This window comes from Saccopteryx leptura, chromosome 9 (genome assembly GCF_036850995.1).
Source record: "Saccopteryx leptura isolate mSacLep1 chromosome 9, mSacLep1_pri_phased_curated, whole genome shotgun sequence".
NCBI lineage: Eukaryota > Metazoa > Chordata > Mammalia > Chiroptera > Emballonuridae > Saccopteryx > Saccopteryx leptura.
In genome coordinates this window covers 45,776,424-45,835,301 of record NC_089511.1, presented here as the reverse complement: position 1 = coordinate 45,835,301, position 58,878 = coordinate 45,776,424, and the positions used below count along the sequence as shown (strand labels likewise).

The window sequence follows — 58,878 nt, the reverse complement described above, 5'->3', positions numbered from 1 at the left end:
CTCATCTCTCCGTTCCTGTCTGTCTGTCCCTGTCTATCCCTCTCTCTGACTCTGTCTCTGTAAAAAAAAAAAGAGTAAGAAATGTAAAGTTGTGATTTCCACATTGGGTAGCTGCCCAGGTGCCCACCTTAGAGAGAACCCTAATAACAAGCGCCACTTTAACAATCGGTTCACCAAACTCAACAAAAAATTAAGTATCAGTTCTGCCAAACCAGTGCAAACCAGCTGAATCCCACCACTGCTGCACCCTGACCTTGTCCATCCTTGTCTTCTACCTGACCCATTGTAGAAGGTGCTTCCATAGTCTTCCTGTTCCCACTCCTACTCCCACATTCTGTTTCTCACATGCAGCCAGAATGACCCCATGTCACATCACATTTTTTGTGCGTTCAGGACCCTCCCATAGATCCATCTCACTCAAAGTAAAAGCTGAAGTTCTCACCATGGCCCAGGAGGTCCCATATAATTTCTCTGTTACCTCCCTACCTTCATCTTCTCCCACTCTTCCCTGCTAACCCTGCCCCAACCACACTACGCAATTTATTATCTAATGCTTCTTACCTTTCCTGCCTCAGAGTCTCTGCACCTGCAATCCTCTCTGCCTAGACCCCCCCCCCCCAAGCATTTGCCTCATTCCTCACCTTTTTTTTAGCTCTTTGCTCTAGTCACCTGATGCGTTCCTTAGACACCCAATGAGTAGTTTCACCCCTCTCCCAAGGATGCCTATACCCCTCTGTAAGGCTGGTGGTTGTGGCCATGCAGATTCGCATTGAATTCAGGCAGATGGTAAAGGAACTGTGGAGCCTGGAGCCAGAAAACAGTGAGCCATACAAAGACAGACAAACCAAAAGAAGAAAAGGAGAGAGAGAGAGAGAGGGAGAGAGAAGAAAAACCTGCTTCCCACAGTGGAAGGCAAGGGATCAGGAAACAAACCTATCAGTGGCGGCCCCGCAGGGGTGAGACACTTATAGCCTTACAACAGTGCTGTAACGTGCTCGTGCACAAAGTGCTTGCAGCCAGTAAACCAGCGAGGAAGCCTAACACAGCTATTTTCCCCACACCCAGCTATTTTCCCCACACCCTTTCTGCTATTTCGCCAAAGCACCTATTTATTGCCTTCTAACAGTCAACATATTTTACTAATCTATTTGGTGTCTGTTTACCCATTAGAAAATGAGTTCCAAGAGGGTGGGGATTTGTGTGTCTTATTCACTGCTGTATCCCCAGAACCTAGAACAGTGTCTGGTATAGACAGATGCACACTAAATGCTTTTCTAAGGTTTGTTTGTTGTTTTTTTTTGTATTTTTCTGAAGCTGGAAACGGGGAGAGACAGTCAGACAGACTCCCGCATGCGCCCGACCGGGTTCCACCCGGCACGCCCACCAGGGGCGACGCTCTGCCCACCAGGGGGCGATGCTCTGCCCCTCAGGGGGGGGGTGCTCTGCCCCTCAGGGGTGTCGCTCTGCCGCGACCAGAGCCACTCTAGCGCCTGGGGCAGAGGCCAAGGAGCCATCCCCAGTGCCCGGGCCATCTTTGCTCCAATGGAGCCTTGGCTGCGGGAGGAGAAGAAAGACACAGAGAGGAAGGAGGGGGCGGGGGGTGGAGAAGCAAATGGGCGCTTCTCCTATGTGCCCTGGCCAGGAATCGAACCCGGGTCCCCCGCACGCCAGGCCGACGCTCTACCGCTGAGCCAACCGGCCAGGGCCTTTTCTAAGGTTTGAATGGGAGTCCAGTATCGGTCCTTGGGGGTGGAAATGGGCCAGGGAGTAGAGTATACCTTAGAGAGTTAACTAAAACTAGAGAAGAGGGGCATAGGGCACTGCCCAAGCGAAAGCCTAAAGATGAGCCCTGATTACTGCGGTGCTCGCACAGGTAAAAGTGGAAACTGGGAGCATATGGTAGAGATCGCTGCTCTAGCAAAGGTTTCCCGGAGCGCGGGTACGACGCCTGGAGCTCAGGAATCCCCGACTCCAGAGCGCAGGATCCCGGCAGCGCCGGTACCCCAAGGGGCGGGGACTACGCGGTTGCGTCACACGCTGTACGCCTCCGCGCGCGTGCGCTCCTTTCCACGTGCGAAAGCCCCAGACTTCTGGGATTCTGGACGCAGCCGAAATCAGAACCGTGCAGCTCCGCGCTCGCCATGAAGCCAGGTGCAGGGCGATGTTGGGGTCGGGGAAAGGAACTGGCGTCCGGCAGGAATTGGGGTGTGGGGGACTTGGTTCGAAGGCGGCGATTCTGAGAGCCTGGTCCGGTGTGTGGAGGGGGTCCTGGTTCGGTGTCGTGTAGAGAGGGTTTTGGTTCCGTCCTGTGATCGATCCTGAACCTAGGGTTCAGGTCTGGGAGTTTATGACTGACATCGGAGGTCACAGTTGTTTGTTGAGTGTCTTTGGCCTGGGGTTGGGGGTTTCCTGAACTGGCGTTCGTCTCTTTGAGGTCTTCGTTAGGTTCTTGTATATTCAACCGGAGCAGCAGTCGACGTTACTGACACAGAGTTTGAGTCCAGGCATCTGGGGTCGTGGCTCTCTGGGCGTGGGTTTGGGAGATCTCTCTTGGTTCTGAGGTGTCGAGTCTCCAGGAGCTGAGTCTAGGAGGCCCCGCGTTTGCCTCCCCTCTTGCCGCTGCTACCCCTGTCCCCTTGGCAGGCGACCCAGCTGCTATCGGAGAGGGTGAGGACTCCCGGCTTCATTATATGTGGCCCTCTGGCTCACTTTCCCGCTCTCTACTCTCCCAAGGGTGGGAGTCTCGGAGGATAAAGTGGAGATCGTTGTCCTGGTAATTCTTAAGTCCACGGTGAGATGAAACTTAACAAACCGAGGATAGGATTAGCGTGGGGAGGGAGGTAGTCATAGGGCATTCGGTTTTCCTCCAGATTCTGATGAACCCACCGAACCTCCCTGATGGTGCAATGCTGAAAGCCCTGGCTTTGACAGCAGAAGGACCTCAGTTGAAAGTTTCCATCCTGGCTCTGCTTCTTAACTTACTGTGTGACCTTGGGCAAATGGCTTTACCCAGGGGACCCCAAACTATGGCCCGCGGGCCGCATGCGGCCCCCTGAGGCCATTTATCCGGCCCCAGCCGCACTTTCGGAAGGGGCACCTCTTTCATTGGTGGTCAGTGAAAGGAGCATAGTTCCCATTGAAATACCGGTCAGTTTGTTGATTTAAATTTACTTGTTCTTTATTTTAAATATTGTATTTGTTCCCTTTTTGTTTTTTTACTTTAAAATAAGATATGTGCAGTGTGCATAGGAATTTGTTCATAGATTTTTTTTATAGTCCAGCTCTCCAATGGTCTGAGGGACAATGAACTGGCCCCCTGTGTAAAAAGTTTGGGGACCCCTGGCTTTACCTCTCAGAGCTTCAGTTTTCTCATCAATAAAATGGCACCCAGTTACAATTTAGTAAGATCATGTTAAGAAAAAATAACACTGGGTGATAATCACTTTGCAGTATATAAGTGTATCAAATCAACAAGTTGTACATTTTATTTTTATTATTTTTTTGTGTGTGTATTTTTCTGAAGTTGGAAACGGGGAGGCAGTCAGACAGACTCCCGCATGCGCCCCACCAGGATCCACCTGGCATGCCCAACAGGGGGCGACAGTTTGCCCATCTGGGGTGTTGCTCTGTTGCAACCAGGGCCATTCTAGCGCCTGAGGCAGAGGTCACAGAGCCATCCTCAGCACCCGGGCCAACTGTGCTCCAATGGAGCCTTGGCTGTGGGAGGGGAAGAGAGAAACAGAGAGGAAGGAGAGGGGGAGGGGTGGAGAAGCAGATGGGCGCTTCTCCTGTGTGCCCTAGCCGGGAATCGAACCCGGGACTCCTGCATGCCAGGCCGACGCTCTACCACTGAGCCAACTGGCCAGGGCCCTAACAAGTTGTACATTTTTAACTTACACAATATTATGTATCGATTACATCTCAAAATAGCATAGTGCTTGACCCAAATTGTTCTATATTTCTTCTCAAGGAAAAAAATTAGGATCCCTATCCCTGGTGGCTCAGCTCTTCCTAAATCAGGCTGTGCCCCTCCTTCTGACTTGCTCCACTGGAATTGGGGAAATTTCCCACTGGGGAGAAAAGCATCTGTTTTCTAGCACAGGGTTCCTCCACCCCAGCCTGTGGAGAGATGAGGTTATCTAGTGAGGGGGATTTGTGCCCCTTTCCAAGTTCTCCTTCGCGTTTGGGGATCTGCTGATGGAGTGGGGTGGGAGGTGCTAGGCTGTGTATCTCCCACTGAGACTCTGGCATGCCTACAGGCATCCTATAGTCTGATTCTTCCAAGAATGGAGGGTGCACATTCCTCCCAAGCCTTCCCCTCATTGTATTAGGATATGAAGTTGTAGACGTTCTCAGGAGTCAGCTGAATCTTAAGTGGGGTTTTTAGTCTGAGTGAGAAAGGAAGCCTTGGAGATTCTGAGCAGGGGTGTGATGTCATTCAGACTTGACTGACATTTTTTAAAAGGATCCTCTTCTATATGTAAAAGACTTTAGGGGAGCAAGAGTGGAAGTGAGCACATCAGCAGGAAGTTAATGGTGCTGTAATCTACCAGGAGATTATGTGGCTTGGACCAGAGCAGGAGCAGTCAACTTGGCTGATATTGTTACAATTTGGGAATAGATTTTAAAGACAGAGCTGGCCTGACCTGTGGTGGTGCAGTCCCCGGTTTGAAGTCCTGGGTTTGCCTGGTCAAGGGACATATGGGAGTTGATGCTTCCAGCTCCTCCCCACTTGTCTCTATCTCTCTCTTTCTCTATCTCTATCTCCTCTTTAAAATCAATAATAATTAAAAAAAAAAAGACAGCCAATAGCTTGTATGTGGGTGTGAGAGAGAGGAGTCAGTTAACTAAGGGTTTTGGTGTGTGTGGCCGGAAGGACAGAGTTGCCACTTTCGAGATGGGGAAGGCTGTAGGAAGAAAGCAGTTTTAAACCTAGGAGGTCTGTGGATCACCCCTCCCATAACTTCTAGAAGTGTATGAGAACCTGTGTTTTTCTGAGGAGCCCCAGGACGTACATGGATTAAGATAGGTTTTGAGTATCTGGGACTGAAAATTTACTCTTGTGCCCCCTGTATACTGTGCCATGCCTCTGCTTTCCAAGTCTCTGTTCTTTCAAGCCTGGTTGAGAGTCTCTTAGACCTACTGGTTTCTCCCCTAAGTAGGAGGCAGGACTCATTGCGTTGAGTTGGAATAATACTCAAACTCTGCAGTCGGCATATTAAGTGCTTTGTATTAAGTTATTTAATCTTTTTAAGTCTATGAGGTGGGCACTGTCATATCTTCATATCTCTGACTTAGAGATGTTTTCAAGACTTTCACAGACTTTCCTCTCTAGAGTTGCTAATGGTACGGCCATATTTTTGTATGGGGTACATGAACTGCTTGAGGAGAGGTACCAGGACTGATTACCATCTGATCACCTATTTCTTGCATGAAGAGTGGCTACTTTCTCCATGAGGTAGAAGCCAGAGGTTTGAGAGTCATCAGCAGACAGTGTACTTAATATTTCTTGAGCCCATACTTCGTGTCAAGTGTTGTGCAAAGTGCTAGGGATGCAGTGGTGACCAAAACAAACATCCCTGTCCTTTTGGAGCTTGATTCTAATGGGAGAGGTAGCAGTAATAATGTTAAAAATATCATGGGTAGGCCCTGGCCATTTGGCTCAGTGGTAGAGTGTTGGCCCAACATGTGGATGTCCCGGGTTCAATTCCCAATCAAGGCACACAGAAGAAGCGCCCATCTGCTTCTACACCCCTCCCCTTTTCCTTTCTCCTCGCCCCTCCTTTCTTCCCCTCCCGTAGCCATGGCTCCATTGGTTGAAGTGAATTGGCCTTGGGTGCTGAGGATGGCTCCGTGGCCTCTGTCTCAGGTGCTAAAAAATGGCTTTGTTGCTGAGCAATGGCACAAGATAGGCAGAGTATCGCTCCCTAGCGAGCTTGCTGGGTGGATCCCAGTCTGAGCACACACAGGAGTCTGTCTCTGCCTTCCCTCTTACTAAAAAAAAAAGTAAAAATAAAAATGCCATGGATAGTAATTGATAGGAGGTAAAAGAAAGTGGGTTAAAGGTAGGATAGCCAGAGAAGGCCCTTTTGAGGAAGAAAATTTTAATCAGAGACCTGCATGCAGCAAAGGAGTTGGTGAGCCAAGCAGATGTCCATAGGATCCTGGCAGTGGGAACAGCAGGTGTTAAAGGTTGAGAAGCTGGAGAATGAAATTGTTCTTGGGTGGGAAAAGTGTGTGGCCCGGTATAAAGAGAGTGAGGTCAGAAAAGTCTGCAGAAGGTGGAGCCCTATGATGGTGGGACTCAATTTGGGCTATACGTTAGGATAACCTGAGAAACTTTTAAAAGTTCCTCACTCCCAGGCCCCCAGACAATTAAATCAAAATGTCCAGATTCCAAGAATTAGCCAAAGGTGATACCCAATGCTTTAGGGCTTTGGGAGCCAGAGAAAGAAACTATTTCATTTGAATATGATGAAATATCACTGAAGGGGTTTGGGAAGGGGATTGATGAGATCTGATGTTTGTTTTGTTTTTTAGCGACATAGAGAGAGAGAGAGAGAGAGAGAGAGAGAGAGAGAGAGACAGGGACAGGCAGACAGGGAGGGAGGGAGATGAGAAGCATCAGTTCTTCATTGCGGCACCTTAGTTGTTCATTGATTGCTTTCTTGTATCCAGCCCAGCCAGTGTCCCCTTGCTCAAGCCAGCGACCTTGGGCTTCAAGCCAGCAACCATGGAGTCATGTGCATGTTCCCATGCTAAAGCTGGTGATCCCTCTCTCAAGCCAGTGACCTCAGGGTTTTGAACATGGGTCCTCTGCTCCAGGCCAATGTTCTATCCATTGTGCCATCACCTGGTCAGGCCTGATGACCTGATTTTTTTTTTTTTTTTACAGAGACAGAGAGAGAGTCAGAGAGAGGGATAGACAGGGACAGACAGACAGGAACGGAGAGATGAGAAGCATCATTAGTTTTTCGTTGCACATTGCAATACCTTAATTGTTCATTGATTGCCTTCTCATACGTGCCTTGACCGTGGGCCTTCAGCAGACCGAGTAACCCCTTGCTCAAGCCAACAACCTTGTGTCCAAGCTGGTGAGCTTTTTGCTCAAACCAGATGAGCCCGCACTCAAGCTGGCGACCTTGGGGTCTCAAACCAGGGTCTTCCGCATCCCAGTCCAATGCTCTATCCACTGCGCCACCACCTGGTCAGGCTGATGACCTGTTTTTAAAAGGGCATCTCTAGCTGCTACATGGACAGTAGTCTGTAGAGTGAGGGAAAGAGAAAATGTAAAAAGCTCTTGGTTATGTGTAGGAGTTTCAAAACTTGATTATTACAAGTAACTTTGTTGAAACTTAATTATTACGGGTAACTCTTTTGGAGCGTCCTTCTCATACACCAAGGTTATAGGTTCGATCCCGGGTCAGGGCACATATAAAACTCAACCAATAGTAATAGGAATAGCTATTAAAAAGTTGTATATGTTAATTTTTCAGGCCATTAAGATGCATATAGATTTCATAGGATGTGAATCTAACCTTTATAAAAACTTTAGCAAGTTTGCTATTGAATAGTTTATATCAAGTCAGATCATTTTATTTATTTTAGAGAGAGGCAGGGAGAGAGAGACAGAGAGATAGGAACATCAAGCTGTTTCTGTATGTGCCCTGACCGGGGATTGAACTGGCAACCTCTACACTTCCAGACAACACTCCAACAAACTGAGCTGTTTGGCCAGGGTTTAATTTTTTTTTTTAATTAATTGATTTTTAGAGAGACAGAGGAAGGGCGGGGGAAGGGAAGCATTTATTTGTTGTTCCATTCAGTTGTACATTCATTGGTTGCTTCACACATATTCCCTGACCAAGGATCAAACCTGCAACCTTGCCGTTTTGGGACAACACTCTTAACCAACTGACATAACCAGCTAGGGCCAGGTGAGATCATTTTAAATCAGCACTGATTTTCACACTATTGTTTTATAACTTAGGATTTTTCTGACTGTTACTGAAAAGCTTTTGAAACTGTCAAAAGTCAAATTCTGAATCTGTTAGTATCAGGAGAATTCTCTCTGCTTCAATATTGTTTTGTGCTCAGTGAAGTGAAGAATGTTTGCACTATCCTGAAGTGATGAAAGTGAAGTCTCTGAATCTTTTTTTTTCTTACACTTTCAGTCTTGCTGACAAGCCCTAAGCTGCTTATGAACTGTTGCCCATCCATAAAGCACAATTTTTTTCCCTTTTACTTTTTTAACCTGAGCTGGCAGAGACTTCTACAATCTTGAGAGCAGATCATTTAACAGAAAAGACATCATGCAAGCTGCCCTCTGTTTGGGTGTTGGGGCTTTTGTTCCACACACAAGGTCAGGCGTAGGAAGATAGGAACATGTTGCCACGGTCTGGGGGACCCTATTGCCTTGGTGCACATGTGTACACATACACACAGTGTTCTGCAGACTAATTTCTACTGACAATAGAATGAAGTCTATGAATCCACCATCCAACCAAGAAGAACGGAATACTGACAGTAACATATCTACCTACACGTTCCTCCCCTATTCTAACCCCATAATTTCCCCCTACCATAACCCAGCATGTAAGTTTTATACTTTAATCATTCCCTTGCCTCTTTTGGGGGTGAGGGTGGGACATGGATTACCACATATATCACCACAACATAGCATTGTTTCATTTCAGTTTTTGCCGAACTTTATAAAAGATACTATGTTGAATATGGTTTCTTTGGACTTCTTTGTCACTTAATATTTTGATTCTAAGATTTAGCTGTCTTTGGCAAGTCCTTTTCATTTTGATCGTGAATATTCCCCTTGTTTTGGTCAATTGTGCTGGTGGGCATTTGAGATAGTCCTGATTTTTCTGCTGCTGTGGACACTTGTGGATAAGCCTCCTGATATTTCCCCATTTTCTTTCCTGAGTAGAACTGTGAGTTGTAGGAGTAACATTTCAAGCTTTGTTTCCCTGATTTCTATTTCCACCATAGGTTTCAGCCCCCGTGGGGGTGGCTTCAGTGGCCGAGGGGGCTTTGGTGACCGAGGTGGCCGAGGAGGCTTCGGTGACCGAGGTGGCCGAGGAGGCTTTGGTGACCGAGGTGGTCGAGGCGGAGGCCGAGGAGGATTTGGTGGGGGCCGAGGTCGTGGTGGAGGCTTCAGAGGCCGTGGACGAGGAGGAGGAGGAGGAGGAGGAGGAGGAAGAGGTGAGTGAGGTTCGGGTGGTGTGATGGAGAAGTCTTTCCCTGGGCTTGGGGAGTGGAGAGGGAAGAAATATGGGTTGTCCTTCTCTCACTGTGTCTCTCCATTGTAGGTGGTGGGTTCCAGTCTGGTGGCAACCGGGGTCGTGGTCGAGGAGGAAAAAGAGGAAATCAATCAGGGAAGAATGTGATGGTGGAGCCTCACCGGCATGAGGGTGAGTGAAGAAGGCAGGGAATCTGCTGAGGGTGGGGTGGGGCCCAGAGTCCTCACCACTGCTCTCCTCCCCTCACTCAGGTGTCTTCATTTGTCGAGGAAAGGAAGATGCACTAGTCACTAAGAATCTGGTCCCTGGAGAATCAGTTTATGGAGAGAAGAGAGTCTCAATTTCGGTGAGACCTATGCTCCTCTCAAAGCTACCAGGGCTCTAGCTGATGTTGTAACCAGCAGTCTGGTCTACCTGCCTCTAGCATGTGTCCTATAGACAGCTGTGGGAGGGGGTGGGATCATCTTAATACATAATTCAGATTGTGCACTCTCCTCCCCAAATGCCTTCTGTGACTTCAGGTTAATGTTTCAAGGGCAGGCTGGAAGGCGCTATACTTTTTGTGTGTGTGTGTGTGTGACAGAGACAGGGACAGACAGACAGAAAGGGAGAGATGAGAAGCATCAGTTCTTCGTTGCAGCACCTTAGTTGTTCATTGATTGCTTTCTCATATGTGACTTGAGCGGGGGGCTACAGCAGAGCAAGTGACCCCTTGCTCAAGCCAGTGACCTTGGGCTCAAGCTGGTGAGCCTTGCTCAAACCAGATGAGCTCGTGCTCAAGCTGGTGACCTCAGGGTTTTGAACCTGGGTCCTCTACGTCCCAGTCTGATGTTCTATCCACTGCACCACCGCCTGGTCAGGCGCACTACACATTTTTTTTTTTTTTTTTTGTATTTTTCTGAAGCTGGAAACGGGGAGAGACAGTCAGACAGACTCCCGCATGCGCCCGACTGGGATCCACCCAGCACGCCCACCAGGGGCAATGCTCTGCCCACCAGGGGGCGATGCTCTGCCCCTCTGGGGCGTCGCTCTGCCACGATCAGAGCCACTCTAGCGCCTGGGGCAGAGGCCAAGGAGCCATCCCCAGCGCCCGGGCCATCTTTGCTCCAATGGAGCCTTGGCTGCGGGAGGGGAAGAGAGAGACAGAGAGGAAGGAGGGGGGGGGTGGAGAAGCAGATGGGCGCTTCTCCTATGTGCCCTGGCCGGGAATGGAACCCGGGTCCCCCGCACACCAGGCCTACGCTCCACCGCTGAGCCAACCGGCCAGGGCCTGCACTACACATTTTTATCTTCCCCTTCCCACTTCCTGGCATTACCTCCTTCCACTGTCACCCCGACTCTCTTCCAGGCCACACTGACCATGCTGTTCCCTCTGCCTAGAATATTCTTCCAGCTGTGTGTGTGACTGGTTTGCTCTCATCACCAGCTTCTCTGGGCAGGTGTCACCCTGTCTTTCTCAAAGGCCACCCTGCACCACACTGTCTGGCAAAAACAATCCTTACCACCAGTCCCCTGCCCTATTATCACTTATCATTTTCTTTTTTAATGTTTTTAAATTTATTGATTTGAGAGAGAGAGAGGAAGGGAGGGAAAGAGGGGGGAAAGAGCAAGAGGGCAACGTTGCTTTGTTCCATTTATTTTTCCACTCATTGGTTGATTCTTGTATGTGCCCCATCCAAAGATTGAACCTGCACCGTGGCACATCGGGACACTGCTCCAAGCAAATGAGCTACCCAGCCAGGGCTTCCCATGTCATTTTCTTTCATTCTTTTTTTAGAGAGAAAGAGAGAGAGAGACAGGAAGGGAATGAGATCGCATGTCATTTTCTTAATGGCCAGGCCTACTCCTGCCTCAGAACCTTTCTGTTGTCTTTCTTGCTGCCTGGAATGACTTTCCCCCCAGATAGCTTGAATGGCCCCTCACCTCTTTCAGATCTGCTTCTTGGCTCTTCCCTGGCCACCGTTCTCATTTTCACCTGACCCTGGTCCCTGTACTTTACATCTACTTTCCTGTTCTTTCTCCTTAGCACCTGTCACTGGCTATGTCATATGTGAGTTAGTTCAGTGCATGCTTACTCTTTTTTTTTTTTTTTGAATTTTTCCAAAGTTAGAAGTGGGGAGGCAGTCAGACTCCCACATGTGCCCAACCCAGATCCACCCAGCGTGCCCACCAAGGGGTGATGCTCGGCCCATCTGGGGCATTGCTCTGTTGCGGCTGGCGCCATTCTAGTGCCTGAGGCAGAGGCCATGGAACCGTCCTCAGTGCCCGGGCCAACTTTGCTCCAATAGAGCCTTGGCTGTGGAAGGGGAAGAGAGACAGAGAGAAAGGAGAGGCAGAAGGGTGGAAAAGCAGATGGGCGCTTCTCCTGTGTGCCCTGACCGGGAATCGAACCCAGGACTTCCATGCACCGGGCTGACACTCTACCCTGAGCCAGCTGGCCAGGGCCTCATGCTTACTCTTTAAGGGCAGGGGTCTTTGTCTCATTCATTGTGTGTCCCCAGGGCTACTATTGGATCTGCTCACAGCATGTGCTGGCACCACAAATGTTTGTGGAATGAATGCATAAATCTTGCCATTATCTGTTGTGCTCTTGTCTCTGTGTTTATTGTCTATCTCTGCCCCTTTTCCCTGAGTCATTAACTTCCATGAGAGGGTAAACACTGCATCTGTGATGGTCATTGATATGTACCCACATTTGTTTCTTATACAATGATTGAGTTCCTTTGAGGGTACTGGTGTTAAGGGCAGTGGGGACTTGCAGAAGAATCTGGCACTGACTCCCATCCCCATCTCTCCCGGTCCAGGAGGGAGATGACAAAATTGAATACCGTGCCTGGAACCCCTTCCGCTCCAAGCTGGCAGCAGCGATCCTGGGCGGTGTGGACCAGATTCACATCAAGCCAGGGGCCAAAGTGTTGTACCTGGGGGCTGCCTCAGGCACCACCGTCTCCCATGTGTCTGACATTGTAGGTCCGGTGAGTAGGTGGAGGTGTGGGGGTTGCATACGAGTAAGGGATGATGGTGAAGTGGGAGGGAGAGAAAGACCACCTTCTCTGCCAACCTGGAATCAGAGGCCTGGCTGCTTCCCTGAACTGCCTGGCTTGGAGGCTGGCCCTCCCCTCTCAGAGTGTCTGTGAGTAAAAGGAGCAGCTTGAACTTCCTGATCTCCAAAGCCTCATTCAGTTTCATTCCTGAATTCTTGGCCCAGAGGGCAGGGGCAGGGGTATCAAGTGACCATTTTTAGCCAGACCCAGAACTGAGTGTATAGATACCAGACTAGATTTGACTGCCCTTTGAAAAAATGTTGCCTAACCAGGCGGTTCACAGTGGTTAGAACATCGTACTGGGATGTGGAGGACCCAGGTTCGAGACTCCGAGGTCTCTGGCTTGAGTGCGGGCTTATCTGCTTTGAGCAAGGCCCACTAGATGGAGCACAAGGTCGCTGGCTCGAGCAAGGGGCCACTTGGTCTGTTGTAGCGTGCCCCCCCCCCCCCAAGGCACATATGAGAAAGCAATCAATGAACAACTAAGGTGTCACAATGAAGTTTTTTTTTTTTTGAGTCAGAGAGAGGGATAGACAGGGACAGACAGACAGGATTGGAGAGAGATGAGAAGCATCAGTCATTAGTTTTTCGTTGTGACACCTTAGTTGTTCATTGATTGCTTTCTTATATGTGCCTTGACTGCGGGCCTTCAGCAGACCGAGTGACCCCTTGCTCGAGCCAGTGACCTTGGGTCCAAGCTGGTGAGCTTTTTGCTCAAACCAGATGAGCCCGCGCTCAAGCTGGTGACCTCAGGGTCTCGAACCTGTGTCCTCCGCATCCCAGTCCAATGCTCTATCCACTGCGCCACCGCCTGGTCAGGCTCCACAATGAAGAATTGATGCTTCTCATCTCCCTTCCTGTGTGTTTGCCCCTCTCTGTCCCTTTCTCTCTCTCTCTCTCTGTCAAAAAAAAAGAAAGAAAAAAATGTTTGTCCCCAAAATATGATCTGATTCCTCTCTTGAAACAACAGGAGATCTCAGTGTCTGGGCCGGCGTGGCTGTGCAGGCTCCCTGTTTAGAGGGCACCTGTGCATCTCACTTCATGACCCTAGCTCATCTACATAACTAGACTGGAAATCCCGGCTCTGGTGTGGGCATTGAACAATGACATGGCTTTCAGTAAAGTGTTTAATCTCACTGAGCTTCAGTTTACCCCTCTGAAAATAGAGTTATTGTGAATATAAATGAGTCAATTCCTGTAAAGTGCTTAGAGCAATGTCTAGCCCATTGCAAGTAGTCTTAGCTGTTATGGCTTCATCTATATGCCCTAGCTTCCTGGTTTTAAGCCTGTATTGGGGGCCTGGGCTTTTAGATCAGGCGGAGTGGGAATGAATAACCCTTGGCCAGTGACTTCATGTCTCTGAACCTCAGTTTATTCATCTAAAAAATGGACATAATAATAATAAAATAGTTGTTAAATGCTAGGGTTTTGATTTGCATGTTTAAAGAGAAGCTGCATGCTGTGTCTGGGCCTAAAGTAGGTGCTCTATACATGAGAAATAGTATTATTATTTTTATTTGATTTATTTTAGGACGGTCTAGTCTATGCAGTTGAGTTCTCCCACCGCTCTGGCCGTGACCTCATTAACTTGGCCAAGAAGAGGACCAACATTATTCCTGTTATTGAAGATGCTCGGCACCCGCACAAATACCGCATGCTCATTGGTGAGGGATCTGGGGGTTGACCCAGGTGGGGTAGGACAGGCCATTCCAGGTTTCCTGGAAGAGGCTAGAGCCCAGATTTGTTTGGAATTGGAGTGGATGAGCAGGCCTCTTCAGTACAGGGATGTAAAGGGTGGGGGGAAACCAGCTGAGGTTGTGAAGATGGTGGTTCTGCTTGATGGTGGTTCTGGTACCGTTAGAGGGCCAGCCTCCTCTCCTGTCATCTTTTGCTTCTCTCCCTAGGCTGCCCCGTACTTCCTGCCTCCCTCTAAAATAGGGTACTTTTACACTGCCCCAGCATATGTATGAAAACTTCCTTCAGAGGTCCTCATCATCATTGGTGAGATCATGACCCAGAAGGCACAAACTGAGTGTGGCCTGGCCCAGAGGAGCCCATTGTGTATATCAGTGACTTTGATTTATTATTATTTTTTAATTCAGAAGCAAAATGTTAAAAGTATTTGAATAATTTGATGGGGTTTATTCCCGATTTTTTTTTTCTTTTTCCCAGAGAGAGACAGGTAGAGAGATAGGAACATTGAGCTGCTCCTATATGTGCCCTGACCAAGTATCAAACCAGCAATCTCTGTGATCTGGGACAATGCTCCAACCAACCGAGCTATCCAGCAAGGGCTTAATTTTTATTGATTTTTAGAGAGACAGAGAGGAAGGGAGAGAGGAGAGAGGGGGAAGGGAAGCATTCATTTGTTCCACTCAGTCATGCATTCTCTGGTTGCTTCCCGCATGTGTCCTGGCTGGGATCGAACCTGCAACCTTCTTGTTTTGGGACAATGCTCTTAATTGACTTAGCTAATCGGCTAGGGCCTAAAAGTCAGTTTCATTATACTATATTTCCATTTTTTTTTTTAATTACATTACCTTAAAAATATTATTTTGGCCTGACCAGGCGGTGGCACAGTGTATAGAGCGTCGGACTGGGATGCCGAGGACCCAGGTTCGAGACCCTGAGGTTGCCAGCTTGAGTGCGGGCTCATCTGGTTTGAGCAAAAGCTCACCAGCTTGGACCCAAGGTTGCTGGCTCGAGCAAGGGGTTACCCAGTCTGCTGAAGGCCCACGGTCAAGGCACATATGAGAAAGCAATCAATGAACAACTAAGGTCTCGCAACGAAAAACTGATGATTGATGCTTCTCATCTCTCTTCGTTCCTGTCTGTCTGTCCCTGTTTATCTCTCTCTCTGTCCCTGTAAAAAAAAATATTATTTTGCATTCTGCTAGTTTTTCTTTCTGTGAGTTTTCCATGCACTTATACCATACTCTTTGTCCTGTGACTTGTTTGTATCTGACAGTCCTGCAGATGCTCTTGCCTTTAGGTGCTTACCACTACTTGCCTTTTTTTGTTTGTTTTTTTTGTTTTTTGTATTTTTCTGAAGCTGGAAATGGGGAGAGACAGTCAGACAGACTCCCGCATGCGCCTGACCGGGATCCACCCGGCACGCCCACCAGGGGGCGACGCTCTGTTGCGACCAGAGCCACTCTAGCACCTGGGGCAGAGGCCAAGGAGCCATCCCCAGCGCCCAGGCCATCTTTGCTCCAATGGAGCCTCGGCTGCAGGATGGGAAGAGAGAGACAGAGAGGAAGGAGAGGGGGAGGGGTGGAGAAGCAGATGGGTGCCTCCCCTATGTGCCCTGGCCGGGAATCGAACCCAGGACTTCTGCATGCCAGGCCGACGCTCTACCACTGAGCCAACCGGCCAGGGCCCTACTTGCCTTTTTGATGATGTGTCTGTCCTCCCCCTCCCACCCTAACCCAGGAGAGTTTTAAGGACAGGGTCCAGGTCAGACTCATCTCTCTGTCCACATACCCAGCCCTGGGCTGGCCACAGAGTAGGTGGCAACCATGGTTTATAAGAAGCATGAATGAATAGTGTGACTGGGTTTTAGACCCATCTTGGATGCAACTTGAAGGGAGGGGGATCAGTGGAGGAAACTGAGACTAGAGGCAGAGAACAATACACTGCCAGGAATCTGCAGACCCCATGGGAGGAACTGGGAAGATTCAGTAGACCCAGCTTTTTTTTTTTTTTTTTTTTTGTATTTCTCTGAAGCTGGAAACTGGGAGAGACAGTCAGACAGACTCCCGCATGCGCCCCACCGGGATCCACCCAGCACACCCACCAGGGGGCACGCCCTGCCCACCAGGGGGTGACGCCCTGCCCCTCTGGGGCTTGTCAGTACCAGAGCCACTCTAGCGCCTGGGGCAGAGGCCAAGGAGCCATCCCCAGCGCCCAGGCCATCTTTACTCCAATGGAGCCTCGGCTGCGTAAGGGGAAGAGAGAGACAGAGAGGAAGGAGAGGGGGAGGGGTGGAGAAGCAGATGGGCGTTTCTCCTGTGTGCCCTGGCCGGGAATCGAACCCGGGACTTCTGCACGCCAGGCCAATGCTCTACCACTGAGCCAACCGGCCAGGGCCCAGTAGACCCAGCTTTTAACAGCCACTTCTTTATCCCTAGCAATGGTGGATGTGATCTTTGCCGACGTGGCCCAGCCAGACCAGACACGGATTGTAGCCCTGAATGCCCATACCTTTCTACGTAATGGAGGACACTTTGTGATTTCCATTAAGGTGTGGGGCTTAGAGGAATCTAAGATGGGGTGCTAATATCTTCTCTATCATGAACTGTCAAGCAGCAAGTCAAAACAAGGGAGACTTCATCACCCCTAATCTAGTTAGTGTATTGTCAGACTTTATCCCTTCCCAGATCCCTACAAGCCAGAGGTTCTCAACCTGTGGGTCGCGAACCCGGTGGGGGTCGTACGACCAAAATACAGGGGTCGCCTAAAGCCATCGGAAATACATATTTTATTTAAAAATGTATAATAAATATGTATTTTCTGATGGCTTTAGGCGACCCCTGTGTTTTGGTCATTTGACCCCCGCTGGGGTCGCGGCCCACAGGTTGAGAATCGCTGCTACAAGCCATCCCTTGGCCCCAGATAGCACAAAATGAATAATGTCTGCAAAACTAGCAGCTTTGGATTTTTTTTTCTTTTTTTCTGAAGTGAGAAGCAGGGAGGCAGAGAGATAGACTCCCACGTGTGCCCGACCGGGATCCACTCGGCATGCCCACCATGGGACAGTGATCTGTCCATCTGGGGCATTGCTACATTGTAACCAGAGCCATTCTAGTTCCTGAGGCAGAGGCCATGGAGCCATCCTCAGTGCCTGCACCAACTTTGCTCCAATGGAGCCTTGGCTGTGGGAGGGGAAGGGGGGGGGAAGGGTGGAGAAGCAGATGGGCGCCTCTCCTATTTGCCCTAACTGGAAATCAAACCCAGGACTTCCACATGCCAGGCTGATGCTCTACCACTGAGCCAACCTGCCAGGGCCTAGCAGCTTTGGATTTAGAGGCAATAGAATATAGTGGTTAAGTACATAATACGTCTGACAATCTGAGTTTGAATTCCAGCTTGCTGACTTTGAGCAAGTTACTTAACCTGTGTGTTGTTTCTTCATTTGTAAAATAGAAATATTAGTCCTGTTTTTTTAGTGTCTGTGTAAGGATTAAATTTATAAATATATATGTGATATTTAAAACAAAGCCTGGTGTAAATACTATTTAAGTGCTAGATGCATTTTAAAAAATTTTATTTTGAAAAACGGAACCCTGCCATGTGTCCCCTCAGCCAGATTCACTATTTTCTTAGCCTTTTACTACATTTGTTTTCATATTCTCAGCTGCATTATTGTTGTTAAAGAGGAAATGGGGGGGGGGGGTCTCTTGATTATAAAATTTAAATACTGGCTTTTAAATAAATAGGAGTCTGTTGAAGCCTACCTGTTCTAAATTTAGACCAAATTGAAAATTTCCAAAACTTGAGCTTCACCATTTCCAATAAAATAAAGTACTCTGACTTAACACAAAAAGGTTTAAATAGCCCAAAGCCTTCTTGCAGTTTCAAATCCTCTTTTGCAGGCCAACTGCATTGACTCCACAGCCTCTGCTGAGGCAGTGTTTGCCTCTGAAGTAAAAAAGATGCAACAGGAGAACATGAAGCCCCAGGAGCAATTGACTCTAGAACCATATGAAAGAGACCATGCTGTTGTCGTGGGTGTGTACAGGTGAGCAGGGGACCCAGTACTCGGCCAGGACAGAGCCACAAAGATCCCTCTACCAAGAGCCACAAAGGTCACTACTTGTTAGGAGTGCCCCTAAAATAGTGACAAGTTCTCACACCCCTCATCTCCTTCCTCTCTCAGGCCGCCCCCCAAGGTGAAGAACTGAAGTCCAGCGCTCCATTTAGATCGCGAGAGATTGTGTTGCTACAGTTACCCATGTGTTTTTCTATTAAAAGACTTATCTTTCCTTCGGTCTGGGTCTGATGCTGATTGCCTGACAAGTTCTATTGACCATGGGGCGTGGTAATAGGGGTGGACAGCCTGAGCAGGTCACACAGCGCATGCTCTTTTCTTAGCTTCCTCTTGCACCGCCCTGACCCGATTTCGGCGCTTGGGCGGGGTTGGTAGTTCACTGCGCATGTGTGCTGGTAAGTTCCGCTGAGCTCCGGGCGATGTGTTGCTCACGGTCACGTGATAGAGAGCAGGTTGGGGGGGCGGTTTGTTGTGGTCGCCATTTTGCTGGTTGCATTACTGGGTAATCCGGGCCCTTACTCGCTGCGTCCGCCGGATACCTTTAGCCAGTGGGCTGGTCTGAGCTCGGGCTTCCCGAGCAGTTTGAGTCCCCCTGCCCACGCTCTCAGGTAACGAAGTGGCTACGGTCGGGGCGCTCGCGTGAGGGTGGTAGTACGGGACCCACCCTGCCTTTTATCCTCTTTCGCTGTGAGACTTAGGAGGCCAAGGGAGGAGAGGAGTGGGGTAGCAGCAGGTGGAGGTCGTGCCTGGCTATTCATAGTCGGATTCCTGGAAGGGGATGAGCCCGAGAGAGCTGTCCTGCGAGGAAGGCTAGGAGGGGGTACTGGGGCCCCACTCTGGCCCTTTGTTTGGGCTCTGCTCTGCCGGCCGCTTTGTCGTCGCCTAGCAACAACTGCCCTGGCCTGTGATTGGTTGAGCTCTTGGCCCAGCGACCAATAGTACAGTTGTTGCCATGGCAGGTGTGGACTGCCAAGTTCAGGCCTGCCAGCGGGTCGGGGTAACCCTCAAGGGTGGAGGGGTGGGACACCGGTGTCCCTCAGGGCGGGGCCGGCTGGGTGAGGGTTAACCTGCCCCTCCCCCCATCCACCTGCTTTTTCCCTTCCCCCGTGTGCCCCGAGCTGCCCCTGTCTCCTCTCCTTTCCCCCGCCCGCAGTGGCTGCTGTTGTCACCCACCGGGCCGCTTGTCCCGCTTGCCCTCCCCGCCTCGGGGCTTGCCGAGGCTGGCCGGGCCGGGACAGGCGGCCTTCTCCTCACCGCCGCCGCTGTCGCCATGCTGGCTGCTCGCCCACCCCACTGGGGGGCCCACCGCACCCCAGCCCCCCGTGGGCCCTGCGCCAGCCCTGACCCGGGTAGGGGGGTGGTAGCTGGGAGAGATGGTCCTGGTGTGTGGGAGGGCTCCCGGGAAAGAGGTGGTTTGGGGGAAGGGGAGTGACAAGGCTTGACATAGAAGAAAGTGACTGACAGAAAGGAAGGCCTGTGGGGAAAGAAGTTTGGTGTGGCCGATAGTGTGAGAAGGAAGAAGTCTGTGATATTTGGGGTATTTGGCTATGGGGGCCTTCTAGGAATTGGCACAGTTGTGGATTGACTCCAGTGGATAAGAAGTGACTGGAGAAAGGACCCTTGTAGGAATATTGAATTGGGAGAGGAATGTTGAATTAGAAGGACGAACTAACTATAAATCGTAGGAAGAGACACCTCCCCTTTGCTCCCATCAAGAAGAATAGGCCTTGATTGGGAGGGGTACCTTGGCATAATGTGGGGCTATGGGGCAGAACTCAGATGTGGGATGCGGGAAATGTAATGTGGTATGGAAAAACGAGCTGGAGGGGTAGTACCTGATGTGGGAGGAAATGATATAGGAAAGAGGTATTGGCATAATATGGGGGGGGTCCCCTGGGAAGGGTGTGCCCTGGCGGACCAAAATGCCATAGGGATAGGACCCTGTTATGTAGGGGTTCTCAGGTAACAGTGATTCGTAAGTCCTCAAGGACCCTGATATGATTTTAGACGCCTGTAGATGACTTTGCTATGGTTTGGTAGGGAACCAGAGGACTCGGTGTGGTTTTAGGAAGGGAGGGGGTCCTAGACTTCTGGATTGGGGGATCTGCTGGGAAGGGTAGATCTTGAAGAGGGACATTGCTGTGATGAGATGAGATCCTGATATTCATGCAAGACTGGGGGAGGGCAGGATCTTGTGTGAGGGGGCCCAGGGGAGGGACACAAGTGGGAATAGGAAGAAAAGAATGAACCCTTACTCCCTATATTGTCTGGTTTCTGTTTTCTTCTCTTCCTCTCCCCAATTATTGGTGTCTTCATATTCTTTCCTGTCTTGGCCCAAATTCCTGCTTAACGCCCAATCACTCCTTTTTGTATGTGTCTGTCCCTGCCACCGACCTCATTTATTTGGTAATCATTTGTTGAGGGATTGTGCTGTGCCTTCCTTCCCTACCACCCCACCGCTTCTGCCTGTGCCCTCTCTTCATTCGCACCTTTTGCTCTGTTGCACCCTTTTCCTCCACCCTCTGTGCCCTGCCTTTTCTCTGATGCCCACCTCTTTCATGCCTGCACTGTCCCACACATCCCCTCCTTCCATGTTGTTCCCCTGCCTCCCACCTGCCTTTAGGTCTCAGCGGCGGTGGCAGCCGAGGTGCAGGATGCGAGAAGGCGCCCCCCGGCCGGGCTCCCGCTCCAGGCCTCGCTCCCCTGCGGCCCTCTGAGCCCACCATGGCCATCCCACCAGGCCATGGTCCCTTCTCTGGCTTCCCAGCGTCCCAGGAGCACACACAGGTACACATTCATCTGGCCCCTCACCTGCTTGGGGTAAGGGGGAGGCAGGACATAGAAGGGTCTTGGGGCCAAAAGATAGTGTGGTTGCCCAGCACAGTCTCCCAGGGGTGTGAAGGGCCCTGTGGGAGTTAAAGATAATAGAGGAGTTGCTGACAAAGTCAGGGTTTGGAGGGCCTGGGTTCAAATTCAGACATGACGGTAAAATTACTTAGATTCTCCATGCTTCAGTTTTCTAGTCTGTAAAATGGAGCCAATACTTGATACCTACCTCCATAGGATTGTTATGATTAAACCAGTTAATGAAATGCATGTAAAATGCTGAGGACAGTGCTAGCATATAGTAAACAATAAATGTTCACTAAGAAAAGACCAGAGTGAAAGACCTGGAATGAGTAAAATGTTGAGGAATGTTGAGCCTGAACAGTCTTGGAGCCAGCAGGGCCTCTAGGTATGGAATCAAGATCTCCAAGGGTAGATAGAAACTGTTAAAGGCTCTGAAATGTAGAGCTTGGAGTGGGAGGTCCAGGGTGCTGGATTCAGATACAGAACCTTGAGTGTGTTGGGGGGGGTGAGCATTTGGAAGACCCCAAGGGTAAAGCAAGATGGGGATCCTCAAGATAAGACATTCAGATGGATGGTCTCAAGTGAAAGGTTTAGAGCAGGGGTAGTCAACCTTTTTATACCTACCGCCCACTTTTGTTTTTGTTTTTTGTTTTGTTTTGTTTTTGTATTTTTCTGAAGTTGGAAACGGGGAGGCAGTCAGACAGATTCCCGCATGCGCCCAACCGGGATCCACCTGTCATGCCCACCAGGGGGCGATGCTCTGCCCATCTGGGGCATTGCTCTGTTGCAACTAGAGCCACTCTGGCGCCTGAGGCAGAGGCCAAAGAGCCATCCTCAGCACCCGGGCCAACTTTGCTCCAATGGAGCCTTGGCTGCGGGAGGGGAAGAGAGAAACAGAGAGGAAGGAGAGGAGGAGGGGTGGAGAAGCAGATGGGCACTTCTCCTGTGTGCCCTGGCTGGGAATCAAACACAGGACTCCTGCACGCCAGGCCGACGCTCTACTACTGAGCCAACCGGCCAGGGCTTTAAATCTATCTTTTTATTTATACTTTGATTGCTCTGCTAACTGCCCACCATGAAAGCTGGAACGCCTACTTGTGGGCAGTAGGGACCAGATTGACTACCACTGGTTTAGAGGGGTAGAACCTAGGTTTTCTGTATGAGCTCCCATTGAGATTCATAAAGGAATAAAGGTGTGGGATGAAAGGTCAGGGGTAAATAAATAGTTCACCATGCGTTCATTCAGCCAATCTTTAACCCTAGTCTACTATGTGCCAGGCCCTGTTCCAGGCACTGAAGGTCAATAGCAAGAACAAGACAAAGACTCTGCCCCTGGGGACTTTCTCTTCTAGTGGGCTTGTCAGACAGTGACCACATAAATATGCGGGTGGTAATGATAAGCCAGCCACCCATTAGTTCTCTCCCTTGAGGTTAGAGGTCAAGGCCTGTCCTCAGTGCCCACCTCTCACCCCACCCAGCAGGTATTGCCTGATGTGCGGCTCTTGCCTCGGAGGCTTCCCTTGGCCTTCCGGGACCCGAACACGGCCCCGCTGCGCAAGCTCTCTGTGGACCTCATCAAGACCTACAAGCACATCAATGAGGTAACCAGAGGGGTAGGGGACCCAGGCTGTGTGCTGAAGGGTCCTGGCTGCTGGCACAAGTCACTTATCAGTCCCCATCTCCTGGCTGGCCGGCTGGGCAGGTCTATTATGCGAAGAAGAAGCGGCGGGCCCAGCAGGCACCTCCTCAGGACTCAAGTACCAAGAAAGAGAAGAAGGTCCTAAACCACGGTTATGATGATGACAACCACGACTACATAGTGCGCAGTGGCGAGCGCTGGCTGGAGCGTTATGAGATTGACTCCCTCATTGGCAAAGGCTCCTTTGGCCAGGTGCGGGATGCCCCACCCTCTCGTTCTGACCCAGAGGTTGGGGAACATGGGCACCCACTGATATTGATTGACATAATCACTGTTCAGTAGATTCAAGTTCTGTGCTGGGCCACTCACCTCAGTCCAGTCACTTGGTTTCCCTATGCCTCAGTTCCCTTTTCTGGAAAAATCTGCAATTAACAGAATTCTCCATATGAGGTGGTTATTTCATATCCAGTGTTTACATTAGTGCCTGACTGTTGGTGAGCACTCAGTTTTGAGTTACTGTTAGTAATATTGATAGTGATATTGGTGAGCCTACTTGACTAGAGGAAAAACAGTAGTACCTGGCTCTTCCCCCCTCCCCCATTTCACTCATTTTGTGACATACCCTGCCCCTGCAGGTGGTGAAAGCCTATGATCATCAGACCCAGGAGCTGGTGGCCATCAAAATCATCAAGAACAAAAAGGCCTTCCTGAACCAGGCCCAGATTGAGTTGCGATTGCTGGAGCTGATGAACCAGCATGATACAGAGATGAAGTACTACATAGGTGAGGCTTGAGGCAGCAAAAGCTGTTTAGGGATGGATCACCTCTATAGGATGAGATTGGTGTCCTCAGGGCAGGATTTGGACTGTAATTCCCTGTCATCAGTTACTCTTCTGCCACTTGCATGATTTTTGTCTTGTTCACAAAATAATGCTGGTCAGAGTTTATTGGGTACTAAGGGTTAGTTTCTGTTATAAGCACTTTACATAAATTAGCCACAGGCCATAGAAGGGGCATAACTGCCCACAGCTTAGAGATGAAGAAATGAGGTATTCAGGTACTATCACACAGAGTTTGTACTCAGTAGAACTGTAATTTGACGAGGCAGTAGACTCCAGACTCCAGACCTTCACTTTTTAAAATTAATTAATTAATTAATTGCCTTTTTTTTTAAGTGAGAAGAGGGGAGATAGGCTCCCACATGTGCCCCAAACAGGATCCACCCGGCAATTCCCATCCAGGCTGTGCTAGCAACTGAGCTGTTTTTATTGCCTGAGGCAAAGGCTCCAGAGAGCTATTCTAGCGCCCTGGGCCAATGCACTCAAACCAATGGAGCCATAGCTGTGGGTGGATAAGAGGGAGAGGGAGGAGGGAGGTAAGGAGAAGGGGAATGGTTAGAGAAGCAGATGGTCACTTCTATGTCCCCTGACCAGGAATCGAACCCAGGACTTCCATACACCAGTCAATGCTCTACCACTGAGCCATCTGGCCAGGGCCCAGACCTTTACTCTTAACATCTGTGCCAGTCTTCCCTCTTGCCTATACTGGTTCCTCTTAGAAAAAGCAAGAGGAGTTGAAGAATATGTTTCTTTAAGTGTAAAACCTTTCAGTAAATAGAAAATGAGTATCTTTTGCCACAAAAAAATATAAAACTGAGACTAAAACAATGTTATAAGATTAGATGAGGCACTGTAAAATGGTGTTAAAGACTTGTCAGCACCAAATGGAAACTATCTTTGGTTTCATCTGACAGTTTGAGACTTGAAAAGAATTTACTTTTTTTTAGTGAGAGAGGGGCAGGCAGAAAGGTAGAGAAATGAGAAGCATCAACTCATAGTTGCATCACTTTTGTTGTTCACTGATAGCTTCTCATATGTGCTTTGACTAGGGGGCTCCAGCTGAGCTAGCGAACCCTTGCTCAAACCAGGGACCTTTGGTTTCAAGCCAGATAAGCAAGCCCATGCTCAAGTTTGCAACCTTGGAGTTTTAAACTGGAGTCCTCAGGGTCCCAGGTCAACGCTCTAGCCACTGTGTCACCACCTGGTTGGGAAAGAATTCACTTTTCTTTCTTTCTTTTTTTTTTTTTTTTTTTTTTTTTTTTTCATTTTTCTGAAGCTGGAAACAGGGAGAGACAGTCAGACAGACTCCCGCATGCGCCCGACCGGGATCCACCCGGCACGCCCACCAGGGGTAACGCTCTGCCCACCAGGGGGCGATGCTCTGCCCATCCTGGGCGTCGCCATATTGCGACTCCAGCGCCACTCCAGCGCCTGGGGCAGAGGCCAAGGAGCCATCCCCAGCGCCGGGCCATCTTTGCTCCAATGGAGCCTTGGCTGCGGGAGGGGAAGAGAGAGACAGAGAGGAAAGCGCGGCGGAGGGGTGGAGAAGCAAATGGGTGCTTCTCCTGTGTGCCCTGGCCGGGAATCGAACCTGGGTCCTCCGCACAGAATTCACTTTTCTTAATCAAGAAAATTTGTCCCTTTTTTTACCCTGGCCAGTTGGCTCAGTGGTAGAGGTCAGTCTGGTGTATGGATGTTCCGGGTTCAATTTCCGGTCAGGGCACACAGGAAAGTGCTTATCTGCTTCTCCACCCTTCTCTCTATCTCTCTCTTCCCCTCCCACAGCCAAGGCTGCACTGGAGCACGTTTGCCTGGGAACTGAGGATGGCACCATGGCCTCACCTCAGGCGCTAAAATAGCTTCAGTTGCAACGGGGCAATGGCCCGGATGGGCAGAGCATCGCCCCCTAGTGGGCTTGCCAGGTGGATGCTGCTCGGGCATATGCAGGAGTCTGTCTTTCTGCCTCCTTGCTTCTCATTTAAGAAAAATACAAAAAAAAAGAAAAAAACATTGTTCTTTTTTGTTGTTGTGATTCAAGTTATAGACATTATAAAAACATCCTGACTAGCAGCTGGTACCTGTGAGCACACCACACTTTGGCCAGTGCTCAAGAAGCAGAACACAGATCTGCTTCCAGCCTCTCTCCTTGGTTATTGTGTACTACTGGCCCTCTCTCGGTCCTGTCCCCTGCAGTGCACCTGAAGCGGCACTTCATGTTCCGGAACCACCTGTGCCTGGTGTTCGAGCTACTTTCCTACAACCTGTACGACCTCCTGCGCAATACGCACTTCCGTGGAGTCTCACTGAACCTGACACGGAAGCTGGCCCAGCAGCTCTGCACAGCGCTGCTCTTCCTGGCCACTCCCGAGCTTAGCATCATTCACTGTGACCTCAAGCCTGAGAACATCCTGCTCTGCAACCCCAAACGCAGTGCCATCAAGATAGTGGACTTTGGCAGCTCCTGCCAGCTTGGCCAGAGGGTACCTAGCCCGGCCCCAGGGGTGGAACTAGTATATGTGTGTGTGGCCAGGATGGGGGCAGGGCCAGCCAGTGGCCAGAGATGAAGGGCTGCCTTAGGTTGGAATGGGGTTGTCCGGTGCATCCAGAAGTGGTTGATGCCTGAGGCCTAGTGCTTGGGATGGAGTGTGGACAGGTATGAAGGGTAGGGCCAATGGGTGAAGGTAGTAAAGGAGAGGGCCACAGGGTATATATATACTGCCCAGTGGGAAAGGGAAGAGTGAAGTCTGGAGGCAGAGCCAGTTTTGAGGCTGCCAGACATGAGCAGGAGAAATGGGGTGAGCATTGAGCCTAGGTAGCACTTTACTAAGTTTTGTTTACCTTGTGCTCTTAAAGCTGGGGATGGATGGGGGGGGGGGGGGTACTTCAGCTTTGTGACTTCTGTAAGCAGTCATTTGAGATGATAATGGTGGTGGCATGAAAAGGGTCTGGATTGGGATGGTGGGAAGGGCCTGGGTTTGCAGATGCCAACTTCTGACTGGTGAGTAAGAGGGACCTGAAGTCAGGCCTAGGACGGAGATCAGGATCAACCTAGGTCAGCAGACTACTGAGGCTGATGAATAAAATAAATGAAGATAGTGGCTGACTATTGCCCTCTTTCCTCCCTCAGATTTACCAGTACATCCAGAGCCGCTTCTACCGGTCACCTGAGGTGCTTCTGGGCACACCCTATGACCTGGCCATTGACATGTGGTCCCTGGGCTGCATACTGGTGGAGATGCACACCGGAGAGCCCCTCTTTAGTGGCTCCAATGAGGTTTGCTCCTGAGGAGGGGGGTGTGCTGGAGTGGGTGAGGCCTGGCCGGCCTGATGATCCTGACTCTCCACATGCGTGCAGGTGGACCAGATGAACCGGATTGTGGAGGTGCTGGGCATCCCACCAGCCCCCATGCTAGACCAGGCACCCAAAGCTCGCAAGTACTTTGAGCGGCTGCCTGGGGGTGGCTGGACCCTACGAAGGACAAAGGAACTCAGGAAGGTGCGGCCCCAGCCCTTTGCCGCTCCTACTACCCTGTGGCCCCTCACTCTCTCACACTTGGGGTTCCCTCTCTCCCTGCTTCTTCTCCGTTGTGTCTTTCCCTTCCTTCAGTTCTCCCTTGTCTGTCTTTTCTTTCCTCCCCAATCCACCCTATCTCTTACCTGCCCCCCCAGTTCTTCTTAGCTTCTCTTTTTCCACTTTCTCTCTTGTGCCTCTGTTTCCCCGTGTGTGTCTCCCTGCCCCTCCTGCCCACTGACGGCCACTCTCTTGCCCCCCCTCCCGCCCCCTCCCTGCCAGGATTACCAGGGCCCCGGGACACGGCGGCTGCAGGAGGTGCTGGGCGTGCAGACGGGCGGGCCCGGGGGCCGGCGGGCGGGGGAGCCGGGCCACAGCCCCGCCGACTACCTCCGCTTCCAGGACCTGGTGCTGCGCATGCTGGAATATGAGCCTGCCGCCCGCATCAGCCCGCTGGGGGCTCTGCAGCATGGCTTCTTCCGCCGCACGGCTGATGAGGCCACCAACACGGGCCCGGCAGGCAGCAGTGCCTCCACCTCGCCCGCACCCCTCGACACCTGCCCCTCCTCCAGCACCGCCAGCTCCATCTCCAGCTCTGGTGGGTGCCCAGTGCCCCAGAGGGTAGGACAGGGTTGGGGGCAGCTGTGGTTTGGCCTGATCTGGGGGTCCTTGCCATTGGGTCTTCAACTAGAGCTTTGCAACTATATGATCCTGAATTCCAAAGGTTAGGGCAGGAAAGCTTCAGCTGGCCCTGACTTGATCTTTGAAACTGAGCTTGTGCTCAGACCTTTAACTGGTTCTTACTCCACCATCCAAAACTAAACTCTGTCCCCTAATCTCAATGTTGGGCCTGATTCTTCAAATGAATGCAGAACCCGAAGCCCAAACCTGGGCCTGCACCATGAACCAGACTTAGCTACCTGAAAACCCAGCCACCACTTCTGCTCCCTTAAGGCCTCTTCTTTCTTCCCCTGGCACCTCCAGGAGGCTCCAGTGGCTCTTCCAGTGACAACCGGACCTACCGCTATAGCAACCGATATTGTGGGGGCCCCGGGCCCCCCATCACTGACTGTGAGATGAACAGCCCCCAGGTATTACGGCCTTGGGGCCTTTGGAGTTGGGTGGCAGGGTATCAGAGACTCCAGGACCTGGGTCTCCATCACCCACTGTTCCTTTACTCCTTTAGGTCCCACCCTCCCAGCCGATGCGCCCCTGGGCAGGGGGTGATGTGCCCCACAAGACACGTCAGGCCCCTGTTTCTGTCTCATCACTGCCAGGGGCTGGGGTCCAGTTACCGCCCCAACCCCAATGCCTTGGCCGTCCTCCATCACCAACCTCACCACCACCCCCGGAGCTGATGGATGTGAGCCTAGTGGGCGGCCCACCGGACTGCTCCCCGCTCCACCCAGCACCAGCCCCTCAGCACCCAGCTGCTTCAGCCCTCCGGACTCGGATGACAGGAGGTCGTCCACCCCTCCCACCCCCTGATGACCCTGCCACTCTGGGGCCTCGCTTGGGCCTCCGTGGTGTACCCCAGAGCACAGCAGCCAGCTCATGACCCTGCCCCTTCCCTGGGGCCCCTCCTGAAGCCATACCCCCCCGTTTGGGGGCCCTGGGCTCCCATCCTCATCTCTCCCCTTGACTGGAATAGCTGCTACCCAGCTGGGGTGGGTGAGGCCTGCACTGATTGGGGCCTGGGGCAGGGGGTTAAGGAGAGGGGTTTAGATGTATCCTTCCCACTAAGGACTGGACCCTTGGCTCCCTCTCTCCCCCTTGTTTTCTATTTATTGTACCAAAGACAATGGTGGTCCAGTGGGGGGAGATCCTCTCACCCCAGGGCCCTAGGAAGGGGTGGGGGCAGGTAGGGGGAGATGGCCTTGCTCCTCCTTGCTGTACCCCCCAGTAAAGAGCTTTCTCACATGCCCGCCTGAGCGTTTGCAGGGCCCTGGCTCCCTTTACCCGGCCCTCAGAGGCATGGTGCAGAATGGTGTTGGGATTGGGGGGGTGCTGAAAAAGCTTTGTCTTGTGGGATATGTCCATAGGGAAGTTATGGCTATTTGCTGCAGACGTGAAGCTGCAGAAGGTCTGGGGAAGGAATCCTAGACAGAGATCCTGGATAGGATCCTAGCCCACATTTGTGCTTTCCAGGCTCAATGAACCCTGAAAGGGTAAAAAGCCTACCCCTGCCCTGTTTCTGGGAAACAGTTTCTGCCTTAGTAAGCCAGGGTTTCTACAGAGTCTGTGCATTATTTTGCCAGGCAAGCATCCAGTAGGTGCTGAATATGTGTAACAGGACTTACTGGTGCCATTTGGGGAATGGCAGGCAGACAAGGGGTACAGACTTTACCCCACCCCTCCACGTCTGGTCTCACCCTTTGGAACAATTGTGAGGACAAAGGTATTTTGAGATTCTCAGGCAAAAAAAATCTATACATTCCAGGGGACCCAGGTAAGTGGGTCTTGTTTTCCCTGGCAGTTTGGAAACTTCTGTCTCCCAAATGGCTAATCAAGAGCCACCGTATTCAAAGGGTATCGTCTTCCACCACTGGGGAGCAGCCCCTCCTGGGAAGTAGTTCTCTACTTAGCCGTTTTCCCACTTTTCGTCGGGGAACTACAAGACCAGAGTTCTTTTCGTTTATGTGTTTAGGGGTGGGATGTCAGTCAGCCAATCAGCAGTCAGACTGGTCCCGGATGTTTAAGGCGGGCTGTATAGGAAGGTATGAACGTAATTGGGTGGTTTTGGTCGTGCTATGCGCAGGTGTTAATTTCCTTTGAGACGTGCGGTAGGTGCGTGACGGCTTTTCGCGGAGAGCAAGCAGGTAAGACGTTCGTAGTTAGAGCAGGAGGAAGCTCTGAGGCTTGAAACGGCCCCATCAGGAAGGCATCACTAGCCGCTGTGTCTGGCATAGCTCGCGGGAAAGCTCTAGTCGATAGGAAAGATGGGCAGGGAAGGGTTCTGTATGTCCGGGTGTTCGCTAATGGTGGCAACGTTGAACGCGAGGGAACCCAAATGAACCACGGGTGTGCCAAACTTCTGGAGGAGGAAAGGGGAGCTGCCTGAGCTGAGGCCTGAATACGGAGGGGTGCTTGGTGGTGCAGTGAAAAGGTCCTGCGCGAAGGCAGCGATGAGAAACAGCCGGGTGAGCTGGTGTTGGTGATCTTACTGAAAGTACTATATGAAGAAGGTCGTGGAAGATTTTGTTGGTTCTGTTTGGGTCTTTGGACTTTGTCATGAGGGCAATGAAGAGCCACGGGAGGGTGTCTAGAAGGGAAAACCTAACTTGCTGCCCTCTGGCAGTAGATTTAAGGGAAATAGAGTTGGGTCTGAGAGCCCAGGGACACGTCTCTGGCAGGACCCTAGGCATGAAACGTCGGGGATGAACCAGGGAAAGGGTCTTGGTTGGGAGGGGAGGAAGGGTGTGTATGGGAGAGATGTCCAGAGGGCTGAGCCGACAGGCTGTATATCTGTATTACAGACTGGAGAAGGGTGGGAAAGGAATGTTTCCAGCATAAGACAACGGCTGGCATATTAAATTTTTAAAAAATGAATAGTCATAGGAGGACAGTACCATTATGATCTCCCTTTTGCAGATGAGGATACTGAGGACAGAGGAAGTTAAGTAACTTGCCCAGGATCACATAGCTGGGAAGTAGCAGGCTCAGGATTTGTGTGTATGTGAATCACTGACTTAGGCAGGTGCAAGATGAGCTTCCTGTCATCATCAGGAGCCAAATCATGTGGGTTCTGTAAGGAATTTGGGATGGATAAGCATGGAAACATATCTCAACTTTCTGTTTCCATCCCAGAACTTCTCTGGTGACTGCTGACTGCCTATATGATATCTCCTCTTGGATATCTAATGATATCTTGAGAGTATCTTGGCCAAATTGAACTCCTGGTTTTTGTTTTTCTAAAATCTGTTTTCCCAGGTTCTCAGTAAATGTCACCTCCATCCCTGTAGTTGCTTAGACCAGAAGCTTTGGAATTGTTCTTAAGTCCCCTCTTTGTCTTATTCCCTTGTCTGGTTCAATTCTTACAAAGTATATTTAGAACCTGACCATTTCTTCCCACCTTCACTCTCATCGCCTGCCTAGATTATCATGGCGGTTTCCTCAGTGGTCTTTCTGCTCCCCACAGTCTTCCTCACACACAGCCAGAGGGACGCTGTGAATACCTGTGCCAGGTCATATTTCTCCCCTGCTCAGTACCGCACCTGTGCCTCCATCTCAGAGTAGATGCCAAAGTTTTCTTCATGACTTGCAAGGCTCTGCATGACCTCTCCATGTTACTACTCTGACATCACCTACTCCTCTCTCCTCGCTCACTCTGCTCCGGCCACACTGGCCTCAGAGCCTTTGTACTTGCTGTTCTCTTTACCTGGGACACTTCCCCAGATAGGACTCATCTTTACCTCCTTTAGATCTTTACTCAGATGTCACCTTCTTGAGATCTTTCCTGACCACTCTTCTAGAATTGTACCTCTAACATTCATATGTTAACTTACCTTGAACTTTTCCTTAGCATTAGTCATATCAGTGCTCAACACACTATACAATTCATTTATCGTGCTTATTGTCTGCTCCCCCCCATACCCACCATGCCGTATACTTCATGACTGCAGGAGCTTTTTTGCTATTATACTTCTTGCTTTATCTCCAACACTTAGAAGAGTTCTTGGCACTTGGTTAGGATTCAGTAATTTGTTATTGAATGGGTGGGTGGGTGGATGATTTCAGAGCACAGATCCGGATCCCAGCATCTTAGAGAGACTGTCAGTCCCCTTTCCACAGAACTTTAAGGGATTGCCTTAAATTTTTCTGAGGTCTCAGACATTCAACAAGCGTTTTCACCTTGCTTCAGCTTTGTGCTTAGCATTGCGAACACAGCAGAGAACAAAATAGTTTTCCTGCCCCCAAAGAGCTCGGTCTCAGAGGTGAGGGTTCAACTCATCACCTAAGGACACAAATATGAAATACAGAGAAAGGTAGAAAGTACTAGAAGAGCACTTGACAGGAAATTTAATGACCCTAGGAAGTCAGTTTAAGGTGATGAAGGGGTAGGCATTAGCTCTATTTGTGTGTGTGTGTGTGTGTGTGTGTGTGTGTGTGTGTGTGTGTGTGTAACCTAGCGGCTGAGAAGGGAGCAAGAGTCAGACCATGTAGACCCTGTAAGGAGTGTGTGTCCTTACCCCATATGTAGTGGGAAGCTATAGAAGAATTTAAATAGTACTATAAGGAAGCATAGTCAGTTATGTATGTTAACAGATCCCTCAGCCTATTATGTGGGGAATAAACTATAGGGGATAAAGGGATTGAAGTAGAGACCAGTGATGAGGCTGTTATGAGATCAAAGTAGCTGCTTCTAATGAAAGCCACACATTCTTTGCTGTTTCCCCCATCAGAAGTAAACTTCCTCCTCCCCTTGAATCTGGGCTGACCTGTGACCTGTTTTGACCATTAGAATGCAGTGGAAGTAAGTCTGGGCTGGTTGGGGTGAGGGGGCTGGGACTTAAGAAAGCTTCTGCTTTCACTTTCTTGGAGCCCTGGGCTGCTGTATCCAGCTACCCGGCTGGAGAGAGATGTGGAAAGAGGCCCAGCCAGCTCCTAGCTGTTCCACTGCTTTAGCTGTTGTGTAAGACATGAGTAATGCCATCTACCCTAGCTACCAGCTGACACCATGTGGAGTAGAGGTGAGCCATCCTGACTCACCTCACCCTCTGAGCCTTGCTAAAATTACAGAATCATGAGCAAATAAATGGTTGCTATTTTAAGCCACTGTGTTTTGGGATGATTTGTTACCCAGCAAGAGCTAACTGAAACAAGCTAATATTTTTTTTGAGGTCTTACCATTTTTTATGTATTAGCTCACTTAATCCTCACAGTTATCCTGTGTGGTAATATTATTATTCCAATTATACAATGAAGAAACAAGGGCACAGAGGAGATAATGAAGCGGTAGCAAGATAGCTGGCACAGAGTAAGCGCTGAGTATGTGATAGCTGTTATTATTAGCATAATATTATCAGCATTAAAACTTCCATAATTGTTAAAGCGGTGTAAGATGAATAAAATTATTATTCACTCATTCGTGGTATGATTTTTAGATAAGATACGTTACCTCTCTGAGGCTCCCATTTCTTCACAGTAAAATGGAGGTTAAAATAGTCTCACAGGGTTATTGTGAAGAGCACGATGTCTATACAGTTGGTCTTTGAACAACACGGGTTTGAACTGTGCAGGTGCACTGATAGATTTTTTTTCTCAATTGACTTGCACATTTCAAACCTGAGTTGTTCAAAGGTTGACTCTGGTTGGGAATCCACGTATGCAGAGGATCAACTGTAGTTATACTCAGATTTTCAACTGTGAGTGAACCCCTCCACATTGTTCAGGGTGACCTGTATCTAATGTATGGCAGGGATGATATATTGTATATAATTACTCAGGCATGCAGGGCTTGATGGACCATGGAAAAAGGGCTTGTTTTTATTGTCAGAGAGATGGGAAGAAAACAGCATTCTAGGCTGAAGAGTGATGTGGTGTAATGTTAATAGGATTCCTCTCGCTGCCGTGTGGACATCAGGATGGAAGCAGGACTCTAGTGAGGAGGCTACTGCACTGACCCAGTCAGAGACAGTGGTGGCTTGGCCTGAGTATAGTAGTAGAGGTGGGGAGATGTGGTTGGATTTTGGTTATGATTTGAAGGAAGAGTGGGCAGGGTTTGGGGTATTAAGTGTGGGGTGAGAAAGAAGTCAACAACTCCAAGAGTCAGGGTTTCAGCCTGAGCAGGGGGAAGGAGTGAGTGCCGGAAACTGTCTGGGGAAGATTGAGAGGCTGTGGGTGCAGGTACCTTAACCATCCCAGTTGACTTGCTGAGCAAGCAGAGGGATATAGGAGTCTGGCATTCAGGGGTGATATCGGGGCTAGAGATATGAATTGGGTCATTGGGATTTCTGTGGTTTGAAGGCCCAGGATGAGATCACAGAAGCAGGGAGTACTGATGGAAACTAGGTATGGGAGTTTGAGCAGGCAGGCCTTGAGGAGGTTGCTGCCATAATCTAGGTAAGAAATGATGGTGACCTGAACGAGGTCAGGGACAGTAGTGAGTAGTCATATGGATACACTTTGAAGGCAAAACTGACAATAGATTGGTTGTGGGTCATGACGGAAAGAAATGGACAGGGGCTCATGAGAACAGGATAGTCAGAAAATGGAGGAGTAACTCTGCTTTCCTCTTTTCCCTGGCCCTGTGGTCTCACCTCTTTGCATCTGCTGCTTCCTCTGCAGGCAGCTGAGCTGGCCTTAGATCACTCATGCCCAGCACTATGCAGCCTTCCAGTGCGGTGCCCCACAGATCCTCTGTCCCTGTTCCAAATTGCCCAGACAGGAATCAGATTGCTGAGGTTGGGTAACAAGCGCTGCTTAACCTGCTGTAGCTCGGGGGTTTCTGCAGAGGTGACTGTCTACTGGAAAGGACTGGGCACCTCCAATAGTCATGCAGTGTTTCTGAGGGTATTTGAGGGCAGGACTGTGTGTGGATGTGGGGTGCGGAAAATTGGCAAGTGAGTGAAACAGACCATTTTTGTAGCCTCAAATGTGTCCTGGTTTGGGTGAATGGGTTAGGGGAGATGAGGAAGGTGGGCTGTGGCAGGCTCTGGGCTCAGAGGGGTAAAAGCCAGGATGGGAGAAGTGATGGGGATCCTGCACGGCTTCTGCCTGCAATGTATGTTCCCCAAGTTGTCAGGAAGACAGACACTCTGCACTCCTCACCTGAGAGAGACGCAGCACTGACTCAGCCTCCACCCTGCCCTTCCAGAGCACGCATCCCATGGGGGAGACACCTCCTCACCAGAAGGGGTCAGGGCAGGGATTGCAGGAGCACGGGGCTATGGGAGCCCAGAGGAAGCACTTAACCTAGTCTACTTGTAGCCAAGTCAGTGATATTTAAATAACTTTTCAAATTTAATAATTTTAGATTTACAGAAAGGTTGCAAAGATAGTATAAGAGACTTTCCATATGCCCTACACCTAGCTTCCCCTAAAATTAACATCTTTATATTTTTCAAAAGTAAGAAATTAATGTGGATTAATTTTCTAACTAAATTCCAGGCTTTATTCATATCCTACCCATTTTCCACTAATGTTCTTTTTCTGTTCTAGGATCCAATCTAGGATACCATACTGCATTTATTCATCCTGTCTCTTTGGTCTCCTCCAATCTGTGACAGTTTCTCTATCTTTCCTTGTTTTTCATGAACTTGACAGTTTTGAGGCAAAGTGGTCAGGTATTTTGTAGAATGCCTTTCAGTGTGGGCTTGCCTAATATTTTTCTTATGCTTAGATGGAGGATTTTAGGTTTGGGAAAGAATACCACTCAGGTGCTATTAACCTGGGTCACTACATTAAGGTGGTGCCTACCAGGTTCCTCAACTGGAATGTTACTGTTTTCCCCTTTCCCTGCTCTTTTTGTTAGAGCAAGTCATGAAACCCAGCCCACGCAGGGAGGAGAATTAAGCTCCAGTTCCTGTAGGGAAAAAATGTCAAAGAATTTGTCTTCTATGTTAAAATCACTACAGGAATTTAAAAATATGGGAAGGTACTTTGACGCTATGCAAATGTCCTGTTTCTCCTCAAAGTCCCACCTACAAATTTTAGGGTCTTGCCCATGACAATTATTATTGTGGTGCTCTAGTGTTGATTTTCTACTTCTTCATTTCTTCTACATTTATTATTTGGAGTTCTCCTGTAGGAAGATTTGTCTCTTTTACCCCATTTGTTTTGTTTCTTAAATCATTCATTTATATCAGTATGGACTCATGGATATTTATTTAATTCTTTAGGTATAATCCAGTACTATCGTAATTAATATTTTTCATTCCAGTTATTCCCGTTTTGGCCATAATGGCTTTTTCAGGTTGGCTCTGGTGTTCTTCATTTCTGTTTATTATTATTTTTTATTATTATTTTGTGAGAGAGAGAGGGACAGACAAAAAGAGAAGGAGATGAGAAGCATCAACTTGTAGTTGCAGCACTTTTAGATGCTCATTGAATGCTTCTCATACGTGCCTTGACCAGGAGTTTCCAGCTGAGCCAGTGACCCCTTGCTCAAGCCAGAAACCTTTGGGCTCAGGCCAGCGACCATGGGGTCATGTCTGTGACCCCATCCTCAAGCCAGACGAGCCCGTGCTCAAGCCGGCAACCTTGGGGTTTTGAACCTGGGTCCTCAGGGTCTCAGGTCAATGCTTTATCCACTGCACCACCACTAGTCAGACTATTATTTATTTTCTTGAGCTCCATTTTACTCTCTGGTATTGTAAGATGCTCCAGGCTTATTTGCATTTTCCCTGCTCCAGCCCTGGAATCAGCCATTTCTCCAGGGAACCTGGGTTTCTTTAATTGGAGACAGGTGTTAGAAACCAAGTCCTGGGCACTGAGTATGGTCATTGTTACTGGGGTGTCACTGTTTGTACTCTCTCTCAGTTGATAGAACCAGGAAGTGTGTGTGTGTGTACAAACCTAAGGATACGCACATATATGTATTTCTGTGTGTGTATGTATATAGATACAGATATCTGTGTATAAACATGAGTCCATACTGATATTTCTGATTCTAATCCAGCCTCAGAAGGTTTATTCTCACAAATCCTTTCTTTGTAACCTCTTTCTCTGACAATGAGAGACCTGACACAGGGGGCACTATTTAGGGATCATTTCATTGACCATTTTGGCAAAAATTAGCAGTGTTGGCCATTCCTTCTACAAAAAACTCTCCCTTTGGCTTCTCTGATGCTTTCCTGATTTTTCTCCTGTGTCTTGCTTCTTTGCAAGAATTTCCTGTTTTCACTGATCCTTAAATGTGGGGGAGTACTTCTAACTCCTACCTCTGGGCAATCTTATCCCCTTATAGTTTGTTTGCAGTCTCTGTGCTACTGATGCCCATTCTGCACTAGGCCCCTGCCTCTTCCCTGGTCCTCAGTAGTAGGGGTCTTGAGGTCTCATGAAGGCCAACACTGCCCTTCCCCCCAGCCCTGGGTGATACCTGCATCCCTAACACATACTGTGTCCCAACTTGCAAACCTACTCGTCCTCTCAGAGATAGATCTCAGGGGTTACCTCAGGCTCTCAGAGAGTACTGGCCTTCATTTTTGATGCCTTCTTCCCTATTCCCACACCCAGCCCAACCCATCAACCTCCACAGCTTGTCCACTAGGTCTCCCATCTGCCCCCTTCTTGCCTTCACAGCCTACCTTGGCCCAGCCCTTTCTTCTTCCACCCTGTCTCTGTCTGCCTCCCGGGCCCTGGCTTTCCATCTCTCCCTTTAGCCCACACCCACTTGACAGTGAGGGATTTTTGTGAAACAAATCTGATCATGTCCTCCTGATTCAAAGCTTTCCATGTTTCTTCAGTGTTCTTAAGGTCCTAACTCCTTCTCCTACTACTGAAAGCTCAGTATGATCTGGCCTATCTACCCGACTGCCTCCCCTTCAGACACGGAACTTCTTTTGTTTCATTGAATGTGACCAGTGTGCTCACCTGGGCCTCTACGTAGGTTTTCACCAGGCCCCAACAGTCTTCAGCCCAGACACTCCTGCTCAATCCATGTCCCACCCACTTCTTCCCATTCATATTATTTTGAAACAGTCCCAGACATCATCATCTGTAAGGATGATGAATATAGTGTAACCAGTGGTTATTGTGAGTGTTGAAAGTTGTTGGATGGGAGCTTTACTTTAAAATAATTTTCACAATGAACATGTTTTCATTGAATACTATAACGACACCAATAGCTATTGTGGAAGAAAAATTTTTATAAAATCACATTGTGTTTGAATTTAAGAGAAGAACACTTTTAGGAATCATTTTATTACTTTAAAAATTCTACAGCATCCAGAAGAGCATGAAGGCGTATTTCTCTGTACACTGAGAAAGGGCCAGAATATAGAAGTGTCAGAATATACCTTTAAGCAGTGCTTATACGCTTTCTTTTGGTCACATCAACTAAGGGAATTTTCATGAATTTTCACAATTAACATTATACATGTGACTTGTGTGTTTGTCTAAATGGTGTCTTATAAGCATCTGGAACAAGAAATTATATAAAAGGATTTTGTATGTATAGAGGATGGTCACTAAAGTATATTGGTGTTAAGAGAATGCTTTCTTCGACTAGATCAGTGACTACTGAGACGGTGAATTTGTTGTAAAGGACTGAATTTACTCGGACATTTTGGTGTTTTAAATCAGGCTAGCATGTGCTTGAATGATAATCACCAACATTTACCTGGCGCCTTCTTCATGCCAGGCCTATTCTCAGCCCTTCCCATGGATTAATTCAGTCATCCTCACACCAGCCTTAGGAGGCAGTGACTGTTCTTATCCCAGAGTTTCAGTGAGAGGCATTCTGAGTGTAAATCAAGTGCTTCAGGTTCCATAGCTAGTAAGTAGCAGCACTCGGACTGGAACCCAAGAGTCCTGGTTGGTTCCATTGTCTGTGCCTTTAACCGCCTTCCTCCTGGATTCCATTTATAAAGATGGTCACATTTCTGATACTGTAGTTTCTTCAGAACAGCTTACTTCTCCAGCTGCTAAAAATCTTTTTTCAACATCCTCAATTATTTGTAAACTTTTTTTAAGGGAAAATTTCAAACCTGCACAAAAGCAGAGAGAAAGGTTTAATGAAGGCCTGTGTCCCCATCACCCAGCTTCGACAGTTACTAGTATATGGTCATTCTTGTTCTATCCACATCCTGCACATTTTTTTCCCCTGCTCAATTATTTTAATACAATTCATATATGCTTTATTAAAAGACATTGTCTTTAAAAAACAAGGGAACCTACAATTCCTTGCTCCCAGTTTTTTCCCTGCTGACAAATTCACCACCTTCCTGGTTTTCTGTTCCGTCCCCTCATTTTCCAAATGCAGGCAGATCTGTGTGTGGTGTGTGTGATACTATCACCTGGCTCTGTCCCTGGCTAGTTTCCTGGAACCCTATCCTCCAGACGTTTATCCGTGCTCTGAAGCCAGAAAATGATCCTTCCTAGTGACCATGAGCAGGCTGGTGTTGCTTGGCAGGGTCCTCCCCTGCAGTGGGACATTTAATCTGCTCATGGCTTTTTGCCTTGATCATATTCTCTTCCCATATATGGGTTATGTTCTGGATGTCCCTTCCACTCAAAACCAGGACAGGCCACCTATAACACTCCTCCTGCACTTCACATTATTTTTATCATGGTCAGAATGAAACAGGGATTTGGGTACTTACCTATGAATTGTCTGGGAGCTCCATGAGAGCAGGTATCAGGTCTGTCTTCATCCTTCCTGTGTCCCCAGCATTACCCATTGCAGAGCCTGGCGCCCAGTAGGTAGAGGCTCACAGCAGTGATGAATGAATGAATGATTGCTAAGGTCAGTAGCCAGGTGTTTGTCATGAGGGCAGTAGGAAGCCACAGAAGTGTTTTAAGCAGAACTGGACCCATTTTTCTCAGACTAATGTTCATATAAATTTCCTGGAATCTTGTTAAAATGCAGATTCTGAGTCGGTCTGGGGAGGGGCCTGAGATTCTGCATTTCTAATAACTGTCCAAGTGATGTCAGTGTATTGAATAGCAAGGGTGCTGTTGTGCTGTTCAGTACAGTAGCCACCAAGCACACATGGCTATTGAGCACTTGAAATGTGGCTAGTGTGAATTGAGATGTACTTTAGGGATGACATACCCATAAGATTTCAGAGACTACTATAAAAAAAGAATGTAAGATATCTCAATTTTTATATTGATAACATGTTAATATGGTAATATTTTGGATATATTGATTTAAATAAAATATATTATTAAAATTAGCCTTTTTTTTTTAGTGTGGTTACCAGAAAATTCAAAAAATTACATTTAGGACTCTCCTTATGTTTCTGTTGGATTGTGCTGATCTAGAACACCCCAGACTCCATCTCACCTCTCAGCATTTGTACATGCCTTTTCTTCTCTTTGGAGTAGCCCTCTTTCTCTCAACTTCCTCAGCACAAATAATTTCATACATCTTTCAGGTCTCAAGATGTCTTAGCCGCCAGGAAGTCCTCCTTGATCTCCCAGGGTGGGTCAAGTGAATGGCCTGGGCTTCCAACAGGTTTTTGATTTCCCCCACCTCAGCCCTGACCATCTGTGATATTAGCACCTATATGTCTGTCTCCCTCTTTAGACAGATAAATCCATGAGGATGGGGACAGAGTCTGTTCTGGTCATCATTTTATTTCTAGAACTTGGCACAGAGTCAGTATTTGTTAACCGAATTAAGAAATAACAAGGAGGCCCTGGCCGGTTGGCTCAGCGGTAGAGCGTCGGCCTGGCGTGCGGGGGACCCGGGTTCGATTCCCGGCCAGGGCACATAGGAGAAGCGCCCATTTGCTTCTCCACCCCCCCCCCTCCTTCCTCTCTGTCTCTCTCTTCCCCTCCTGCAGCCAAGGCTCCATTGGAGCAAAGATGGCCCGGGCGCTGGGGATGGCTCCTTGGCCTCTGCCCCAGGCGCTGGAGTGGCTCTGGTCGAGGCAGAGCGAGGCCCCGGAGGGGCAGAGCATCGCCCCCTGGTGGGCAGAGCTTCGCCCCTGGTGGGCGTGCCAGGTGGATCCCTGTCGGGCGCATGTGGGAGTCTGTCTGACTGTCTCTCCCCGTTTCCAGCTTCAGAAAAATACCAAAAAAAAAAAAAAAAAAGAAAGAAATAACAAGGAAGATGGGGGTCACGCAGATTTTACAGCTCTTGACCTGGACTGTGAAGCCAGATTCACCTCTAGTCCTGTTTGGATGTGCCCTGACACCATTGCAGCATTTGGAACTGTGCTGTTTTACTGGATGTGCAGTAGACATACTATGGGTCTTAACAGCCTCTGCATAGAATTACTCTTCTGACTCCATCCCTGAACTACCCTGGAGCTCGTCTCTTGGGATTTGTCCTCTGCCAATGGCACATTTATGAATGGAGACTTTTACTTTTCTTTGTTAATTTATATCAGCAGTTGTTAGTCCAACGTAGATTTTGATATTTTTTTTACACTCAAATTTCCCTTATCCTTTTTTTTTTTTGCATAGGAACATTACTTTCAAAAGATAGTCATTAAGAAATAGTCTGCTGGGTCCTGGCCAGTTGGCTTACTGGTAGAGCATCAGTCTAGCATGTGGATGTCCCAGGTTCAATTCCCAGTCAGGGCACACAGGAGAGCCGACCATCTGCTTCTCCACCCCTCTTCCTTCCTTTCTCTCTCTCTCTCTCTCTCTCTCTCTCTCTCCTCACTTCCCACAGCCATGACTCAGTTGTCTCTAGTGAGTTGGCCTCGGGCACTGAGAATGGCTCCATGGCCTCTGCCTCAGGCGCTAAAAAATGGCTCCCGTTGCAACAGAGCAGTGGCCCCAATGGGCAGACCATTGCCTGCTAGTGGGCTTGTGGGTATATCCCGGTTGGGGCGTATGCTGGAGAGTCTGTCTCTGCCTCCCCTCCCTTCACTAAAATAAAAACAGAGAGAGAAGTAGTCTACTGGTCTTTTCCTTTGAGATTCTTCTATTGCTTCAGTAGTTTTATAGTTAATTTGATATGAAAAGATGCTCCACCTCATAAGTAATCAGAGAGAGACAAGTTAAGACTGCACTGAGATCAGCTTCCTGTCATTCCAGCTTGCTTGTTCCTGCTAGTCTCTGCTTCCAGCAGGACCATGGCCTCTGTTCCCACACTCGACATCCATCACATCCCTCCTTTATTTCACTCTCACCCCACCCACTACCCCTATCCAGCATAGATTCATAATTACAGTCACTCTCTAAATTCCCTTTCTGTATCTTTGGTCCCACCCCTCTGATGAAAAACCAGCTCTTAATTACATAAACTTCAAAAGAGCATAAAAGGCCACACTGAGATTCTATTTTACACCCTCAAATTGACAAAAGATAACTATAGGTGAGGCTAGGGATTAGCAAGACATCTCATACACTACTGGTGGGCATGCAAACTAGCACAACTCTCTGGAGAATAGTTGGGTGTTATTTTGAAAATTTCAGGCATTTTGAAGATTCATGTCTCTTATACTCAGCATCCCCATTCCTGGATGCTTGAGGAGAAATGAGCATGTCCACCAGGTGGGAGGGCCAAGAAAGTTTGTAATGAGCACTGTGTGATAGGAAAAAAAACACCTGACGTCTGTTAAAAGAAGAATGGATAAATAGTATATTCTCAGCAGTGAAAGAAAGGAACTATGGATGCTCAGGAAAAATAATGTTGAATGAATAGAGAAAAATTCAGAAGACTCCATATAGGATGATACTCTTTATAAGCTCAAAACAAAGCAAGCACAGCCCTGGCCAGTTGGCTCACTGGCCAGGGCACACAGGAGAAGTGCCCATCTGCTTCTCCACCCTCCCCTCTCCTTTCTCTCTCTCTCTCTCTCTCTCTTTCTCTCTCTCTCTCTCTCTCTCCCCCTCCCACAGCCAAGGCTCCATTGGAGCAAAAGTTGGCTCAGGTGCTGAAGTTTCTTCCTCAGATGCTGGAATGGCTCCAGTTGCAATGGAGCAACGCCCCAGCTGGGCAGATCATCACCCCCTGGTGGGTATGCTGCGTGGATCTCAGTTGGGCATATGCAGGAGTCTGTCACTCTGCCTCCCGGCTTCTCACTTCAGAAAAACAAAAAATAAAAAAACCAAAGCAACCACAAGGAAACGTTGTTTAGGCATACAAAAATATATGATAAAACTATACCTTAAAATAGCAAGGTATGAGGTAACCTTTTGGGATTTTATGTTTAAAATGGGTATATTTTATTTCATGTAAATTATGAGCTGAACTAAAAAGGTAGAGAGGGCCCTGGCCAGTTGGCTCAGTGGTAGAGCGTCGGCCCGACGTGTGGAAGTCCCGGGTTTGGTTCCTGGCTAGGGCACACAGGAGAAGAGCCCATCTGCCCTTCCACCTCTCCTTCCTCTCTGTCTCTCTCTTCCCCTCCCACAGCCAAGGCTCCACTGAAAAGCAAAGTTGACCGGGTGCTGAGGATGGCTCCATGGCCTCCACCTCAGGTGCAAAAATGGCTCGGTTGCAATGGAACAACACCCCAGAAGCATCGCCCCCTAGTGGGCTTGCTGGGTAGATCTTGGTCAGGCGCATATGGGAGTCTGTCTCTCTGTCTCCCTGCTTCTCACTTCAGAAAAATAAAAAAAAATTTAAAAAGAGATGGTCCAGAACAAACGTTCTGCCTCAGGATATGCTGTGTGAGGAGGTGATGCTGGGGCAGGAGCCGCCATCTGGTGACTCAGCTGTCATGCTGAGGGTGGCAGGGCAGAAAAGGAAAAGGACCTGAGTTGCTGATAATGTCACTGAGCCACCTAAAGGACTTTGCATTCTTTGGTATACCTCAAACCCCTAGCACTGTGCCTGACAATTAGGTAGCACTCATTATGGTATATGTATTTTAAGAAAAAAATATATTTTTTTTTTGTATTTTTCTGAAGCTGGAAACAGGGAGAGACAGTCAGACAGACTCCTGCATGCGCCCGACCGGGATCCACCCGGCACGCCCACCAGGGGCGATGCTCTGCCCACCAGGGGGCGATGCTCTGCCCCTCCGGGGCGTCGCTCTGTTGCGACCAGAGCCACTCTAGCGCCTGGGGCAGAGCCCAAGGAGCCATCCCCAGCGCCTGGGCCATCTTTGCTCCAATGGAGCCTCGGCTGTGGGAGGGGAAGAGAGAGACAGAGAGGAAGGAGAGGGGGAGGGGTGGAGAAGCAGATGGGCGCTTCTCCTGTGTGCCCTGGCCGGGAATCGAACCCGGGACTTCCGCACACCAGGCTGATGCTCTACCGCTGAGCCAACCGGCCAGGGCCTTAAGAAAATTTTTATTGAAATATATAGTTTAGGCCCTGGCCGGTTGGCTCAGCGGTAGAGCGTTGGCCTGGCGTGCGGGGGACCCGGGTTCGATTCCAGGCCAGGGCACATAGGAGAAGCGCCCATTTGCTTCTCCACCCCCACCCCCTCCTTCCTCTCTGTCTCTCTCTTCCCCTCCCGCAGCCAAGGCTCCATTGGAGCAAAGATGGCCCGGGCGCTGGGGATGGCTCCTTGGCCTCTGCCCCAGGCGCTAGAGTGGCTCTGGTCGCGGCAGAGCGAGGCCCCGGAGGGGCAGAGCATCGCCCCCTGGTGAGCAGAGTGTCGCCCCTGGTGGGTGTGCCGGGTGGATCCCGGTCGGGCGCATGCGGGAGTCTGTCTGACTGTCTCTCCCTGTTTCCAGCTTTAGAAAAATACCAAAAAAAAGAAATATATAGTTTAAAACTTTTTCTACGTTTAAATATGAAAATCCTGAAATATCCTATCCCTGAATTTCTTGCTGTGCGAAATAATGCATTTCTTTTTGATTCAAGCCCTTTTGGCTTGAGTCCTCTTATCTGCCGCCAAACACATCTTAATTGGTGATCCACATGGTGAGTAACCACTAACATTTTAGCGGGTATACTTATCTGTCAGGACCTTTGAATCTTTACAACAACTCTTCACAACAACCCTATGAGGTTGGTGTCAGATCCTCCATTTGACTGAGTGGGCCCCACAAGAGACTACGGAGCCTCGCATTTCATCTTGCCATCCATTGGACGCCTCCTAGGTTGAGACACACTTCTTTTTGTTTTGTTTTTATATATATATATATATAGAGAGAGAGAGAGAGAGACGAACAGACAGAAACAGACAGGAAGGGAGAGAGATGAGAAGCATCGACTCATAGTTGCAGCACCTTCGTTGTTCATTGATTGCTTTCTCATATGTGCCTGGATGAGGTGGAGGGCTCTAGCTGAGCCAGTGACCTCTTGCTCAAACCTGACCTTGGGCTCAAGCCAGCAACTATGGGGACATGTCCATGATCCCATGCTCAAGCCAGCAACCTTGGGGTTTGGAACTGGGTTCTCAGCATCCCAGGCCGATGCGCTATCCACTACACCACCGCATGATCAGGCAAGGCACACTTTTGTGTCAACCCATCACCTTCAAGAAATTCCAACACTGCAGTCACATGTAAGATCAGGAGGAAAGTTTCCTATATGCACCTTAAGCCACTGGAGGCATCCCATGGTTGCATTCATTTATCTACAGTTACATAACAAACCACGGCAAATCTTAGTAGCTTAAAACAACAACTTATCTCTTTGTTCTATGGACTGGTGGGGCTCAGCTGGCCAGCTCTTGCTTAGGGACACCCATGCCATTGCAGTTGGATATCAGTTGAGTCTACAGTCATCTGAAGGCTCTACTGGCTGGACATGGCTTGCTTGCATGACTGGCAGTTGGCACTGCTTGGGCCCATCTTATGAGTTTAATGAGGGGGTACTCATTTTGGCTTCCAGTGCCCTGTCCTTTGAGGGTGGTGTAGTGAACATTGGTTATATTGGCCTGTCTGACATCCATTCCGTTTTCTGGCTACAGCACCCCAAATTCTCCCCCACTCTTGGTTTATGTGTTGGTCTGAGTCCACATACTGACCTTCTAGGGATGAGCCCATAACCCAGGCCTGGCTAATGGAAACCTTCCATCTTGCTGACCCACTGTGATTGTTCAAAAATGGGCCTGTGACCCAAGTCTGCACAGTGGGAGCCAGGGTGGGCTTACGCTGAGATAGGGCAAGAAATCTCCTTTAATAATGTGGTTTCCCAGCTGTAGAATCTAAGGCCAGAGCTGCTAGGGGGCCACGGTGAGAGGCGCACTTGTCGAAGACAAAGACAAAACGGAAAGGAAAGCAGAGCTGAGAGATGGAGCGAGAAAGGATTTCTTCTACTGTGTCTGAAGGCAGACTTACCTGTTTCAGTAAATGAGCTTATAAATACCTCTTTTCCTTCAGCCAGTTTGAAGGTTTTTCTGTCATTTGTAGCCAGCAGGTATGGCCTTTCTCAAAAAACTACCATCATTTTCATTTGCTGGACTAAGTCCTCATGTGGAAAAGGCAGTGTAATGTAGAACGGTGGTTCTCAGATGTGGAATCTGGGCCAGAAATATCAGCGCCACCTGGGTAGTGGATCACAAATCAGAATGGGTTCCAGCAAGTGTTTTGAGAAGCACTGCTGGGCTGTGTGCTAAAGTCAGAGCATCACTGCAGGAGGTAAGAGCACGAATTTGAGGTTCAGGTTTCATTATCTCTGTCTGGCTCTCTGAGTTTAGGTAAGTTGCTTAAATCATCCTGCTGTACATTTCCCATCTGTAAAATGATGTATTTCCTATGGTACTGTTTGTGGACCAATGACTTTAGCGAGGTAAATTACTCAGAATACTGCATGACACATAGTCCATGCTTATTAAAGTTAGATCCACAGTTCTCAAACTTGGTTGGATATTGGAATCACCTTAGAATCCCCACTAGGCCCTCCCCTCAGAATTTCTGATTCTTATGAAGGAGAGCTGGGAATCTGCATTTCTAACAAGCTGAGGCTGCTGGTCCAGGGGCCTCCACTTTGAGGACCATGAGGTAGATGTTATTGTTACTAGTCTCCAGCTTCCTTTCTGGTGGCTCTGCAGTCACCTCTGGTGCTCTGTAATCATGTTTTCCGCTGACTCAGGCCTCTGTCTTCTCCTCTCCCTCCCCTCTGGCATCACTCTTGATAGCTGAATTCTCTGTGCTGGTAACTGGAGCTCTAAGCACAGCCTTCCTCAGAGAGTAACCCCGGCCTCCACCTGTTCAGGGCACCTGATTGATGTTTCCCTCAACCACAACTCTTCAGAACTGTCTCCAGCTTTCCTGTATAAGCCGACATCTTTTCTCCGAACTCTGGAAGGCTGCAGTTGCCTCATCCCTGACACTAGCTGTCCATTCCAACCACATCACACTTTACTTACTCCTCCCCCATCACAGGCATTTCTTTACTTTGCTAATACAAATGGCTTTAAATGCGGGGCCAATCAGACCCCCTCCAACATACTCCTCTGCAACTTGGCCAGCTAGCTAGGGCAACAAGGTTGGTGTGGCTGGCGTTCAGATTGAGGCAGAGGATGGCGGGAGATTAGGTCTGAGAGATAAGCAAAAGACTCTTCTAGGCTTCTATGTCATGAGAAGAACTTGGACTCTATCGTAGGAGTGGTAAAAAATTTAAGTCGTTTTTCTTAATTACAGAATTTTGTATACACAAGCATTTATACATATATACAGTTAAATAAAATCACACATGTAGCCACCACATCAATAAATGGATTTGCCAGTCACACCATCCCTAACGTTTGTGATCCTGGACCCTGCTTTTCTCTTCCTATTTCTAGCTACGTATTGAACCCTTGAGTCATCTGTGCATGTATATAGACACTGTAATGTGCATGTTAGAGCTTGATCCATCTCCCAAAATCAATTCTTGCCCATCCCCTAGACTGCAGGTATGCGCACATCAGCATGACCTGCCCAAGCGGTAGGATGCAGGATGGACTGGGGAGAGACAGGTACTGGAAGCAGATTCAGGAACACTTGAATATGGGATTCTAGAGAATTGGGTACTCTGAATTTGATCTAGAGCAACACTGTCCAAGAACGTAGGCACTAGTCACATGAAGCTACTTAAATTTAAATTAATTAAAATAAAAATTTTAAATTTAGTACCACAGTTACATTAGCCACATTTTTTTTTATTTTATTTATTCATTTTTAGAGAGGAGAGAGAGAGGGAGAGAGAGAGGAGAGAGAGAGGGGGGAGGAGCTGGAGGCATCAACTCCCATATGTGCCTTGACCAGGCAAGCCTAGGGTTTCGAACCGGCGACCTCAGCATTTCCAGGTCGACGCTTTATCCACTGCGCCACCACAGGTCAGGCGTTAGCCACATTTTTTTAAAAAAACTTTATTTATTGATTTGAGAGAGAGACAAAGGTGGGGAGGAGCAGGAAGCATCAACTCATAGTAGTTGCTTTCCATTTGTGCCTTGACCAGACAAGCCTGGGAATTTGAACCTACAACCTTAGCATTCCAAGTTAACACTTTATCCACTGCGCCACCACAGGTCAGGCATCATTAGCCACATTTTAAGTGCTCAGTAAGCTACATATGTCTACTGTCTTTCATATTAGACAATGTAGATATAGTGCGTGTCTATCATTGCTTACTGTTCTATTGGACAGTGCGGGATAGGAAGGAAGAGTGGTATGGGTTCTGTAAGACAGAAAAGTATGACTCCTCCACTGGATAAAAGCAGGCAACAGAAATTGCCTTGAGAATGACCAAAGGTTGGATTTAACAGACAAAGCATTCAAAGTAGTCACAATAAATATGTTAAAATAACTAAAAGTAATCCTAATTTAAAAATCAAGGGAAGATATAGCCTGACCAGGCCGTGGCACAGTGGATAGAGTGTCGGGCTGGGATACAGAGGACCCAGTTTTGAAACCCTGAGGTCACTGGCTTGAGTGTGGGCTCATATGGCTTGAGTGCAGGGTTGCTGGCTTGAGCATAGGATCACAGACATGATCCCATGGTCACTGCTGGAGCCCAAGGTTGCTGGCTTGAGCAAGGGGTCACTCGCTCTGCTGGAGCCCCCCAGGAAAGGCACATATGAGAAAACAATCAATGAACAACTAAGGTGCCGCAATGAAGAATTGATGCTTCTCATCTCTCTCCCTTCTTGTCTGTCTGTCCCTCTCTCTGACTCTGTCTCTGTCAAAAAAATAAAAATAAAGGGAAGGTATAATAACTACTTAGCAAATTGCAAATATTGATAAAAAGTTAGGCATTATAATGTAGAACCAAATGAAATATGGAGCTGGAAAAGACCACAACCAAAATGAAAATTTCACTAGCCTGACCTGTGGTAGCATAGTGGATGGAGCATTGACCTGGAATGCTGAGGTCGCTGGTTCAAAACCCTGGACTTGCCTGGTCAGGGTACATATGGGAGTTGATGCTTTCTGTTCTTCCCCACCTCTCTCTCTGTCCTCACTAAAATAAATAAATAAATAAATTTTTTTAAAAAAAAGAAATATCACTAGAGGAGCTTAGTAGTAGATATGCTCATTTTTTCTATCAGCCACTTTAAAGGGTATAAAATTATATAAAGTAATTATAACGAATTCATAATATTTATAGATTGAATATGTATAACAATAATACAACAAAAAGGGGGAAGGTAGTAGATCTATACAGGAACAGTGTTTCTGTATCTCACTAGAATTAAATTAGTATAAATCTGAAGCTCATTTTGATTAGTTACAATGTATATGGTAAGCCCTAAGCAACTACTAAGGAAACTACTCAAAAAAATTAATGAAATAAAATTAGCAAGGATATTTAAATGCTACACTGGAAAATATTCACTTAATAGAAAAGAAAGCAGTGAAGGAAGAATAGACGAGCAGAAAAGGCATGAGAAACAGAAAATAAAAAGTGAAATGGCAGGTGTAAATCTCACTATATCAATACTAATAAAAGGGAATGGATTAAACAATCCAATCAAAAGGCAGAGCTTGTCAGAAAACAACCCTCAAGATCCAATGATGTGTTGTCCAGAGGAGACCTACTTTACTCATTTGTATTTACAGGGATGCAGATAGACTGAAAGTAATAGATTGAAAATATGTATCATGCAAATGGTAACCACAAGAAAGTTTGAGTAGCTATACTCATCAGACAAAATAGACTTTAAAACAAGAAATGTTACTAAAGTAAATAGAGATACTTTATAATAATTAGATCAATCTATCAGGAAGATATAACAATTATAAACTCACATGCACATAACAATAGAGGCCCAAAATACATGAACCAAATACTGATAGATTTGATGGGAGAAATAGACAATTCAACAATAATATTCGGAGATTTCATTTCAATACTCCACTTTCAATAACAGAACAGTTAGGCAGAGTTTCAACAAGGAAGTAGGAGACTTGAACAACTCTATATCTAACAGACATCATTAGAACAGCAGAATGTACTCGAGCACAAATGGAACATTCTCCAGGATAAATTATATGCTCTGCCATGAAATAAATCTTGATAAATTAAAAAGGATAGAGATAATACAATGTATGTCTTCTGATGACAGTGGAATGAAATTAGATGTCAATAACAAGGAAATCTGGGGAACTCACAAGTATGTGGAAAGTATGATCTATTGGTACTCCCTTCAGTAACACTGGACCGAAGAAGAATTTTTTTTTTAAAAATTAGAGGCCCTGGCACATTGGCTCAGTGGTAGAGCATCATCCCAGTGTGTGGATGGCCTGGGTTCGATTTCTAGTCAAGGCACACAGGAGAAGCACCCATCTGCTTTTCTACCTCTCTGCTCACTTCTCTCTCCTCCTCCTCTCCTGTAGCCATTGCTCAGTTAGAGTGAGTTGGCCCTGGGTGCTGAGGATGGCTCCATGGCCTCTGCCTCCAGGGCTGAAAAATGGGTCCAATTGCAACGGAGCAAGGGCTCCAGATGGGCAGAGCATCACCCGCTAGTGGGCTTGCTGGGTGGATCCCCATCAGGGCACATGCAGAAGTCTGTTTCTGCCTTCCCTCCTCTCACTTAGTTAAAAAAGAAAAGAAAAGAAGATACTTTGAGAAAAAATGAAAATTACATACCAGAATTTATCGGGAAAAGCAGTGCTTAACAGGAAGTTTATAGCTGTATATATGTCCATATTATTGAACTTGACTCAAGAGGCACCATTTGTACAGCACCTTACTGGCCCTGCTGTTCACTGCAGCCCAGGTACTGGGTTGTCTAAACTGGTGGCAGACATACTACAGACAAGGAGGAAAGGGAGCCTAGTTGGGAGCTGATTTTCCATACCTCCATGTGAGAAGAGAAGGAAACAGTCCTGGATTCTTCACAATAGATTCTTATTATTGCCTTGGGTAGGAGACCATATTCCAGGCAACTCTATGAGGGAGGCGGGTGGTTTTGACAATAAAGAAGAGGACAGTTCCTCCTCCTACACAACGTGGATTGAGCACACCTTCAGTGCACTGAGGAATCAACATACTTCATCTCGGGGGTGGGGGGCATTTAGTGGGAGACAAAGATAGAGACAGGAAGGGAGAGAGAAAAGAAGCATCAACTCATAGTTGCAGCACTTAGTTGTTCATTGGTTGCTTTCTCATATGTGCCTTGACCAGAGGGCTCCAGCTGAGCCAGTGACCCCCTTGCTCAAGCCAGTGACTTTTGGCCTCAAGCCAGCGACCATGCTCAAGCTGGTGAGCCCGTGCTCAAGCTGGATTGGCCCAGCTCAAGCTGGCAACCTCCAGGTTTCAAAGCTGGGTCCTCAATGTACCAGACCCACACCCATCCACTGTGCCACCGCCTGGTCAGGCTCATCTCTAGGCTCTCTGGAGGGAGTGGCCCTGCCATTGATTTCCTTTACCCACTCCCCCTCCCAAAAATCTACACATGACCTGCATCTGTGGGAACTCTATGAGCCTGTGTTGACTAATTCCTCACAATGCCCTTCAAAACATGCTGCATAAATTCTTATTCCCTTATATTGGTATAATGGTGCCAATTGCATGTCACCCCCAACGTGGCAAATTATTCACCTTTTTATTGTTACCTGTTGAGAAGTGAAATTGTCATCAGCCTTGATATGTTTGCACTTTCCTCATTTCTTGTGAATCAGTACATGATTCCAGGCACTGGGCATATTTATTCATTCTGTGACATAGCCCAGTGTTATTTAACTGTCAGTCTGTGGACCTGTGCTGGTCTGCCAGAAAACCAATGACTTAGCCTATTCATACACTATTTTTAAGCGGTCCTTTCATTATTTTGTGTTTTTTATATATCACATGTACAAATTGATGTCTGAATTATGTTTGCAAAATTCTCTCCTTGCTTACCATAAAGGGAAGCTCGGCTATTACACACTGTTGTATTAATGACAGCCTGCCTACACTCAGCATTTGTTCTCCTTTCATTCCTTATATATTGGTTAAACTTATACTTTGAATTTATATATATATTTTTTTTTTTTCATTTTTCCGAAGCTGGAAACGAGGAGGCAGTCAGACAGACTCCCGCATGCGCCTGACCGGGATCCACCCAGCATGCCCACCAGGGGACGATGCTCTGCCCCTCTGGGGGGGTCACTCTGTTGCATCCAGAGCCATTCCAGCGCCTGAGGCAGAGGCCACAGAGTCATCCTCAGCGCCCGGGCAATCTTTGCTCCAATGGAGCCTCGGCTGCGGGAGGGGAAGAGAGAGACAGAGAGGAAGGAGAGGGGGAGGGGTGGAGAAGCAGATGGGCGCTTCTCCTGTGTGCCCTGGCCAGGAATCGAACCCGGGACTCCTGCACGCCAGGCCGACGCTCTACCGCTGAACCAACCGGCCAGAGCATATATTTATTTTAATTAATTAATTTATTTATTTATTTTTACAGGGACAGAGAGTCAGATAGAGGGATAGATAGGGACAGACAGACAGGAACAGAGAGAGATGAGAAGCATCAATCATCAGTTCTTTGTTGCGACACCTTAGTTGTTCATTGATTGCTTTCTCATATGTGCCATGACCGTGGGCCTTCAGCAGACGGAGTAACCCCTTGCTCGAGCCAGTGACCTTGGGTCCAAGCTGGTGAGCTTTTTGCTCAAGCCAGATGAGCGTGCGCTCAAGCTGGCACCCTTGGGGTCTCGAACCTGGGTCCTTCCGCATCCCAGTCCGACGATGCTCAATCCACTGCGCCACTGCCTGGTCAGGCTAATTAATTTATTTTTTATTAAATGAGAGGTGTGGAGGCAGAGAAACAGACTCCCGTATGTGCCCAACCAGCATCCACCTGGCAAGCCCACTAGGGGACGATGTTCTGCAACCGAGCTATTTTAGCACCTGAGGCGAGGCTGTGGAGCTATCTTCAGTGCTCAGGGCCAAATTGCTCAAACCAGTCGAGCCTTGGTCGCAGGAGGGGAAGAGAAAGAGAGAGAGAAAAAAAAAAAGAAGGGGGAAGAGTGAAGAAGCAGATGGGTGCTTCTCCTGTGTGCTCTGACTGGAAGTCAAACCTGGGACTTGCACATGCTGGCCAACATTCTACTACTGAGCCAGCTGGCCAGGGCCTACTTTCAATTTATTTTTATACTGACCGAACTTTGAAACCCAACTGAAAATATATTTCTGCTTTATTTTATTTTCTAGTCATAAAACCTTGAATAGATTCTGAAGAAGCACACAATGTAGCATATTTCACTGCTCAGACCACTGCTGATATCTGAGAAATGCTGTTGTGTTTGTATTTCAGAAAGCTATAGAAAAAGACATTGATTCATTGATTTATTAAATAGTTTTAAAGCATATAAGCGTATAATATAAGCAAGGCATCTATACTGTTCACAAAAATTAGGGGATATTTCAAAATGAATATGAAGTGATAAAAGCATTTGATTTTTTTTATTAAACAGGAACATCAGAAAAGCAAATGATAAGTCAAAGAAAGTTGTTTGATTATGCAAATGAGACTTTTGATTTTATTGGTGCAAATGAACTATATAAAAGTACTAGAGTATCTGCACATTCCCTGATCCCCTAATACAGTGGTACCCAACCTTTTTTGGGCCACGGACCGGTTTAATGTCAGAAAATATTTTCAGAGACCAGCCTTTAGGGTGGGACAGATAAATGTATCACGTGACCGAGACAAGCGTCAAGAGTGAGTCTTAGACGGATGTAACAGAGGGAATCTGGTCATTTTTAAAAAATAAAACATCATTCAGACTTAAATATAAATAAAACGGAAATAATGTAAGTTATTTATTCTTTCTCTGCAGACCGGTACCAAATGGCCCATGGACTAGTACCGGTCCGTGGCCTGGGGGTTGGGGACCACTGCCCTAATACACAAAATGTTTGTCCTCAATGAACTGGCAGGTGATAAAATGTAGTCAATTTTTGTTTGTTTTATAAGGTAAAACAATAAGATTTTCAGAAAGAAAAAAGAACCTAAGAGGACTTTTTGTTTCCATAATAGAAACCAAACGTTCAGAAGAAAATTGATAAATGCTTATATTTAAACATTTTATGGTTCAGATCATTTATATCCAAAGCTTCTTTTACTGGAAGATAGTTGATAGTTCTTCATGTTTTTCCAGAGCCCAAATAGGTTACTAAAGGACGAGAACTTATAATAAGGATTATACTCTGCATATTTCCACAGTGGCCTGGATGGAGACCACATTTCTTTAGAACTGTTTATTCTTTCAGTTCCCAAGACTCCCACGAAAACCAGATGAGGCCACGTTTTGTAGAATGAGACTGAAGAACAGCCCCTTTACTGTGTCTTCCTTAAATTATAACCATATGTGTTTTCATAACTTCTTCCTCATCTAAGCAAATAAATGAATAGAACACATAAAAGCAAGTACCTTATAGTTACCACAGAAACACCAAAACATCTTGAGGGTTTTCAGGGGCAAAGTATCATTGGGAACAACCTCACCAAGGATGCCCAAGGCCAGTTGCTATGCAGAGATCCTGAGTGGCAGGAAATGACTCCATTTGCTGCCCCAAATGGCTGAAGGACCTCTGTCTTCATTTCTGCAGTCACAGGAAGAACACTCATTCAATTAAACTAAGGAGCAGCTATATGTGCAGGAGATGAAAACACTATTTTGTGTCAATGATGATTTAATTTTAATAAGTCCCTTCTTTATTCATTTTTAAAATTTATTTACTTGAGAAAGATAGAGAGAAGCATCAACTCATGGTTCCACTTAGTTGTGCCATTGATTGCTTCTCATATGTGCCGATTGGGGCTCAAACCAGCGATCCTGGGATTGAACTGGCAACCTCAGGTGTTCAGCGACCCCAGGATTAAACCAGCAACCTCGGTGCTCTGGGTGACACTCTATTCACTGCCCTACTGGGCAGGGCTAAAATTTATTTTTCAATTATAGTTGCCATACAATATTATATTGATTTCAGGTATAAAATATACTGATTAAACATTTATATACCTTATGAAGGTATATAAATCTAGAACCTATCTGACACCATGGACAGTTATTATAGTATTGTTACAATCACAATTCTGTGTGTTTTTGCTTGTCTTCCAGATCACTTATTTAAATTTTTGTTTCATCTAATCTGATGTTGATTCCTTCTAATGTAGTCTTTATTTCTGGCTGGCTCTCTTTTATGTTTTCTATCTCCTCTGCTATGTTTTTTCTATCTCTTCATTGAAGTTCTCACTAAATTTATCTACCCTCCCCCTAAGTTCATTGAACATCCTTATGACCAGTGTTTTGAACTCTGCTTGCTTCCATTTTATTTAGTTCTTTTTTCTGGAGTTTTGTCCTGTTCTTTCATTTGGGACATGATTCTTTGTCTCATTTTGGCTGACTCCTGCATTTGTCTGTGTGTAATGGGTAGACCTGCTACATCTCCAGCGTTGACAGAGTAGCCTATGTAGAACCTGTCCTGTGCGCCACATGATGTAGTTTCTCTATCGCTAAGCTAGGAGCTCCTGGGGTGCCCTCCTGTTGTAGTTGAGCTTCAGTAGCTGTTGGCACTTCACTAGGTGTGGTTGACCATCAGGGTGACTGCCTGTGAGGGCTGGCTTTGACGACAGTGGGAGTTGCTTTAGCATGGCTAATGCCAGCCAAGTATACTATACCATTCCAGTGTGTCAAGCATAGAGCTGGTTGTGTGGTACTCTCGTGTGGTCCGAAGCTGGCCACCAGGTATGTTGGTTCTGGAGCCTCTTAGAATGAGTTCTGGCGTAGGCCAACTTTAACCACACCTGTGCCTGTTTTGGGGCCTCTTGATAACTGCAGATACAAAGTGATCTGCAGTTGATTTCCACATGTGCTGGGCTTGGAAGCACTTGGAGGAAGCACTTGGAGGAGGCTATGCTGTGAACCAAGGCTGCTTGCCACTTGTGCCAGGCTTAGTACCCTTTGGTGGGCACCGTGATGTGAACTAAGGCCAGCCACCACGTGTGCCAAGTTTGTGGTCACTTAGTTGAAGCTACATTCCAGGCCAAGACTGTTTGCCATTTATTCCAGGCTTGGAGCCACCTGATGGAGTTACAGTGCAAGCTGAGAGTGATGACTGCTTGTGCTGGCGTCAGAGTCACTTAGGAAGAACTACAAGGCACGCTGAGACTGGCAACTGCTTGTCTGGAGTTTGAGGACCTTTAAGAGATTTTAGAAAACTCCACAGCATGAGCTGAGGCAGGCTGCTTGTGTAGAGGGCACAAGAGAAGACACTGGAGCCAGGAAGTGAGCTGGTGGGGTGGAGGTCTTGGAATCATTAAGGCTGGGTGAATGGTGTTAGATTAATGGAAAGCTCAGATTTGGCGCCTACCTATGCCAGGATGGTTAGGTGGGAGGAGAGTTCAACAAAGGAATTGTGGCACCTGCCAGCACGTTCATCCCCAGAAAGTTACAGTTGCTCTTTCCCTGAAGTTAGTCAATTTAGTTCTTCCTGGCATGTCTCTGGGGCTTTTTATGTGTGTGACAGAGAAAGAGAGACAGATAGGGACAGACAGACAGGAAGGGAGAGAGATGAGAAACATTAATTCTTCGTTGCTGCTCCTTAGTTGTCCATTGACCCGGAGTGGGGAGCTACAGCAGAGCAAGTGACCCCTTGCTCAAGCCAGCAACCTTGGGCTTAAAGCCAGTGACCTTTGGGCTCAAGCTAGCAACCATGAGGTCATGTCTATGATCCCATGCTCAAGCCAGCGACCTTGTACTGAAGCTGGTGAGCCCATGCTCACGCCAGATGAGCCCGCATTCAAGCCAGAGATCTCAGGGTTTTGAACCTGGACCCTCCACATCCCAGTCCAACCGTCTATCCACTGCGCCTCCGCCTGGTCAGGCTCTGGGGCTTTTAAAGGTGCTGCCCCTGCACTAGTGCTTAAAACAAATAGGTTTGTGAGTGAGTCTGTGTGCAGTCCCTTTAAGGGAATGCCTCAGTCTCTAGCAGCGCTTTATCTTTTTGGATATAATCCCTGCTGGTTTTCACAACCAGATATTATGGGGACTCCTCTTCCCAGCACTGATGCCCTAGGCTAGGGAGCTTGGTGTGGGCTGGGACCATTCACTCCTCAGGAGGGATTTCTGCAACTGACATATCACTCTCATTTTTTTTTAACAATTTTTATTTATTGATTTCCGTGAAAGAGACAGGAACACTGAGCTGCTCCTGTATGTGTCCTAACTGGGGATCGAACCGGCAACCTTTGAGCTTCCAGATGATGCTCTATCCCAGGGATCAGGAACCTATGGCTCACGAGCCAGATGTGGCTCTTTTGATGGCTGCATCTGGCTCTCAGACAAATCTTTAATTTAAAAAATGTTAAAAATATAAAACATGGCCCTGGCCGGTTTGCTCAGTCGTACAGCGTCGGCCTGGCGTGCAGGAGTCCCGGATTCGATTCCCGGCCAGGGCACACAGGAGAAGCGCCCATCTGCTTCTCCACCCCTCCCCCTCTCCTTCCTCTCTGTCTCTCTCTTCCCCTCCCGCAGCCAGGGCTCCATTGGAGCAAAGTTGGCCCAGGCGCTGGGGGTGGCTCTATGGCCTCTGCCTCAGGCGCTAGAATGGCTCTGGTTGCAACAGAGCGACTCCCCAGATGGGCAGAGCATCGCCCCCTGGTGGGCATGCTGGGTGGGTCCCGGTCAGGCGCATGCAGGAGTCTGTCTGACTGCCTCCCGGTTTCCAACTTCAGGAAAAAAAAAAAAAGAAAAAGGTCTCTTGGCCCTGGCTGGATAGCTCAGCGGTAGTGCGTTGGCCCAGTGTGTGGAAGTCCTGGGTTCAATTCCTGGCCAAGGCACACAGGAGAAGCACCCATCTACTTCTCCACCCTTCCCCCTCTCATTTCTGTTTCTCTCTTCCCCTCCCACAGCCAAGGCGCCATTGGAGCAAAGTTGGCCTGGGCGCTGAGGATGGCTTTATGGCCTCTGCCTCAGGCGCTAGAATGGCTCTGGTTGCAACAGAGCGATGCCCCAGATGGGCAGAGCATTGCCCCCTGGTGGGCATGCCGGGTGTATCCCAGTCGGGCGCATGCAGGAGTCTGTCTCTCTGCCTTCCCACTTCTCACTTCAGAAAAATACAAAACAAAGAAAAAGAAAAAGGTCTCTTGTATCTATAAAAAAATTTTAATAACCTAATGGTTACCACCCACACAAAAAAAACACTAAATCACATAACTTAACAAAAGAAGAAACAGGGGAAAGAAGTATGGAATACCACCAAACAAAAACAACTGACCAAAACACAAAAGAGAAGAACCAAAGGAGACACAGAGCTACAAGAAAACAAAACATAAAATGACTATAGAAAACCCTCAAGTATCAATAATTACCCTAAATGTAAATGAACTGAACTCCACAAAAAAGAAGTACATAGTAGCAGATTGGATCAAGCAGCAAAACCCAACCATATGCTGCCTTCAAGAGACACATCTAAGCTGCAAGGACAAAAGTACACTCACCAGTGAAAGGTTGGAAAATGATTCTCCAAAGAAAAGCAGGTATAAACATACTAATATCTGGCAATGCTGACTTCAAGACAACAAAGATAACAAGAGACAAAGATGGACATTTCATAATGATAATGGAGACACATATCAAGAAGACATAACACTTCTTAATATATATGCACCAAAATATATAAAACATCTAACATATCTAAAAATAGAAACATAAAAATAATCATAGTTAGAGAACTCAATACACTGTTGATGGCTTTCAATAGATCATCCAAACAGAAAATCAATAAAGAAATATCAGCCTTGGCCCTGGCCAGTTGGCTCAGTGGTAGAGCATCAGCCTGGCATGTGGGAGTCCCAGGTTCGATTCCCGTCCAGGGCACACAGGAGAAGCGCCCATCTGCTTCTCCACCCCTCCCCCTCTCCTTCCTCTCTGTCTCTCTCTTCCCCTCCCGCAGCCAAAATGGAGCCAAAGGCTCCATTGGGGCAAAGTTGGCCCCGGGCACTGAGGATGGCTCTGTGGCCTCTGCCTCAGGCCCTAGAATGGCTCTGATTGTGGCAGAGCTACGCCCCAGATGGGCAGAGCATCGCCCCCTGGTGGGCATGCTGG

At 47.9% G+C, this 58,878-nt stretch overlaps 2 protein-coding genes across 6 annotated transcripts; both read left to right on the top strand.

Moving 5' to 3' along the window:
- Positions 1–2,026: 2,026 nt before the first annotated feature.
- Positions 2,027–18,279, top strand: FBL (fibrillarin). The gene is made up of 9 exons (XM_066348514.1): positions 2,027–2,151; positions 9,001–9,213; positions 9,321–9,422; positions 9,503–9,597; positions 12,056–12,226; positions 13,827–13,959; positions 16,426–16,538; positions 17,890–18,035; positions 18,174–18,279. Exons 1-9 carry the CDS (start codon positions 2,142–2,144, stop codon positions 18,196–18,198), a joined length of 1,008 nt encoding a protein of 335 aa, XP_066204611.1. The 5' UTR covers positions 2,027–2,141; the 3' UTR covers positions 18,199–18,279.
- A 227-nt stretch (positions 18,280–18,506) lies between these two features.
- On the top strand, positions 18,507–34,838 carry DYRK1B (dual specificity tyrosine phosphorylation regulated kinase 1B). Of its 5 annotated transcripts, none has more exons than XM_066349768.1 (11): positions 18,507–18,673; positions 20,689–20,852; positions 22,394–22,516; positions 22,618–22,806; positions 23,190–23,337; positions 25,587–25,873; positions 26,521–26,667; positions 26,749–26,889; positions 27,187–27,502; positions 27,889–27,995; positions 28,091–34,838. In XM_066349768.1, exons 2-11 carry the CDS (start codon positions 20,790–20,792, stop codon positions 28,460–28,462), a joined length of 1,893 nt encoding a protein of 630 aa, XP_066205865.1. In that variant the 5' UTR covers positions 18,507–18,673; positions 20,689–20,789; the 3' UTR covers positions 28,463–34,838. The 5 variants fall into 5 exon arrangements, with proteins under 5 accessions (XP_066205865.1, XP_066205861.1, XP_066205863.1 ...); XM_066349764.1 differs by lacking the exon at positions 18,507–18,673 and adding an exon at positions 19,082–19,414; XM_066349766.1 differs by lacking the exon at positions 18,507–18,673 and adding an exon at positions 19,083–19,414 and having other exon boundaries at positions 27,307–27,502.
- Positions 34,839–58,878: the final 24,040 nt, after the last annotated feature.

What these genes read in the sequence shown, in the direction of transcription:
- FBL (XM_066348514.1), top strand. An exon ending in GGAGCCTCACCGGCATGAGG is followed by an intron (nt 9,423 to 9,502) that starts GTGAGTGAAGAA and finishes CCCCTCACTCAG; the next exon opens with GTGTCTTCATTTGTCGAGGA. An exon ending in TGTCTGACATTGTAGGTCCG is followed by an intron (nt 12,227 to 13,826) that starts GTGAGTAGGTGG and finishes GATTTATTTTAG; the next exon opens with GACGGTCTAGTCTATGCAGT.
- DYRK1B (XM_066349764.1), top strand. Translation starts at nt 19,336, where the DNA reads ATGCTGGCTGCTCGCCCACCCCACTGGGGGGCCCACCGCACCCCAGCC. An exon ending in CTGCGCCAGCCCTGACCCGG is followed by an intron (nt 19,415 to 20,688) that starts GTAGGGGGGTGG and finishes ACCTGCCTTTAG; the next exon opens with GTCTCAGCGGCGGTGGCAGC. An exon ending in CCTACAAGCACATCAATGAG is followed by an intron (nt 22,517 to 22,617) that starts GTAACCAGAGGG and finishes CCGGCTGGGCAG; the next exon opens with GTCTATTATGCGAAGAAGAA.